Below are 72089 nucleotides of genomic sequence, written 5' to 3'. Positions count from 1 at the left end.
TAATATTTGCATCTATTCAGCACTGTTGCTTCTGGGAAATGCTATTTGCTCTTCACAGAACCAGCAAAGGTAACTGTATCCAGGAGAGGAAGAGGATTCATCCCTAGGCAGGGACAGGTGGAAGACATGAGTGAATTTGGGTTAAATTATCTGGGATTGAAACGAATGGCTCATGATTGTGGTAGGTAGGATAATGAGAAATACAAAAAATCCTATTTTGAATAAGGCCCCTTTAAATGCAAATAACTCATTTGTAGCAATGGGTTGCACAATATGAAATTTTCATTGACTGAGGACCAAATTAGGGACAAAGCTACACATGAAACCTGCTCACTTGACCAATGTTATGATTTGTTTTCATCAGCGCTGTCCTCAGAATATTAGGTATTCTGGCAGTTATTAAATAAGGCAAATGCACACAAGGAGCTCTTTAAGGTAAAAGTAAAATAATCTCTATTTTCTCTTCAGGAGGTTTTGGCAAATGTGAAAAGATGGGAAGGAGGGAATCTAAAGTGCATGCGAAACAAAAGGTTTAACAGTCTGTCTAACCAAATAGGTATAATTAAGTTTTACTTTAGCCCTTGAAAGACCCCAGGGAAGTTTGTGGCTTCCCAGTCCATGCGCATATTAAACAGGGGATTATACAACTTTTGTGCAGTGTTGGAAAAGTTCATTTTTTGAGAGTTATGTTCTGCTCTCATTTACAGAGGTGGAAATCTGGGGTAACATCAGTGACTTCAACAGAGTGACTTTGGATTTGTATTTGTGTATGGTGACTGAAGGCAGAATTGGGTCCACCGAGTTTTCTGAAAACACAAGCTGAGGCAATTTAAATCGGTGGAGAGATGTCTGTTTTGCTAAATAAGGGAGAGTCATGGCCAGAGACCCTTATACAGGGACTAGGGGAGCAGGGCTGATATAGTGATGGGGAGTGCATATTAAATGCTATAAAAAAGATGTATAAAGGTCACTCTGGCTGTCTTCCCTCATCTCTTTCAGAGACAGCAACCCCAATTCTCCACTACTGCCAAATGCCAGTTCTCCACTATTTCCAGACTCTGCTTGGTTATCATGGACAACAGCAGCCTCGAGGAGCTAGCTGTGTCTCCCACATCACCAGCAAATCAGCCCTGGATGACATTAGAGCAGCAGGAGACCTACACTAGTTTCCATTGCCGTGTAAGCTCCAGGACTTGCTCTGATGGGGGATCAGGTATGGTGGAGCTTGGGACCACTGTGTCCACACCCCATTCCCAGTCCACCCCCCTCTGTCTTAATGGACAGAGACTGGGGCTTCGTGCGTCTGAGGGAGGTACAGTGCCTCTAAGAGCTCCTAGTGGGGTGGCAAGTGGGGCACACTCCATAGACTTGCCCTCAGCATATATTGCCTGTGAGGATATAACAGCTGTACTATAATAAATATCAGAGGGGTCGCCATGTTAGTCTGTATCCACAAAAACAATGAGGAGTCCGGTGGCACCTTAAAAACTAACAGATTTATTTGGGCATAAGCTTTTGTGGGTAAAAAACCCACTTCTTCAGATGCATAGAGTGGGTTTTTTACCCACGAAAGCTTATGCCCAAATAAATCTGTTAGTCTTTAAGGTGCCACTGGACTCCTCTTTGTTTTTACAGTAATAAATGAATATCATGAATAATAATTCCCTGCGATAGTTATCAATGGCCTCTCATAGCAAACTAATTGTTGAAGAGATTATTCCTAGTTCTAAGGCAGCATCGTCCAATAACGGGTTGTGTTAACAAATAGGTATTATTGCCTTCTTCTAAATACACTTATCTGCCCAATATAGCCGATGTTGCTTGCCCTAAACACAACTCAGTTACTTATTTAGTACAGAGGACCTAGTGTCACATCTTCATCCTGTCTTTCCTCAAGACTTAAAACTATCAGCTTACACTAAAATCATGCATTCACTTCAGCACTAAATACATGGGAGAAAATCCTCATCTGGCACAAATCATTGTAGCCTCACCGAAGTCAATCAAGAAAACAGAGCTAACCTAGAACTGGTTGAAATCTTTCATTCCAAACATTGTTTTTCAATAAAAGATGTTTTTTTGTGAAAACAAAAATTTCCATGGGGATTTATTTTAGCTAATTTTTTCATTTTAGCTCATTTTTCACCAAGAAATGAGAAACACTGAAAAATCAATTTTCTTTTCCATTTTCAGCAGTGGCAAACTAACAATTTTTTAAATGTTTTTGGTTTTTTGAAACCAAAACCTGAATTTTTCCCAGTAAAAACCTCCCCAAAAATTGTAGAAAATGTTGGATGATAACGGTTTTTTATTTTGGCCAAATTTTTTGCTGGAAAAAAATTCCTCACCATCAATCAGTGACACTGCTTTACATCAGCTAAGGAGCTTGCCTTGTGTACTGGTGTTAAAAACCAGAAACACCTCACACTCTTCCATTCTCTGGCTCCTGGAAAATATATGCACACATTGTGAGAAACCTGAATATGCCACTGCCGGAATTTTCCCCTTAGCAACAACCAGAGAGCATTTTCCAGTTCTGCCATGGCACTTCTCAGTTTAACTTTGCCATTTTCCCCAATGGTTCTTTCTTCCAGGTATGATTCAAGCCATATGATAGTGCCCTCTGTTGATTAATATTAGAACTAGTGTCAAAATACTCATGGACAGAGCTGAAGAGAATAGGGGAACATTTTTCTTCATGATATTCGCTTAAATTTAAAAGCTAATTGCAATATAAGTATGTTTCTTCCCCTTTGGTGTTAGCTTTCATTGAACATCTGAGTGCCTGGATTCACAGGGGAATACTCACAAGAATTGTTAAGCTGTGATGCTCCGATATTTGCTGAAAGTGAATTTTGAATTGCCTATTTTGGCTGATTATAAGATTCATGGTTAGTTGCATAAGCCATGTGGTGTTGTTCCTGCTCCTTGATTGCATGATTCATGCAGATAAAAAGCACAATGCAAGTTGTGAATAATTCTGACAGATACACAAATGGAAATTCAAGCAAGGTTGATGAGCTAAATTAATAAAAAAAAAAGTTTTGATTTTGTTTGACTGTATTTCTCTAGGTTTCTTTTAAGAGATCTGTTCCAATGGCTGTATGTGCCTTTACAATATCACAGACATACAAATAGTCACTCAACATAGTTGCATAATTTATGGCACAAATTGTATAATGCATGCTCATTGCAATTGGAACTGCAAATTCCAAATAGACCAAAAATTCTTTGTGGAAGAAATAATTTGATTTTATCAAGATTTTTTTTTCTTCCCATTTTAATGATTGCCGTTGAAAAGGGAGGAATGAGTAGATTGTGTATGAGGCTGGTAACCTTTCATGACAGTTTGCAAGGCAGTCTTTGGAGTGACGTCAACATTATTATGCACCATTTTACCAATTGGGAAAAAGGGGAAGTCACGTGAGCTGTGACAAAGTCACGTAAGTGTATGAACTTAGAAAAGGTGCCTATCCCTAAACCTCCAGTTCCTTTTTATAACCAGTAGACTACATTACCTCCCTGTATTCAGACCTAATAATACATAGCCCTAACCGACAGACATTACCTATAGAAGCTTTTTGTTGGAGAAATATAGACAGAAGGGGGAAAAATCATCTGAACAAGCAACAGTGTTATCTGATATGTCCTTCTCACATGATGTTCAATCCTTGTTCATTTACATTTTGGGCTTGTGCCCAGAGATATCTGAACTCTGTGAAGCAGACCTTCACACAGCACGATCATTGGAACACAGATGTAGCCTTTCCCAATCTTCCTCCCACCTCCAACAGCTGTGGTTCCTGAATGAGCTGCTCTTTACTGAGCATATAGGTCACCTACACACCAAAGATGAGATAGGGAACTACAAATAGATGTTTTGTGCAATGCAGTGTGTATGATACATTCCTTAAAAGAGTGTTGTAAATTACTCCCCATCCTAGTGCTGCCTATGATTTTATTATGAATCTCAAAATATTTGGTACATTTCTTAAAGTCCTAACTCCTGGAGTCATGTGAATCTCAACTTATATTAAAAGTAAGTGTCTAGTCCTCATGGTTGTGGATAAATGCCTGAAAATGCAATCCTGAGTGTAACCTAAAAGATTCAAAAACCAGAAGTGAAATTTATAGAAAAGTATTTTTTAAAAAAATCATGATTTTTAAGCCACTCGCAAGATTTTGGAGTCCTGACTCAGGATATTAGAATGCTTGAAGTTGGCAACATTGTCACCCCTGGGCTGTCAATGGCTATCCTAAGTGCAGACCACAAGAATTCTGACTTCCAGTGACCTGCTCTAACCATTCTCCCTACAACAGATTTTCATCCTTTACACCTTTTCTTCTGTGATCAAGTCGGCAGATGACTGTGTCTTGGAATGCTAGGCGTGGAAGAGAACAGCCCTAGTTTATTTATATCTGTAGATGTGTAAATAGAGGGGAAAGTATAACGTCCAATAGACAGTGGGTTACACTATGGACTATATCAATGGACAGTTTAATGCACAAATGGCTGTTTGTATATTTCAAAACTCTACATTTTGTGACATAAAACTGACCATAAACATACTCCATAGTGTAACCCACTGTTCATTGTGTGTTAACCGCTCCTATCTAGAGGTAGGTCCACAGAAGATATGAGTGTTATTCAGTTATTCCTTTATCTCAAGTGGTGACAACTTTTGCCTTTGGTGGTTGATGTCCTAGGTTTATCTTTAGCCCATCTGTAGTGAGAGTAAAAGTAATAAGTACATGATAATATAACTTTACATCCCTGGAAATTTGCTTTCCATATAATGTGCTGGAGTTCAACCCCCTGTGATGTCATTTGCTACAGCAGCACTTCCACCATTGCCCACTGAGAACGGTAACCGATGGTCTTTTATAAACACATCTTTCTCCCTTGGCCTTCAAGTTACTCAATCCTGCTCCTCTTGGGTCTCCAGTGGAAGCTATTTCTTCAAGGATATTTTCCTTCAACTTCACTGTTAAAAAGCCTCCAACCTTTGACATTGCTGATGCTTTGCCTAGTGCATTAAGTCTTTACTTTGATCCCTCTGGCATCAAGTCTTTATTTCCCCTCTAGCCTATTAGCCCCTTTGCTTCTCCCTCTGAGCAACAATCCACTTCGAGGACCGAAAGCATAAAAATCACCCCACGTATCACATAAGGGTTAAAAACGTGATAGGTGGGCGATTACTTTTTTACAAGCTTGGTTGAAATTGTGAATAGAGACTGACAGTTCGCCTGAGTGTTTGTGGTTCAGTTTGAAACCACAAGGTCCAGAAGCACATGGTTTAGATTCAGTGTCTTTCTCCAGCTAACACGAACCATTTGTTCAAGCAGCTTGGTTATCTGTTGGAGAATAGCTTTGCACTGGGATCAGCCTCGATTCACCCCAGAGGGCCAAATACATTCAGATGGAAGCAAAAAAAAAGGGGAGGGAGGATAAATTTCCCAAACAGATGCCTGCATTTACGTTTTCTTGTTTATTTTTGCAGCCTGTAAAGGAGCTACCAATATCCTGCTTGAAAAAAGTATGAAAATGCCAATCAAAAGTAGGTCCAAATGAAGGAATGCTTTTTTTTGCATATGCATAACTGTTTTTTGCAGCTAACTCCTGTTAAATAATAATGTCATGGAGGGCAGGGACAGTAGTGACATTTTAGTGTCCTTGAAATATCCTTAGACAAACATTTCAAATTTGGGTGCCTAAAGTGAGGCACCTAAGTTTATACCAGGCACTTTAGAAAGGTCCCCATTCACCAATTCATTTCTCTTCACCAAAACACTTCAGCACATCCCATTCAACGGGCAGTGGGACTGAAGCACATGAACACATGGTCAACTTCATGTAAGTGCTTTGCTGAAGAAGGTTGGACTGAAGCATGTGATTAAAAGCATCGCTGAACTAGAACTTGGTTATTTTCAGATTGTCTGAACATCCTCACATCAAGCTGAAAAATTAAGATACTCAACTATGGATGTATGCACCTCACTTCCAGAGGCCCATGTTTGAACTGCCAGCTTTACTGCATATCTGCAAAGTACTTTATGGGCATTAGCTAAGTGAGAGTGAGCCAGCTAGGGTGACTAAATGTCCTGATTTTATAGGAACAGTTCCAATTTTTGGGTCTTTTTCTTATACAGGCTCCTATTATCCCCCCCACCCCCGTCCTGATTTTTCACACTTGCTCTCTGGTTACCCTAGCGCAAGGTTTATGCACCAACTCAAATCCTGACTAAACTAGTCATCTACAGACACCCTCCAACTTAGGCGATCGTTCCATTCTGGAAAGCCTTGCTTAACTCAAATTTCGCGTAAGTCGGAAACATATACCTGTACGTTATGCAAAAATTTCTGCAACTCAAAAATCCTATTTCTGGCTTATGGAACTTTTTCCATAAGTGCGAATTTTAGTAAGTCGGGTCTTGCGTAACCCGGCGAGCGTCTGTACTAGTGCTGCCTCTCTGCATGGAGTGATTGTAGTACAACACCTGCATAGACCAGATATGATTATTACCATTGTACAGAGAGGCAAAGGGAGTTTTCAGGGGAAACTGAGGCCGTCAGTGGCAGAGTTAGGATTAGAAATCAGGAATTCCTGGTTTCCAGTCCTGTGGTCATTCCTCTTTGTCATGTTGCTAATATCACATCACCTACCGCGAGGTTTTTGCCTGTGGTACCACACATGCCCTGCACTGTGCTGTGTTAATGCAATCTCATAGGTAGGACTCTTTGCAGCATGGCAAAAACAAACAAACAGACCCAACCTGCCCAATATACATTGGGAAAGCAATGACACAAGTAACACAATATCTACTATAGCCCAGCATAGGGAAGGACAAACCAAAATACAACTAAATTATTTCAAATAGTTTGGTCCAAATCCTTATTTTGAATGCCTTTGAATTGGCATCTTGGAATCTGGTGCTGGCTAAGATCTCTACTTTTATAATAGTGATACCAAGGTTGGCCTGTTAGCCCAATTTTTTAAAAGCATGCGTTTGCATTGCCTGAGTTGCTTGCACAAGCACTGTATGGACATCCATCAGTTGTAGATTTGCACACACACATGCCTTTGCAAGCATGCAACTCTGACATATGGGAACAGGATTGGCATTTTGACATGATAAATTGGAGAAGGTTCAGGGAAGAGCCACAAAAATGATTACAGGATTAGAAAACAAGCCTTAGAGTGATAGATTCAAAGAGTTCAATCTATTTAGCTTAGCAAAGAGAAGGGTAAGTCTGTAAGCACCTATAGTGGGAACAAATATTTAATAATGGGCTCTTCAGTCTGGCAGTAAAAGATATAACATGATCCAGTAGTTGGATGTTGAAACTAGGCAAATTCAGACTGGAAATAAGGTGTAAAATTTTAATGGTGACGGTAATTAACCACTAGAACAATTTACCAAGTGTTGTGGTGGATTTTCCATCAGACACAATTTTTAAATCAGGCTGGATTTTTTTTCTAAAATATCTGCTCTAGGAATTATTTTGAGGAATCTTTATGGCCTGTTTTATACAAATGGTAAGACTAGATGATCACAGTGGTCCCTTCTGGCCTTAGAATCTATGAATATGAATGTTGTGCTTTTAATGTGGCTATTAAGTGTGTAATCAATAATGTGTGCATTTTTGCATATCTAGAGTTTGTCTTGATTAATATAAAAATGTTGTTGTTGTTGTATAGAATGTGCTAACTAGCACATTACAACTAATACGTCACCAGCTGCCATGTGCTAATGTATAACTTGCCTTGTCTACACTAGAGTTTTAGAATGTGCTGTGTAGAACATGCTCGCTAACAGGTTCTAATAAACCAGTTTTTATCCTTGTCGACACAAACCCCCAAAGAACCCAGGATCATAGTTTTATATCTTATCTGAAGCATTGGGGGAAGTGAAAAGTGAGGTAATGCAATGAATTACTGTGGCTTGGCAACAAACCATGCATTCAGTCACCCCAAATCACAGGTATTAGGGGTTGAAATGAACTCTCCTAAAACAATTTCCCATCATCTGAACCTTGGAATTGTTTGCTTTATCTTTTTCTTTTGTGGTATAAATGTGGTTCCTGGCTATCACATTACAATAAATTGAACCACCTACTGCACTTATAAGCTAAGTACTTTGGAGGGAAGAAAGAATACTTTTCTGCTATGTATCTCTGCCTCCTCTGACCGTAAAATCCATGTATGTGTGAAACCACAATATATTCCCCTGTTCTTTCATGAAAAGCCACTCACAACACAAATTGGTGTTTGGAGGAGGGAAAATGGCTATAATATTGTCTACCATGAATTTCCTTCCTAGCAAAGATGATTCCTGGGAATTATTTTTAATTTTATTTGTATTTCACTATTATAGGAACGTTGACCGGGCTTCTAATGATACCACCCCTTAAACTACTGTATAATCACAATATAATGTGTATATTAACCAAAAAAAAATCCAAACCTTCAGTGACCTGCAGCAGTAGCTGCAAAGTTAATGAAGTGAGTGTGAGGCATTGCGGGAGGTTGATACTCCATAGGTACAGGATCGGGAAAAGTGGTTTGGCAACCTCAGAGCTGAATGGAAGTGCAGATTTAACTTTCACTTCTGTTGTTTAAATCACTTGGCAAGGCATCAAGAGTGGAGCTTTGCTGAGCTGTTCACCAGAGATACAAACTTTGGTGAGTTACATTCCCTTCCAGGCCCCTTGCCCCCACCCCACACAAGGTTGCAGCCTTTAATCTCACAAGTTCACCCTCTGCAATAGAGTGGACCTAAAATAATGCCCCAGAGGTTTGTATTGTGAAACCAAACATGCAGAATAACCTGCTGAAAATGCTGTAGTTTAATAAGGGGAAAAGGCAAACTGTTCCAAGCATTCAGGCCCAACAGAGTTACTGAAACCATAATATAATGCTTGTAATAAGATTGCCACATCAAAAGCTCACTAGGACCATAGGGGTTTACGTGTGAATGCCAGTGTGACAACATTTGGGGATAACAGAAAGATATGTCTGAACTGAACCCTCAAAGTGCATTTCATAATTATTCTTAATTTAGTTGGCCTAAATCCAACCTCTTATATTTTAGGAGCCAATGACTGCACCCGTATCATTCACTCTCAAAATATGCATAATTCAAAACCCGCTGAAGAGAGAGAGAATGTGTCACTGAAAATGTGTTTTATGATCAAATTAATAAACTACTCTGCATACAGAGGAAGTAGGGTTCATTGAGGACTGAAGAATCCATCTTATTGAAAGTGGTACTCTCTGTCCAATGATGTGAATGCTGTTATATGTAGCATCACAGAGGTAAATGGAAACACTGCCCTTCTCTGGTTACAGTTGTGGTCAAAGATGCTATCACGACAAAGGATAGGCTTTCAGGCATGACACTACTTTTCTAAAACATTAGGAAGGAAAGAAAACCAAAATTGGCTAGCTCTTAAAACAATTGTTTCCATTAGTGTGTTTCACTTGCAAATGTGACTTCAGATGTCTGGGATTATCAGATGCCTTTGGTGGACAGTATTATGACAAGTTATTTTGATTGATGTTTTCTATTGGAACAAATTATGTTTATGGAAATACAGAGGGGAATATAATAATATAAGTATGGCCGTACTGGGTCACAGCAATGGTCCATCTAGCAAAGTACCCTGTCTTCCAGCTGTGGCCAGTGCCAGATGCTTCAGAGGCTATGAACAGAACAGAACCAATGATACCCTGTTTTCCAGTCCTAGAGATGAGCAGTCAGAGGTTTAGGGACACCCACAGCATAGAGTTGTGCCTCTGACTATCTTGGCTAATATCCATTGATGGACCTATCCTCCAGAAACCTATTGCATTCTTTTTTGAATCCAGTCATACATTTGGCCTTCAATACATCCCCTGACAATGAGTTCCATAAGTTGCCTATGTGTTGTGTGAAGAAGTACTTCCTTTTATTTGTTTTAAATCTGCTGCCAATTAATTTCATTGGGTGACCTCTGGTTTGTGTGTTACGTGAAGGGGTAAGTAACACTTCCTTATTCACTTTCTCCACATCATTAATGATTTTATTGTCCTTTATCATATCCTTTCTCAGTTGTCTCATTTCCCAGTCCCAATCTTTTTAATTTCTCCTCATATGAAAGCTGTTCTATGTTCCTAATATTTTTTTGCCCTTCTCTGTACTTTTTCCAAATTTAATATATCTTTTTTGAGATGGAGTGACCAGAACTGAATACAATATTCAACGTGTGGGCTTACCATGGATTTATATGGTGGCATGATGATATTTTCTGTCTTATTAACTATCCCTTTCCTAATGGTTCCTGTTGGCTTTTTTAACCACTGCTGCACAATGAGAAAACATTTTCAGAGAATCTGCAAACTTTGGCATCTCATTTTTTACACCTTTTTCCAGAGCATTTATGAATATGTTGAATGGTACTAGTCCCAGTATAGATCCTTGGGGAACCATCATATTTACCTCTTTCCACTGTGAAAACTGACATTTTATTCCTACCATTTGTTTCCTGTCTTTTAACCAGGTACTGTTCCATGAGAGGTCCTTCCCTCTTATCTCATGACTACTTACTTTACTTAAGAGCCTTCAGTTAGGGAACTTGTCAAAGACTTTCTGCAAGTCCAAGTACACCATAACCACTAGATTATCCTTGTCCACATGTTTGTTGACACCCTCAAAGAATTCTAAGAGATTGGTGAGGCATGATTTCCCTTTACAAAAGCCATCTTGATGTTTTCACAACATAACGTGTTTATCTATGTGTCTGATAATTTTGTTCTTCGGTACCTGGCAAAGTGGCTGGAACTATAGTAAAGTTAGGCTTGACCAGCCTGTAATTGTCAGGATCACCCCTGGAGTCTTTTTTTTTTTTAAATCATGACTTTTAAATGGAGATATATATATAGTTGGATTCTTTTTAATTTTCCATCTAGTGTTGGAAACTTGAAACCTTCTCTTGACAACCTAGAAGGGTAGAAATTTACTGTCCCCTCCCTACACCTCCCAAATGACAGCTGAGGTTCTCAGCTAATAACATGAATCCAGGAGTTGGGGCTTTAAGAAAAATGCCAAATATCACAAATTGTGCCAGAACATCTCAAGAGTAGGTAATGCTAATGTTGGAAAAGGAGGTCTACTACCCTAATTTCCAAGAAGACTATTCACAGCTCAGGAGGTATATGAGGGGCACATTAGTTGCATGTGCTCATCATTTATACAAGGTATAGGATTATGAGGTATAAATGACTAGCACTGTTTTCTCCACATAGAGGAAAGATAATTAGGAAGATAGGGAACTAGTCTGGGATTCAGGAGACCGAGTTCAATTTGTTGCTCTGGCACAGACTTCCTCTGTGGTCTGGACTTAGTCTCTCCCTGCTTCAGTTCCCTATTTGTAAAATGGGGTAAGAGCATTGCCCTACCTCACAGGGGCATTGGGAGGACAACTACATTGAAGATTGTGAGTGCTTAGATTCTACAAAAAGTGGGGGGATCATATAAGTATCTAAGGGAGATAGAAGGTGTTGGACAAAAGTCTTCTTTGCACTACTCCAATCCTGGGGTGCTCAGAGATTGTGTTGATTTCCTGTGCAGCCAAATGCCTTCTGTAATTTACCCAAAATGCCAACAGACTCAAGAATAGAGCTGGGCAGGAACCAGATTTTCCATTTTGTTGGAAATTTCCCAGATTTGATTTTTTTTCCCTTCTGAAATGGAATGAAAGCCAAAAATGTCAAAATTTTGTATGAAACAAAATTGGGGAAAAAAAAGAGTCTATCAAAACATTTTGTTCTGATTTTGACCCTTATAATGATTTTAAAATATATATAAAACACAATGAATTTCAGTTTGAAAAGTTGTTTCAAAATGAAAAATTGAAATGTTCCATTCCAAAAAATGTTTAAATTGGAACATTTCCAAATTATTGTAATGCTTCATTTTGGTTTTTAGCCTCAACAAAATTTGCTCAAACTTGACATGTTTTTCAATATGCTTTAATTTTTTTAAATGATTTTTTCATTGAAAAATTATTTTAATTAAAGTATTGTAAGCAGCTCTACCCATGCAGTTATTATTATATCAGGGACCATTCAGGGATGCCCTGGTCAGTTACTCCTCTGCCCCCTCCACTAGGAACAGGGGTGGCAGTTAAATCAGTGGGTCTACTCCTGTGCTTAATACTTGAATCTATGAGTTTGCAAGATTTGGCCTTTGATTGTAAGCTCTTTGGGGCAGATACCTTTTCTTTTTGTACAGCACGTAGTGCAATAGAGTACTGATCCATACTGGAGCACTTGGGCACTAATATAATACAACTGATAAATAATGATAAAGGCGACACAACAGGGAAGAAATAGACTTCATCAAACAGAAACTATGAGGGAAATGTTAGCCAACACAATGTGGATACCCAAACTAGAATTTCTAGTAACAAACTATTTTTTTTCCAGATGATATGAGCTGACAACCTTTTTCTTGCAAAAAGTAGTGCCAGATTTTTAATGACTGCAAGTTATCAGAAACCAGAAACCCTGGTATAACATCTTACATGAAAGATGGTGCCCACTAGCAGCACAACACTTTCAAGAGAACCATTACACAATGGTAAGAAAAGTCCCAGTGATTGCTATGAGAGTTTTTTCATCCTTCCCCCTGTTTCCAAGGCAGGGTACATCAGTTGTATGTGCTCCTCAGTTATCTACTGCAGAAGATTAGGAAATATAAATGTCTAGCACTGATCTCTCAAGAGAAAACTGTCAATAGAAGAGTTGTTTAAAGACCATATGCACTTACCATGGCAGGTAAACGAGTACCTGACATTACTGAACCGTGAATAAGAAACAAGCAAATATTTGCCTCCTCTTTTCATTCAGTTTTCTACTTAATCAAATTACAGGCCTGTTTCCCATTTATGTGGTGCAAAGGGTCCTGAGTCTTAACTGGAACCTGGCCCTGTTTCCACTTGCACATCTTGGCTGTTAAGGTTTAATAGCACTGTTTCCAATCTGATTTTCTCTATGTGGATCCGATCCTGTGGAGAAGCTGAGCAACAAAGCGAGTACCTGGAGTAAAAGGTGCACAGGATCTTACGGGGTCAATCCTTGTGTGCCTCTGCAACCATTGTCTGTTCTCTGCGGTGAACGGGTTCCCTTAGCTATGGGACACAGCAGCATGTCTCAGGATCAAGTGCAAAGTTTGAGTGCCCTCAACTGGAAGATTGGGCCCTGATTGATCTGAATCACTATTTCATTTCTCGATTGCACAATGGGCTTATTTTGTAGCGGGGCTGAGGGTGCTTTCTGCAAGACAGAGAGAGGAAACCATTGTGTTTGCAAAGCCATACAGTGATGAACCAGAGGCTTTATGGTTGAATGTAACCTCCTGGACCAAGGGCTGTATCTTATTTAAGGAGCTGTGCAAACACCCATGTGAGCACAAAGGAGTCTGGGGGTAGGTGACCTTGAACACCCCAGACAAACATTCAACTCCAGGTTACAGCTGACTGGAATCCTGAGGTTTCACTGGCTTGAGGCCAGTTTGAAACCCACTCTAACCACCCTAGTATTTTATAACATTGTAAAGACCGTATTGTTTGAAACATTTCAAAATTTTAACACACAGTCTGGCAGCCTCCCAAAACCATCTCAAATGAGCCAAAACTATCACCAGCCACCCACCTTCCTGTCCATTACCCTCTGATTAATGACATTCCACCTACAGGGTCCGCCATTAAGAATATATCTGCTGAGAGACCTCTGCATAAATAAGATCATTGAGACTTGTAAATTGTCTGTATAGTTTGCAGCTGTGTTTTATATAGAGGTGTCTCTTTTTATAATGTGGTGACCATACAGGAGGGGGTTCTCAGTGGATAGAAGGAGAGAGATCAATGCTCCTAGCATCTTGTAAAACCTTAATTGGACACAATGAAGCATGAGAAATGTCTGGAGAAAGCATTTGCTTCATCATGCTGGCTGCACCATAATGTGTCTGTGCAATAATTTTTGTGTTGCTTACCAGTTAGCACCATACCTTCTAAGCTGAAATATCTATTGTAATATTTGTTGTGAATAAACTACCCAACAAATTTAGCCTTGTTCTTTAAATATATTTGTTGTCTTTTATAGATGCGCCAAATAAGTTATGGGACATATGTTATTCAACCAGATTCAGCAGTGGCCATGATGTTCCGTTTTGGATTCTGGAACAGCAGGGTATTTTCCAGGTAGGAAGTTCAGAGACACACTACCACTGGAAATATGTTAAAACATCAGTCAGAACTGGCATTAACCGGTGAATGTTTCCAATGAATCCAACCTTGTTTTTTATAAATAGCACTGGAGGGGCTCAATGTGTGGGATTGGCCTCAGAAATCAAGTGGGCTGAATGTACTTCAGAAATAATATTCATCTTATCCTCTGGCCTCCAGAGAGGGTCAGTCCCAAATCTTATCTCAAGGAAATACCTGGGGGCCTGATACTGTCAACCTTCCTCAGATGGGTAATTGCATCTTCAATAAAGGGAATATTTGTGTGAGGAAGAGTTTTAGACTCAGGTCCTGGGCAATGCTGGGCTCTCTGTTCTCTTCAGGAGGTGCAATGCTTGTATTGAATTCTGAGATAGTCGTTCATTTTTCACTCAGGCTCAGCTCACTGAGGTCAGAGGGAATGTGCCAGAGGATTGAGTAAAAACTTAGTATACTTAGGAGTTGGACTTTGTTAGTAGGATATCCCAGAATGCAATGCTCTAGGTGATTTTGAACTCGTCAAGCACTGTGGCTAGCCGCAGCATGGCCACAGCTGGCCTAGGTTTGCTGACTCAGGATTGTGGGGCTATAAAATTGTGGTGTAATCATTCAGGCTTGAGCTGGAGCTTGGGCTCTGAGACCCTCCCCTCCTCACGGGGTCTCAAAGCCTGGGGTCCAGCCTGAACCTGAACATCTAATAGCAATTGTATAGCCCCACAACCTGACTCAATTGACTAGGGCTCTGAGATGTTATGCCATAGGCTTTTTATGGCAGTGTAGACATACCCTATGTGACACTTACACCCATGTATGAACACAGTACATCAGCTGATACAAATATCACAACCTGGCATTTTGGCTTTGCATGTAGTACAAGGGACCACTCCTTGCCATCTAAAAGCTTGCAGCTGCAGTATTTTATTGGCTATATGACATTTCTTTTTCTTTTTTTTTTCTCTTTTTCCATTACTCTGCCACTAGCCGAATTGAAATACAAAGTAAAAACATGAACAGAGCACGCACTGCTGTTAAGTCAGAGGTTCAGACTTACTGAAATACAATATAGTTTTTAAGATACTTGGGGTATGGAACAAACTATTAATAACATGCTTGAAATCTTGATGTGGTACAGGTAATAGAGCAAGAAGCCAGGAGCCATGTTAAACATATGGACACTAGATAGTAATATTAAACCTCTATTACTAATCCATGGTATTGTTTCAGAATTTAGATTACAAACCAGTTAGGAGATTAGTCTCAGGTTTCAGTGGGCAGAGCAAATTGCAAGTTATTTTTTCACCCATACTGATTATTTTGTCAGCTTAAACCTCACTGCAGGGAACTTTCTCTGCTTATTGTAAGTAGGGCTGCAGTTCTTACTCAGACACACTGAAGCCAGCTGGGTTTTGCCTGAGAAATGGCTGTGGGATTAAGCCTCAGATGTTTGTAAAATCATGTGTCCGGACCCACTATGGGACAAATTCTGTTGATAGTTTAACTTGGTCAAGTTTGTTAGTTTAGTTTACAGCAAGGAAGATTCAGTTAGATATTAAGAAAAGCTTCCTACTGTAAGGATGGTTAAGCACAGGAACAGGTTACTATGGAATTTGTTGTGGAATGCCTCTCATTGGAGGTTTTTAAGAACTGGTTAGACAAACACCTGCCAGGAAATAGTCTAGGTCGGGGTCGGCAACCTTTGGCACACGGCTCGCTAGGATAATCACCCTGGCAGGCCGGGCCGGTTTGTTAACCTGCTGCGTCTGCATGTTCAGCCGTTCGCTGCTCCCACTGGCCACAGTTCGCCATCCCAGGACAATGGGGATGGCGGGAAGTGGTGCGGGCCAAGGAATGTGCTGGCTGCCACTTGTCACCACCCCCATTGGCCTGAGATGGTGAACCGCAGCTAGCGGGAGCCATGATGGGCCAAACCTGAGGACGCGGCAAGTAAACAAACCAGCCTGGCCCACCACGGTGCTTACCCTGGCAAGCCGTGTGCCAAAGGTTGCCAATTCCTGGTCTGGGTATACTTAATCTTGTCTCAATGCAGGCAGATGGACTAGATGACTTCTGGAAGTTCCCTTCTATGAGATCTAGGCCCTTTTATATTATTGTTGAAGTTTGTCTCAGTCAGTTTTGCCACAGTATTGTACTTAACTTTTACTCATCACTATGATTTCAAAACATTTGGGTGGCAAGTTGTACCTACTGCTTTTAAACAGCATGAGCTCTTGAAAATGAGGGACCAATAGCGTTGGCTGGTGTCAGATACAGTGTGAGCAGGCGATAAGCAAGCTTCCCCAGACAGATTCACCAATACACTTTAGATCTGACATGCAATATTCCCAGCAATTCCAATTCTGGTCCCTCCTTGATCAGAGACCAACAGTAGTGTTCAGCTGTAGCAAAGAGAATAGACATTTTTTGATGTGGACAGCATCCTTTGTGGCCTAGAATAGGTGATACAATACACTCATTTTAACACATAACCCAAGCCAAGATCTGAATGAAAATCTCAAGAGGAGAAAGACTAATGCACCAACTATCAACTTCAATTTGTTGTTGAATAAATCAGTACCCAGAACAATCACTAGGCTTATTCTGTAGGTAAATATAATGTAACTCTCGAAGGCAAACTTGACTATTTAATGTCATTTACAGATGTATCATTTATTAAAAAAAGACTTTGTTTTTACAGAAACAGGATAAAATATTAAAAATAAGAACATCTCACCTTCAAAACATTTTATTTTCATGATCGTTAGAAAAAAAAACTTTTTCCCATCTATGAATGCAAGAAAGATGGTTAAGTGTCATTAATATTACTTGACACATATCATCTTTAACTTATCTAGCATTATGAGGTATTTTGTATGTCTCTCTCTTCATGGGTGTCCTTTAAAATAAATGTTTATGTGTGTATGTATAGTGAGTGATAGTTTGTAAATAGGGGAGGGATAGCTCAGTGGTTTGAGCATTAGCCTGCTAAATCCAGGATTGTGAGTTCAATTCTTGAGAGGACCACTTAGGAATCTGGGGCAAAATCAGTACTTGGTCCTTCTAATGAAAGAAGGGGGCTGGACTCAATGACCTTTTCAAGGCCCCTTCCAGTTCTAGGAGATTGGTATATCTATTATTATTTTTTATTAAATGTTTAAAATGATATAACAATGATATGCAGTAGTCATACAGCTTGGAAAGCCAACATTTTGACTCACTGATTTCCATGTCCAATATGTAACAAAATATGTAAAAGTTTACTTAGATTTCATTACTTTTATAAACTGTTCAATTCCTCAACTGCAGTAAAATTATGAGGAATTTGCTTACATAGAAATAATGGCAAAAGTGTTTATTTTTCTCTAGAGTATTTCTTCCCAAGGCAAGAATTCTATTTGACAAGTAGGTTGGACCCCCCACTCACCTCTTTAGGCTGTTTGGAGCATATAGGATTTGTTAGCATGGATTTCATGTCTGTCAACCTGTCAGGATGCTTTTGCTTCAGGCCTCACCCAAATCAGAAGTCCATGTGGGGGACCAGACATCCTGATGTTAGGGGCTCTATATTCATAAAACACGTAAGCACATGCTTAACAAATTCTGTCCTACTTTTTATCTATTATTTTTAATTATTAGCATTTTCCAGCCACTAGTAAAACCGGTAGAAAAAGAATCAGGGTGAGGGAAAGGGATTTCTCAGGTATATTAACAGAAAAATTATTTCACTTTTTCACTTTAACGTTTAATTCTTCCAAGCAGCCCTACTGACAACTGATACTGCATAAAGATATGGTATCTTAAACTGGATAATAAAGGTAGACATCTTGGGCACCTGTGAAGATAGTGTGATCTTGTTTTAATACCATATTAAAAACAGGAGTAGGACAGGGAGCTTACTTGGTAGAATTATATTTTCTGGCTTGCAGCACTAGTAATTTGACTCAGTAATTCCCCAGGAAACAAGGTTTTGAGGAGATTTCACCCAGTCTTGCTTAGCTGCACAACACCTGCTGAACCGAATAATCAAGATAAAGGCAGTATCACAAGAATTCTCCAAAGTCCCCTTCCTGTCCTCACATGCGTTTAAACTCTTGACATGGTTAGATAAAGTTTATTTTAGTTCCTTCTTTCATCATGGCAAGAACTTTACATTTAAAAGCTAGTACCTAAGACTGAAGGTAGGAAAAAACCCTTTTGGGAAGGTCATTCAACTAGGATATAACAGATTTGGGTAATATAAAAAAAATATTCAGAGGAAGTTATGAGTTGCGGGGGGCGGGAAGTGGAGCACTGACTATTATTACATAACACTTTTTTTCCCAGTGATCTGATTTTCCTAAGGATATACACATGTATCAAAGGGAATTGTAGTAGTTGTTGAAACCACTGTAGTAGTGTCATTTCCAATTCACTGCAACACATTTGGAGCCTTCTTTACAGTGCTAATAAGTTATTCTTGTGCTAGTTAACAAGCCACATGCAGGCTAATATGTCACAAGTGTTATAACTGTTTCTTGAAACAAGCCCAAATACTTTGAAACCGGTGTTAATACTATATGTGGACCAGTTCTGGCATGGATTTGGAACCACTCTGTAATAATTTATGGAGAATGTATATTAATCTGAATATTGGGATCTTTATTGTATGGATACATTGGTTTTATTTAATACAGGCTGAGGGGGTTGGAGTGTGGGATGGGGCTCTGGGCTGAGCCTGGGGCAGGGGTTTGGGGTGCAGGAAGGGGCGCGGCTCTGAGGGAGGGAGTTTGAGTGTGGGAGGGGTCTCAGGGTTGGGGCCATGAGTTGAGGTGTGGCAGGGGGTGTGGGGTGCAGGCTCTGGGAGGGAGTTTGGGTGTGGGTTCAGGGCTGGGGCAGAGGGTTGGGGTGCGGAAGGGGTGAGGGCTGCAGGCTGCAGGTGGCGGTTATCTTGAGTGACTCCCAGAAGTGACTGGCATGTCTGGCTCCTAGGCTCAACTGTGGCCAGGTGGCTCCGCGCACTGCCCCTGCCTGCACGTTCTGCCCCCACAGCTCCCATTGGCCACAGTTCCTGGCCAATGGGAGCTGCAGAGTTGGTGCTCAGGATGGGGTGTGGGGGCAGTGCGTGGAGACTCCCTGGTTGCCCCTGTGCCTAGGCGGTCAACATGCCAGCCGCTTCTGGGAGCCATGTGGAGCCAGGGCAGGCAGGGAGCCTGCCTTAGCCCCAAGGTACCACTAACTGGACTTTTGGCTTATTAAAATCTCCCAGATTGCTTTTAATAGTCACCGGGAGATTGAGGCTGTTCCCAGTAGACTCCTGGCCAATCCAAGAGGGTTGGCAACCCTGCTTAGATAAGATAGACATGTGTGTAGGCTGTTTATTGTGCAGTAAGAACAAAACATTTAGAGAAAAAAAGGATTTTAAAACAAACAAACAATAGTTTGTTTTAAGAAAGCTTTTTTTCCTCAATATATATTGCTGGTCACAGATTCCTGGAGGAAGAAATGCAGATGTTTGAACTCAATCAGGCCTGATTGGTAAGCTTGGTTAATGCACAGGGCACTGTAGTTCAGGGCTTACTCTAAGAGTGGGAGAATTGAGCAAATCCACCCTGAGATAGTTTAAGGCATGAAGCATGACACCTGGGGTGGGGTGGGGGCTCCGGAAGACCTGAAAGGGAGCAGAAATGCAGCTAGATCCGTATCTATGAGAAACTCTATGTTTATCTCCCCTTCCTAACCCATTTCTGTGCTTCTGACCTCACAGAGGTGTTGTGAAGATAAATACATTTAAAATTACAACATGCTCATGTTCTACGCTGATGGGAGCTATATCAGTACCTTTCAGAGAAGGTAACTTCTTCATGACCCCATTCTCCAGTGTTACTCATGGTGTTCCCATGACTTTCTGAAAGAGGCACTATTTTGTCTAACTATGGAAATCTTCAACAGGTGACTTCTGTTGAAGATTTCCATAGTTAGACAAAATAGTCGTATGGCAGGTGCATATGCATATCAACATCCAGAATTTGGTCATATATATATAATTTGAATAATGCTTGACTTCTGTGAGAAGCTACAGGGTAGGTTTTCATTTAGCAGTGATTCATCTTTCTAGCTTTTTTTTTTTCTTCTTAGTGCTTCATCCAAGAAACTCTGACTAAGTCAGCTTTGCCACGTCCCAAGTGTAGCCGGGATTCCTCACAGCTTTTGATGCAAACAGAGACTAGTAATTCTCCTCAGAAATAGCAAGAAATTGCTATTTGTGGGCTCATGCTTTACGCAATGATGACCTTGGCTGAGGCAACCTAAACAGAATGGGCCCCAGTTCATGGAGTCGATGCCATTGTGGTAAATAAAGGCAGTGCCAACAGGGCATGATTACAACATGCATTGGCAAATGAAACCTGCTTGGGCAGGGGCACTATGCTCGTAAGCTATATTTTCATAATGACAGGCTGGGAACCTGATGACACTATGTCATAGTAAGACAGTCCAGGTGTGTGTCTCAGCTCCTTTTTTGTTTGTTTAAATATGGTTGCTTTTTACACTACATATATTACAGTTGTTTTATTATCATGTGTTTTAACATGATGAATGGTAGATATAGGCTTGAAGGGAAATGACAGATACTTGTCAGCAGCTCAACTCTTCAGATTTTGATTTTGACTTTGTAGCTGATCGCATAATGCTTCTGTTTGGGGACATAAACCAGCTGATACCTGATGGAGGCTAGGAAGAAACTTTCCTTTGGGGCAATTTATTCCACTCTGAGGGCTCTTATCCCTTTCTCTGAAGCATCTAGTGTTAGCCACTATCAGAGACAAGACACTGGACTAGATGGACCATGGGTCTCATCTGGTATAGTAGGTCCTTTGTCCCCATCCCCACCCCCAATCACCACTGCCACCCCTCCCCCAACCACTGTTTTTCTATATGAAATTTCAGATGCCTGTGAATGTACTAAATAGCCTTCTAAAGATGGAGTGATATTGGCACCAGAGTATGTTCATTTCTCAGGGGGTTGTGCAAACATTGTTTTACCCACAGTTTTGTTGCATGTGGCTTTTTTTTTAAGATTTGTTTTTTCTTTTGGTTTAGGACCATCCTTATACTGACATTCAGATAAAGCCACCAGCATTGCCAGATTGGGGTTCAAAAAACCAACTTGTCCCAGAGATGTAGGCACAGATGGAACTGGAGCCAAATGTCCCAAGGTTTGGAGACATTTAGATTTTGTGTTCTGTTTCAGCATGCTGTAGAGTTAGAACTAAGCCAGGACATTTGTAACCCAAGATTCAGACAAACTTTCCCACAGTTCGGAGCAGATGGGTTCAGACCAGGAAAACCATTTAAAACCACCAAGTTTGTCAGGGTTTCTGCCTGAAACCATAAGTTGAACGAAAACCCAGCCCAAGGCAATGTGAAACTCAGTCCAGATGCACCAAAAGCCTAACAAACTTCTGTGAACCCAGCCCAAATTTAAGATTTGTAAGGTTGTGCTGGCTTTGGGTGTCTGTAAAAATATCACTAAGTAATGCTAAGGGCAGCCAAGGCAGAGAGATTAATATGTTGACTTTAGGCTTTGGAGATGATCATAAGACACAACAAAATAAAATCAAACATACAGAACCCTTCCTCTTGTTGTGCTCTGGTGATAAGCTCCCAGATCTTCGGCTCTTTCTACATGATTTTGGGGAAGTAGCAAACCTCCTACTACTACCTGTGTCCTAGTGACTGGCTTTTGGAGCTTGGGCTTTCCACCAGTCGTTGCTCCACTAATCGTGCTCCACTCTATTCTATTCTAGTTCTTATACTACACCCATCAACACTGTATCCAAGTACCTACAAAAAGCTTTGATAGCCCTGACTGTTGGACATGGATGATGTGTGCAAAGATCTTGTTTCAAGTGAAGTTAGATTTTACCCAAACTATTCACAAGATAGGGTAGCTGTATGTAGAACTCATGGATCTTCCAAATTGTTCATTGTAACTTTACTAGGTATATTCTGGGGTCTGTTAGTGGGTAGTTTTTATCATTGTCCCTCTCCATATCTATTTACATTGTGGTTACTTCACTTGGAGCATATTGTGTGCTTTTTAGCTATTCCCTATTGTTTTATAGCAAGAAATATTAACTCAGAAACACACTCAAGGTACATTGTTTATGTTAAGGTCTCTCCCTGATTCTCAGCTTTCTCTCTTCAGGACAGTTTTGTTAAGATGATATTACATCTCCAGGGCCTACTTCGTAGCAGCATTAAAGTTGTGATGAATAAAACAACTGTGGTGAGTCTGCAATAAATTAATTGTTCCATTTTATATGAACAGGAGAACTAGCAGGAGACTTGAGGCTGAACACAAATATGACTATTATTTGGGATCCATGCTTGAAAGACTGGGAGGAAGGGAGAAAAAAGATGCCATAGTGGATTCAGGAAAAAAGGGAAAGAATTTGAGAAACAAACCTCTGCCCAGAGCATTGTGGTTAATAATAGGCAATTTGGAGTGTCAATTTCCATTTGCCTCAAGAAATGGGAAATCTGAAGTTGCTCTTCAATATTCAGAATTTAATTTTACAGGGATGTAATGAGCTATGAGAGAGTGCCATTCTCCTTTACTGGATAGAAACTGAACTGCTCAACTGTGTTTCCTAGGCCCTCTAACTGCTAATGGAGATTCTCCTTAAACTCAAGAGGCAAGTGCCTTTTGGTTTGCTTGTTTTTAAGGTAGACATTGAGTTCTATCCCTCTGGTGACTGTAAAATTCTGCTGACAAGTTTAGTCCAGAAGACATGCCACAGAGCTGTTATGCTGCTGTCCCAGAAGTGAGATCCATGAAACTAAGATACTCAAGAATCAGTTTTGTCTAAGAGGAGTAGGTAATGAATTGACTGATGTGCAGCACTCCCATCTAAGGGGCAGAATCATAACTCTTTGTCATGTACTCTATATTGCTCAAAGCCGTCGGAGAGTCCCCTTTATATCTAGCACTTGGGACTTTTGCTTTCAGAACTTCTGGTGAGAGTTTTGTCTCCAGTGCGACCACAATGTTCAGCGTGGCCATGATGTGCAACATAATGAAAACTGTGAAGATCCTAGGTGACCACCTATTTATTACAATAATCTCTCGCTATCATAAGGCCAGAGTTTGCCACCTTTACTCATGCTATAAAATACCTCACTCTGGAAATAGTCCCATTTTTCATCAATGGCACTTCTCTTGGAATGAGGTGCTACTCAAGGTGCATCAAGGTAGCACCCTAGCCCTTAGTATCCAAGTAACCTCAACAGCTGGCCTCTTGTCTCTTGGTACATGCCATTTTTCTGTCATTCCCCCACCCAGAAGAAAAGAATGGTATGTTCTGGGAGCGATTGCTAAGAGGAAGTAAGTTCTTCAGATACACAGTAATTGTTTGACCATGAACAGTTTGTTTGCAGAAGGAACAAGCCTGAGTTGTCAGAGGCCATTACTGTGCTGAAGAGAAAAAAACACAGAAAGAAAGAAACCTGGGCAGGGAATCTCTAGGCAGGACAGTGGTTTCTCTCTGAAATTCCCTGTGTCTGCAATGCCATTAACACTGGCTTCGCTTGGGTCGCACTTGCTTTCTTGTGTTCCAGTACAGTAAGTGGTGCATGCAAGCTGGTTAAAGGGCCCACTGCCCGCTAGTGAACTTCGGCCTCATTCTTTCTTTTTTGTAGCTAAGCATGTCCTTCTTCTGCTGTTGCCACTGTGTCTCAGCTGCTCCAGGAGAGGTAAGAGAGCAGCTACCCTGTTGTGTGCAAAAAATGCCTGCAGTACCGAACTTTTGGGAGAGCAGGGATAGGAAGGAGGAAGGGGGGAACAGGGTTATAGGGGGGAACAGGGTTATTAATGTGCCTAGTGGGGGGAAATCAAGCAGACTAATAATATTGGAAACTGATAACCCTTTTTTTTGCCCTAGAATGCTGGGCAGGGCTGGTCTTATGTGGGCAGAGCATGGTTGCTGAATAGATCGCATTGTACAGAGAAAGTGAGAGAGAGGGAAAGGCAGGTGTACTTACCCAGAAATCTCATATATGCCTATGAACAGTTTAATTGTGAACTGGTGTATGTGGCTGTGCAGGGATTTAAGATGACGTATGATGACCCATTATTCCCCTCCACAGGCTAATCTCATTGCAGATCACAGCATTTGGGAATTGCCACTCCCTCCTTCGACACAAGTGGTCAGGAACTGGGCAGGGGCAGAGCTTTGGCTGCACTTCCCGGTGGTGCTGGCTTACACAGCTGAGTCCATGCACTGGGTGAAAGGAAGCAGTGACAATTTGGTGTCTGCTTTTCTCCCAGGGCTGACCCTTCCTCAGGGCAGATTGCAAGGTGCCAGTCTGACCATAAATAAGAGCAGAGACAGACAGTAAATTACTACAGCTAAGCACATTTACCAAAATAATATGTGTTTGGTACGTTATTTTAGAAAATGCTTGTATTTATTTTCTGGACACTGCAGAGAGTGTATGAGCTTCTAAGCATTTTGGGGCTGGGTCCTCTTTCTGTAGCACTGTGAGGATCTTGGTCCATGAACAGGGCTCATGGGCCCTATTGCCAAACAAATTAATCCATGAATAATAGTAATAATTAATAATATGAAAGATCCCCCTCTTTAACTGTTGACTTTTCTTAACTTTTTCATATTTAAATAGCACCTTTTTGCATTCATGTGCCAAGGGATAACAGACTCCAAATTGTACCCTCCTTAATAGCTGCTTATTTTTCTGATTAGTTCATATAAAAATATACCCACAAAACCAAAACTGGTGGAGATTCCTAGCAGCTTTTTCAACCCAGCATAAGTGATCATTTTCATTGCTGATCATCAGCATGCTTACCCTCAAATACACTTTCATCAGATAGCTCTTTCATTTGAAGAAGAGCAGACTGAATTTTTTTGAATTTCAAACTTATGAAGAACAACTCTCTCTACATTTTGAATTGTGGTGAGGAAAAAAAAACAGAAAAGAATGGTCAACAAAACATTTGTAAAATTTTGTATTTGCGTTTTTTCATCTGTTCCAATCTCTACTTTTCAAAAAGCGTTGCAAACATTATTACTTAAGCCATATGATTCCTATTATGAGGTAGATATCAAATAGTGTCCTCATTTTAGTCATGAAAAAATTGAGGCACAGATAAAGGTGAAGTGACTTACCCTTATTTTTCTGGTTTAAATATTATTAAACACTCAGTGGGCTCATTGGTAAATTGTTTTTCTAGCATCTTGTCCCAAGTCTTCGTTGAGAGTTGGAGAGTATGTTTGGCACAGTTAATCATGAACTGTGTAGTAGATTGATAATAGTCAACTTCTAGTGGTAATTCTGAAAATGTAATGGCTGCTAAAACTGAGAAAATTCTTTTCCATCTAGCAACAGATAGATGTTAGAATTCAGAGCACTCATAAACAATGCCTAAGAGCAACTACGTAGGTTGGTTCTCAGAGTTTAGACATCTAATTTTCTATAAAATAGCTAAGATTGGGGAAAGTATTCTTGGTACTAGCTTGCAAATAAACACATGGGGGCAAAGTCTCAGTTGAGGTAAATTGTCCAAGCTACATCATAATTTACACGAGCTCAGGATCTTCCTAAGGAGAGAAAATGAGGTAACTGTACCTGACTTATTTAACGGAAAACCTTTTCCAATTTTTCTTCTGGTTCTTAGCAGTCTTCTTTGGGTGGGACTGTCCTTGCTTTGGGCCAGAACTTACTCAACAATGATATTCCTTATTCCATAACTAGTCCCCACTGACTTCAACAAAACTACTCCTGGTGTAATAAGGCACGGTTCAACACAAGTCAAGGGGATCAAAGCTTTGTTGGTCACCTTGAAACTTGTGTGATCCGATTGAAAAAACCCTCCCATCTTTTAGAGTTATACTTGTAAATAATATCCAGTACATTGGGAGACATCCTCTTGGCTAGTCTTTAATATTCCCCTCCAGCCTTAGGTGAAGATGTCAGTATTGATTTAGCATAAGCAAAGCTCATTCCCCTTCAATTTGAAGCCCTTGCATAAGACATAATAACTTTTCTTCTCTTTCACAGAGGGAAGCTCTTACTGCACACTATCCAAAACAACCCTGTAGAGACATTGGTGGTGGTAAGATTTTAACTATTTTCCTTGGACATTTTATTTTTAGATGGTGGTTGAAGTGATAATTAGTAAGTTCTGGTATTCACCCAAAAACGTTTCATTGCTGAGAGCATATATATGTGTGTGTACATAGATGCACACACCCACGTATTCTCTCAGGGTATCTCTACACTACGAAATTAGTTCAGTTTAATGTAAGTTGATTTTTTAGAAATGGATTTGATACAGTCGATTGTGTGTGTCTCCACTTAAGACTATTAAGACCATGAAGTCGGCGGAGTGTGTCCACAGTACCGAAGCTAGCATCGACTTTCAGAGCGTTGCATTTTAGGTAGCTATCCCACAGTTCCTGCAGTCTCTGCCGCCCATTGGAATTCTGGGTTGAGCTCCCAGTGCCTGATGGGGCAAAAACGTTATTGCGGGTGGTTCTGGGTACATGTCGTCAGGCTCCTCATCCCCTGTGAAAGCAATGGCAAAAAATCTTTTCTCTCCTTTTTTCCTGGGTTACCTGTGCAGACGACATACCACAGCAAGCATGGCGCCTGCTCAGCTCACTGTCACCTTACGTTTCCTGGGTGATGCTGGCAGATGCAGTACTGCAGTGCTACACAGCAGCAGTTCCTGGCCTTTGCAAGTTAGCAAAGATGGTTAGCAGCCGTATGGTACCATCTGCTGCTGTCTCCGGGTTCCTCCAGTCCGGCCTCGATGAGGTCGGTCAGGGGCTCCTGGGCAGACATGGGTGCTCCTCTCCGGTCTTCATGAGGTAGGTCGGGGGTGCCTGGGCAGGCATGAGTGCTCCTGGCTGGCTCGGTGAGGTCGATCGGGGGCGCCTGGACATAAACGGGAGTGACTCCAGGACATTCCCTTCTTTAAGTTTCATCTAATGGAGATTCAGTCCTCCCTGGAATATCAGTCAAGCCTACCAAAGAACCAGAGAGGCAAATGGCCGCTCCGTGTCAGAGCCCCAGATACCCCGCTTCTAAGATGAGCTGCATGCCATTCTACGGGGTGCCCCTACAACTACCCCACCCCTGTGCTTCCCTCCTCTTCCACCCCTCCTGGGCTACCTTGGCAGTTATTCTCCCATTTGTGTGATGGATTAATAAAGAATGCATGAATTTGAAACAATAACTTTATTGCCTCTGCAAGCAGAGATCAAAGGTGGGAGGGGAAGGCGCTTGGCTTACAGGGAAGTAGAGTGAACCAAGGAGGAGGGTTTTCATCAAGGAGAAACAAACAGAACTTTCACACCGTAGCCTGGCCAGTCATGAAACCGGTTTTCAAAGCTTTTCTGATGCGCTGCACAACCTGCTGCACTCTTCTAACTGCCCTGGTGTCTGGCTGCGCTTAATCATTTCGTCTTTTAGAATGGAGTTCTGATAGCACGGTTTCGTGTCCCCATACAGTGATTAGATCCAGTACCTCCCATTTGGTTCATCCTGGAGCTCTTTTGCAATTCTGGGACTCCATGGTCACTTGTGCCGATCTGCTTGCCACGGTGGCCAAACAGGAAATGAAATTCAAAAGTTCACATGGCTTTTCCTGTCTGCCTGGCCAGTGCATCTGAGTTCAGAGTGCTATCCATAGAGGTCACAATGGAGCACTCTGGGATAGCTCCCAGAGGCCAATACCATCGAATCGCATCCACATTACCCCAAATTCGACCCAGTAGGGTCGATTTCAGTGCTAATCCCCTCATTGGGGAGGAGTACAGAAATTGATTTTAAGAGCCCTTTAAGTCGACAAAAATGGCTTCGTCGTGTGGATTGGTGCAGGGTTAAATTGATCTAACACTGCTAAATTCAACCTAACTTGTAGTGTAGGCCAGGGCTCAGGCTCCCATTTTGGGCAATCAAGAGAAGCAAACAAAATAATAAAGCAGACTCCCCTCCACCCAGGGTTTGTAAGCTTGTGGTTATAAAAGAGCCTATCAAATGGTAATGTTCTCACATATATATAACAATTTTTATCCCCCCCAAAAACTAAACTACCAAACATGTATAGGAATTTAATGCGGTGACGCTGAAGTGGAGCCACATTTGGGGTGGAATGCAGCAATTTAGGACAGGAAGTGAAGAATACCAAATTTAGTTGAAACTGGAGGATCATTGAAGGAGGTAGAATAGAATGTAATTGACAAGGATGGATTTTCCCCAAAGCTAAAAACTGTTTAATTTGCAATATGTTCAACTGAATATTTAAAGGGGTTAGAAATGATGGTGATAGACATTATAGTAATTTATGAAGAGAAGGCAAGTGTCAAATTGGGACAATTCTTCCAGCGTCAATAGGTCTTCAGCTAAATATCAAAGTGTTTCAGGTTTTTGATCATTTGGTTTTTTGTCAAAAGCTCAATTTTTTTTGCAGAAAACAGAGACTTGCCATGATATTTGTTTGTCTTATTGAAATTTTTATTTTCTGTCAAAACCCAGCCCTAATATTTTACCTGGAAATGGGATAACTGACAGCTGTATAGTGAGCTATCAGCTTGGCATTTATCACAGGTTTCAAAGTCTCTCAAATCACTTTTCTACAGTATTCAAGAAAGCTGCCAAACAGGTATTTGTTTCAGACAGACTGAATAAGTAAATAAAAGATCTACCTGGAACTAGATAAATGGCCATATTCTGCTTTCAGTTGACTCTGGAGTAACTCCATTGAGTTCAGTGGAGTAATTCTAGGTTTTCCCTAACATCTCAGAAAGCAGACTCTGTTTAGTTACAAATGGATTACTTGCACTCTTAATTTTCCTTTTTGTTGAAGAAAAGTGTTTTCTTTCTCTTATTTTTTTTTTACTAGAACTAAGATACTTCTTGAAAACCACTCTCAGCATTAATCTGGCAGCAAGGAAGCATTCTGAAACCTACTTTTGGAGAATAAAATCTGACTAGAGTTTTCCTTCTTTTTAAAAAAAAGTTGCTGTGACATTTGTTAGAAATATTACTAGCAAATGGATCATGTGTTCCATTGCTCGGGAGATGCAATTAGATTTTCTGCAGGTTTGTAAAACAAACTATGGTCTAAGTGTGTCGTCATGGAACCATTGGTCTGATTTCCAGTTAGATACCTCAACTTTTAACTAGGATGCTAGTACTTATTTTGGTGCAACTGTTTGTTTTTTTTCAAAATCACCTAAGGGATTTGGTTCTCAAATGCCCATTAAAGTTATTGGAAACTGGACAGCCAAATGCTCTAAGTGGAGTTGAAATTCTTAGCCAACGTGTTCTGTTAAACATTATGTTGCAAAGTATAAGAAACATTTGCTTAGTGGAGAAGATTTGAGCACCTCACAATCATTAAAGGATTTTATCCCCCCAACACCCCTGTAAGGTGAGGAAGCATTATCTTCAGTTTATGTACGGGGAAGTGAGGCATAGAATAAATTAAATCATAGAATCACAGAATGTAGGACTGGAAGGGACCTTGAGAGATCATCTAGTCCAGTCCCATCCACTGAGCCAGGACCAAGTATTAACTAGATCATCTCTGACAGGTGTTTGTCTAACCTGTTCTTAAAAACCTCCAGTGACAGATTCCACAGCCTCCCTAAGTCATTTGTTCCAGTGATTAACTACCCTGACAGGAAGTTTTTCCTAATGTTCAACTTAAACCGTCCTTGCTGCATTTAAGCCCATTGCTTGTTGTCCTGTCCTCAGTGCATAAGGAGAACAATTTATCGCCCTCCTCTTTATAACAACATTTTACATATTTGAAGACTGTTATCGTGTCTGCCCCCTTCCCAGTCTTCTCTTCTACAGACTAAACAAACCCAATTTTTTCAATCTTTCCTCCTAGGTCATATTTTCTAGACCTTCCTCTAATTTGTCCACCTCTTTCCCAAAGTGTAGTGCCACAAACTGGACACTGTATTCCAGTGGAGGCCTTATCAGTACTGAACAAAGTGGAAGAATTATTCTCACGTCTTGTTTACCTCACTCCTCCCAGTGCTAATACATCTGAGAATGATGTTCACTTTTTTACAACAGTATTACACTGTTTACTCATATTTAGTTTGTGATCCATTACCACTCCTAGATCCTTTTTCTACAGCATTCCTTCCTAGCCAGTCATTTTCCATTTTGTATTTGTGCAATTGGTTATTCCTTCCTAAGTGCAGTACTTTGCATATGTCATTGCTGAATTCCATCTATTTATTTCCGACCATCTCTGTTTGTCTTTTGCACAAAGTCTCACAAGATGTCTGTGGCTAAGATGGAAATGGAGCCAAGGTCTCCAAAGTTTCAGACTAATGCCCTGTCCAGCCTTCCTACCCTAAAATGGTTTCTACTGATCAAAACTCTAGAAGACAGGAGAAGAAGGATGGTGCTGTAGTTAGCAGAGCACTCAGGAGATCTCAGTTCAGTTCTCTGCTCTGCTTCTTGTGTGACCTTGGGAAAGTCATTTAAGGTAAAGTTTTCAAAGACGCCTAAGTGACCAATCCCATTTTTAAAAAGTGAGGTAGGCACTTAAGTCACTCTGAAAATTAGACTTGTGTTCCTAGATCACTTAAGCACTTTTGAAAATCTTACCCGTAATCTCTCTGTGAATCAGTTCCCATCTGCAGAATGGGGTAATAGCACTTTGCGGCTGCACAGGGGTTTTGTGAAGATAAATGCATTAAAGATCATGAAGTGAGCAGATATTATGTGAACTGGGACTCGATAAGCACCAAAGTAGATAGACAGATATCTGGCTCCAGCTGGTAGTATCAAGAGGACTGCTAAATATTACTATGAGTTTGTAATTGAGCATGGCCGGTAGCCCAGAGTCTTCCACATATTTCATGCAAGTCTTTTTTTTGTTTCCCATTTGATTTATTATTTTGCTAACACTCCAATTCCTGTGGGTCTTTAATCGTTGCAGATGTCTTCAGTAAGGAGGGGACCCTCACCATGAAACTGGTAAATGTGCTCGAGATTGACATGCTGTTTTCAGATATCGCTGAAACTTTCAACAAGCAGCATGGGGATCACTGGGCCATGAAGGAAGCCATCCAAAGGCTGAAAGAAGTCTCTGGCTGTGCTCCCACTAATAGTCTCGCAGCCTGCATAGAGAATATAAAGCAGCAGCACGGTAAGCAGACAAAGACTAAGAGTGAACTGAAGCCAATGGTAAAACAGTGAGGACCAAATCCTCAGACTGAACTAACAGTGCCCCCCTGCAAGTTGATGTGGGCACAGCATTGGCTGGGCTCTGTAGGGAATCTGTCTAGTCCTTGTGGCTACTAGGAAGGTCAGCAATGAAGAGTCTGCATTTCACAGGAGAGCTGCAGAGATTAACAAGTGTATTATTAAGGATTAGCCTTCCAAAGCTGTGTGTCACACCATGGTTGCCTTCACTTTCCCCCAAACATCATGTTTCACACCATTCAGGAGGGCTATGTTTCTTGGGGGTTGGAGGGAACATAGGGAACTGATTTGCATAAAATAACACTGCACCTAGTCTGATTCCGTCCTTTTACAGGGTTTCAGATGATCGGGGTGTGTGTGTGTGTGTGTGTGTGTGTGTGTGTGTGTGTGTGTGTCACTGTTCCAGGATAGGGGTCATCCCACTTGTGGGTGGAGTTGCATTTACACTGCTTCTTGTTCCTGCTGTCCTCATGAAGTCCAGGATTGGGATTGAATCCAGGTCTTCCATGTGGCAGGGAAAACTTTAGACAGCTGAACCACTCCCTATTATTTAACAAAAGCATATGACTGATTTGCTAATTCTTGTAAGGCCAGTTCCTGGTTTTCTGTCACAATGTGCCATCAAGATACTAAGAATTTTGGACACCCTTTTCCACCTGCCATGCTTCTAGCTTGGTTCTACATTGTAGAGGAATACAATTTTTTTCCAGCCAGATTCAGTGACCTTGCAAATCTGTCTCAAGTTCCCCTTCTTTAGATTTGGCTTTCTAGTGCAGTAACTCTTCACTTGGCAGTAAATCCAAACCTTCCTATGTAATGTTAACCTTCTGAGCCACTGCAGCAAAAAAAGAAAAAAAAATCTAAACAAGGAGCTAAATAAATCCCATATGGAACTAGAAGCACCATGTGTTTGTGAAGCCAATAATAGGAAGAACAATGATGCATCTCATGGAAGATTAGACCAGATTTTCAATACACTTTTTATAAAGACTCACCCAACACCTGATGGTTTGCATTGAAAGAATGGCAGGTAAAAGACAGAGGATTAAGGGTCAAATTTACTCTGGTTTAACTCCAGTGACTTCCCTAGAGGGAATATCAATATGTTTGTACCAAGGATGAATTGGTCCACGTATATTTAAGCAAGTGGCATGGAGGAGCTTGACTTACTACTGGGAAATGGCTTTATTGTACAAAACACGCACACACAAAACACAACCACAGATAAGGAAGTTGGAAAGAACCTAATTTTACGGCTTTCCTTTCCCAGTCAGTCACTGTGAATAGCTCAGTGGCGCCAAGTTTAGGTTTCTAGTGACAAAAGCATTTAGACATCTTTCTTGGACCAAAACCAGAACCAGCTAAATCCCAAGATATACATTGTTTTGTCTTTTAGGTGCCTGCAATGTACAGGTGCACATGGAGGGCTATAGGTTTTCACTTGTTGCAGAGGAAAAAGAAGTGCCTGAAAAATTGGAGCAGGCCCAACGGCAGGTAGGGGAGCTGAATCATGCCACAAAGTGTGTCATTGCTATGGAAATGAAGCTCCAGGAAATGGTCTGCTCTGTGCTTCAGCGTCAGAGTCAGCTGGAGGAGACAGTGAAAGCTGGAAACCCAGAGTACCTGGACCAAGTACGGCTAGAAGTTAATCTGAGAGAGAACTTTCAGAACGTAAGCCTGGCCAAAGACCTCTCAAAGCAGTATGGAGAAGATGCCAGCAGAGTGCTGAAGGAAATGGCCCAGTTAGCTGGCCTGACCCTATAAAGGGGCTTCAGAAATTGGGATAGAATTGGAGTTCATGTCCTGCATTTATTACCCAAGGATTGTGTACATAATGATGAATTAGAGCCCACTCTGGTAGTGCAGTCATCATGTGGACAACAAATATGCACTCAGCAAATAGCTTATGGGTAGCCCTGGGTATTAAGTTTGTTCTGTTCGCTCAAGGAACCTTAGCCAGGGCACAAGAATTTGTCCCCAGAGGGCCTTTGACTTCCATCTTGAAAATCACCAGTGGACAGAAGGTACCTCCTCCCTTTACTATAGCAATGTCAACACTTGAGTTCTAATGCAGGATTTCAATCCCTACTCTGTCTTTCTGGCTGGAGGCCACCCATAGATTCCACTTTGTGCAAGTTGAATTCCTGAGCAGCAGGTTAAGTCAGCTTTCCAGCCGCTTTGCCACACCAGAGCAATGCAAAGCAACCAGAACTAGGCCAGAGAGTGTATGTGACTTGTTTAAGACAACCTGTCTGTCACAGTTTATATTGGAATTCAGTAGCATTCCCACCCTTATTTTCTAGGTCAAACTAGACTGCCTCTCAAATCTTAAACACAGCTAGTGTGCTAAAACCAGGTGTTCAGATTAAAGGCCAGAAGTACCCATGGAAGGTATAGAGATATACTCTACATTGCTTATTATTGCTATAGATAATCATCTGAACTTAAAGGCATGTATCTCCTGTGCTACTAGTTGCTGCTTTTCCTCCTCACTCATCTCTTGAAATTCCCAAAAGTACACATGCTTCCCATGTTCATTGAGACAGAACCTTGAGGCAGGCAACACGTTACTAAAATAGCACGGGTGTGTGCAAGTTGGTATTAGGATGCATCAGCATAGCAGTACAGGGCCCCAGGACTGGGATAACAGGAGTTGTTACAGATGTGAATTAAACTGCATTGGAAAGGTTGGCAAGACTGGGATTTCAGGAGTGCTTCTCTTTAGGTATGAGGTGTATTAACATAGATGTGTGGGGATTGCAGAGCATCAGGAAAACTGATGGGGGACTAGGACTGGGACAGCATGGACTGGTGTGCTGAAGATCAGGTGTGAGGGACATTGCCAGACTGAATCGATTAGCACTATGCTGGATTATTAACAGCACTATTCCACTACTTCTACAAGAGCACTACATGAACTCAAACAATGGAAATAGGACAACCTGCAAATATCGGGTGCCTGTCATGAGAGTAATGGAATCTTGGCTGAACAGTTTGCAGGGACACAGACTTTGAAGTCCAACTGGATCACAGCTGCAGTGCCTCACGCACACTCAGCTGAGCCTGAGGGGAAAGGAAGGTCAGAATAATTCCATAACACTTTAGCCCAGGAGGCCTGTCATTAAAATGGGCCTCTTTGGAGAAAGGACTGTGTGACTGGGGGAGAGTGGGATGGTTTTGCAAGTGCTGGACCTGGCTGGTGGTTGAAAAGCTCATTGAATTTGTCACATTTTTGAGAGATGATGGACAAAATAGAAACCACAAGTGAAATCCTATCCAGCCTGCTAGAGCTCCATAAATAACTACAAAGGAGCTCAATCTCTGGGTTTTTAGACTGTCACTCCTGTACCCCATATTGTTGTTTTAAATTTTGTTCTCATTTGCCATTGCTCACCCCCAAAATACATCAGAGACCCCAAGAGACTTATCTTGCCCTTACACATCCTCTCACCATCCCTCATCTCATCACACACCTCACTGGGGCAGTTTACTGCAGGTTTCTTTGCTCTCTCAGCGGTGAGCTGCTCTCTGTAAACATCCACCAGACTCTGTCCTGCCAGAAATCCAAACTATTCAGACATTTCCTTTTGGAGTTTCAGGATGCCCGCTTGCTAGACGCCGGCTTTGCACAAACTCACAAAAACCCAGCAGAGAAATGCTGATCGCTATTATTATTTTCTTGGACCTAAATGCAATCAAATGCTCCGGCATTCAGATCAGACTGGGCATATGTCACCCCTTCCTTGCCTAACTCCCAAACTTTCTCTCTCTCTCTCTCTAGTTCTTTTCATTTTGTTGTTGAAGGAATTTGGGAAATAAGTACGTTGCCACAGCTATTTCCTGCTGCTCTGCCGGTAACATCTTGAAAACTGCAAGATATGCCTCTTTTTTCAAACAAATGGGCATTTTCAGTTGTCAGTGGCTCACAAAGCTCACCTTCTGTATTTGCTTTCTTGGTGCATTGAGTTCTCTGTGGCCTATCACTGCCCCTCATGAAGGAAAATAACCCAGATGGCTTACCCCAACAAATCCTGCATTCCTTGATTATCACAGCGAGATAGCTGTGATCACACTATGTTGTCTGCTAGGGCTGTGTTGCATTGTGTGTGGCTCTTCCTGATTAGGGAGGGGGTGGGTGAGCGTGTTAGTCAACAGTATTTATGATCCTTTTAATAAAATATACATATTGTACACAAAATAAAGCATTAGTTCATTTACTTTTTGTAAAATTTCCTCTGCATTTGATGCTACATTTCAGATGCATTCTCCCATGCCAGACATTTTTATAAGAGCTGGGTGACTGTGTGCAGTGCATTTCATGAAACATATATGGGCTATATTAGTCTTATGTGTCCGGGAATTCTCATATAGGATTCTTTTGCTATTGTTAAACTCAGACACACCACAAACCTCATAATGTCTGTGATTAATTCAGTCCAATGCACTCACACATGTTTAAGGCTATTTGGAAATGTATGTTCTGGAACCCACCAGCATTCCTCCCATGCCATCTTCAGGAGAAGAGGACTCTCCATGTTGATTCTTTGAATCTAACACATACAACAGGCCAAATTTGGACTGGGGGTAAATGTCTCTACATTTTTTTTTCTAAAAAATATTGTTTCACCAAAGCCAGAATGGTGTGGGAAAATGTGTCAATTTGTATTAAAGTTTTGATGCGACAATATGATTGCTTTTCATGAGCAAGTGTTTCTCAATGTGCGTTAAGAGCTGTAAAATTTGTCCCATGACAGGAGTGGAGTCAAGTGTCCCTGCCCATTGGTCCTGAAGTATATCACATGAGAGAGCAAGAGGAAGACTTGCCTAGTGGTCAGTGTGGGCTGAGGAAACCTGTGTTCAATTCCCTGCTCTTCTATGCACTGCCTTTGTGACCTTAGGCAATTCAGTTAGCCTCTGTTTGCTTCAATTCTCTAACTGTAAAATGGAGATAACACATCACACAGATTAGGGGAAGATAAATATAAATGTAGATAAAGACAACTGTGAGGTGCTCAGATGCTGTGGTAATAGCAGCTATGCAAATGAGACAGAATGAGCGGCTTTTGGGGTTGGAGAACCTCAGAAGATTCAATTCAGTTTGGATAAGTGCCCAAAAATCAGTTGCTCACATACACTAAGGTAAACCTCTTGGGTCTGCAAAACAAGGATGGAAACCTTCTGAGCTACCCAGTACTCACAACTTCTGCTCAAGTTAGGAGCAGGGCATTCTTTCTCACAGTGATACAGTTCTTCTATTTCTACTCATTGCCCAAACCTGGGAGAACGAAGGCTGCTGCAAAAATAAAAAAAAATGATGGGGGTGGGAGTCTGATGAACCAGAGTTTTTCAGATCTTGAAAAATAATTTGGCCTGGGATAAAGCTCAGAGTCAGAAGAGAGATTTAATTATCTCAATCCCTGCTGAATCCCTCCCATTTTCCTCCTTCACATCTGCAGTTACACACTCACGTTCCAGGGATCGCAAGGCTGACCTGAGTCTGAAGCAAAAATGTGAGGCCTCCATTGCTGCTCAGGCTTTCTAGGAAAAAGGGCACTGCACACAAATATTTGGATCCCTAATTGGTGTTATTAAAGAAGCTGGCCATCTGGAGCCCGCTCAGTCTAATTAGTCATCAACAGGGTGGTGTTTCTGTCATAAAAAATCCTCCACTCTTACCCTGTCTTTGCACACAGGAGTTTCCAGGCTCTCTCCTCTGCTTTCATACTGTGGAGAGTGGATGGGCTCCCATTTAATAGCCATCCGCCCTGGACCTCACAGGCCAGTAACTTGTTACTTGGCAGGGCCGCCAGGCCTAAGTCTGTAAATTGCAGCAAGCTGGAAAGGTTGCAGCTAAATATGGTAAAGGAGCCAGAAGCATGTGACTTACCACACCCTCATTTGTAAGTCACTTTGATGTAAGGTTTCCAAACTTCATTACCCTGGAAAAAAGCCAGTGATGGGGAAAGCAGGTGAGGGGAATAAGCGGGGTGAGACGAAAAGGGGGAAAAAAACTAGACAACAAATGAGTAAGGGTCCCAGGCATTGTAGCTGTTTTGCATGAAAGTTCTGGGTTTTTAGTTATTCACTTTACTTTCCAGAACAGTTTCCCTCTGGTCACCATTTCCTCCTCACACTAGTACTGCTGTTTAGTAGAAGTGGAATTAAGAGAATTGAATGAAATCTTTTATTTTCATGCCTTTCTGGTATTAGGACAGTGAGTCTATGACTTCCTGCCTCCTATCCTCCTTACGTTCCTCTTGGCTCATACAGTTTCTACACAGGTGGAATAACCACCATAAGGGCTCACACTGGGTTTGCCTTTACTCAGCTAAGAGATACATAAATCTAAACAAGAACAAACAACAAAGAGGGCTTGATTAAAAATAAAAGCTAGGAAAACTTTGAAGGAATGTGTTTGGGGGGTGAGATGCTGCAGCAAATGAATCCTGTTTCATCCATCGATAAAGTGTAGGAATCAGTGGTGAATGGACTTGTAAAGGCTTAGAGATTTCTCTGAAACTTTCTAAGGATATGTTCTTATGTGTGGTCCGTCTACAATTTCTTGCTCTGACCTCCCCTGGAACACTCCATCTTCCCACCTCATCCTCCCATAGAAGCCCTCCTTTCTTCTTGACGATCTGGCGGCATAGACTACATCCAGATTCCTTAATGCACTCCTGCCCACAATACATGACTTCCCAATCTGTAAACAGAAAGATCTCTAGCACACAGTGTAGGTACAATCAGTCAACGGAGAAGGCTCTAGCGTACACTACAATAAATATTTAGAGATGGGCCCAAGACCCAATCTGAATGCAAACTTGTTCTGTAAAACAGGTGCTTATCAAACTCAGGGGTTTGGTTTGGTTAAAGACCGGGGACCTGCCACAAAGCTCACATCTAAATCCAAATTCAGTTGGAGTGTTGGTTCAGACACATCTCAAGTTTTATGATTAATCTTCCTTTATTTTGAGGGGAAATAAACAACCAGTTTCTCCCTACCAAAGAGGAACTTCAAAGTTCTAGACATAATATTAAAAATATTGTTCTGGCTTAGGGGAACGGAGTTTGTATCAGTTTATTAGTCATTATTAATTATCATTATTATTTCACGCCACCTTTAAGATATAGGAAAAGGCCCATAAAGGCAAGACACCAAAGGAACTTTTCGATTTCATACGCATCTGCACTAAAAATCTCCATCATTTTCTAATAATAATAAAACAAAGAGCATTGAGGAGCAGCAACAGCAGAAGGCTAATGCAGAGTGATATATTTCAGACCCAGGGAGTATGGTGTAACTTACTCTTGCCTCTGCAGCTTGTTTATTGTGTTTGTCTGGTTGCCCTGGGAACCAGCTCACGCCGTTTCACTCATTTTATAATGTTCCTGTAAATGTTAGGTAGGGTCGGGATTTATTATACACTGTCAACACCTAAAATGGAACGCGCCGCTTAGCATCGTTTATTTGGCGAGACGCCTCTCCTCACTCCTAAAAAAAAAAGTCTTTCTTATACAGATATATACATGCATGTGTATCTCTGTAAAAATAAATAAACCCTGTCAGTATTCCAGAGAAGCCTTCGTCCAGGGAGAATTGATGTCGGGTGGTATAAAGCTTGTGTCAAAGGAACGTCTGAGTTAGATGGCAGCCAGTGACCTGCTATTGGGTGGGATCTCTGACTCACGTTATTTGCAAGAGGTGAATGTTTAGGGGACAGAGGGAAACATGTTTACCAGCAGTGTTTACCCTCCCTCAAAAAAGCAGCACGACCCCATCACGGCTGTCGCAATAGGCCTCTGTTGATTCAGGAGAGGAGTCATCAGAATTATTAGGGCTGGAACAGGCTGGTTTCCTTCCTTTCATCTGTCCCCCAGCATGACTGAGCAGATTTGATTGCAGACTAGTGGCTGGTGAGGTGAAAATGGGCTTCTGGGTTTGTTATTTTTGGGTGGTACCAGACAAGCTGACATATTCCATTTAACTAAGGAGGCCGTTAACCCTTTGAGTGCTAAGGATGAGTGCATTAGACGTCTATACTCCTTACCAAGGTACTGGCAGTGAGCGTACATGTCTGTAGTCCACACTTCTTCTCCTTCTCCCCCAAACTGGAGCCTCACCTTCTGCCCAGCTCCTGCTTCTTCCCTCCCAATGCCCACAGAACAAGTCCTCACATCTCTCGATCTCCTGCAATGAGTACCAGACCATACTCTCAGAGACCAGTAGAAAGCTTCATGGCTCACCACCAGCCTTCCCATACAATGCCAAATACTAGCTTTCTATCAGCTCCTTTTTGCCATTGGCTCCTGATGCAACTTCTTGCCTTTCCACTACAGATGGGTTGGGACCTGGTAGTGTGTGAAGGTTGGTCATGCTGGTAGCACAGGCCAAGGAAGGAGGAAGATCTGTGGTAGGGTGAGAGGCAAGAAGGGTGGACTCGCTTCTCTCTACAATCCCAAGATGGCTCTGCCTTTCAGTGATCAGAAGTCTGCTTCTCCTTCTTGACATAGTGCTCCCACCAATGGCCAGTTCCAAACCTTAAGAAATTAGCCCAGGCCCAAAGCACTAAACGCCCGGGGATCAGCCATTGCCTTAAGAATTAAGGCACAACAGATACAGAATCCCAAACAAGTTTAGAAATAGAAAAGGAAAAGACGATACACTAGGCAAAACTAATGGTGACAGAATACAGCCCTCAGAGAGGAAAATCACACAGGGCATGTGAGCATCTCACTTTAATGATAAGCTGCACACAGTATAAGCTTTCCTTTCATTAGTGTTCGGGAAGCTGGGTTGCCCAATAAACATTGGACTGGGGAGTGAACTCAGTCGCTTTTTGTGTGATGCTAAGCCAGATAACTAGTTTGTGCCTCACTTTGCCCATCTGTAAAGCAAAACCTGTGTGAGGCTTCATTATTTGCAAAGAGACTTAAGATCTTTGATTAAAGACCCTACACCAGTATATTGTAAGTGCAAAGTATGTATGTTTTGTGTGACTATCTGTATTTGTACAGATAGGTAGCTCAATTAAATTGTTTATTTGTTTCAAGTGAAACACCCAGGGATTTATCAGAGCCCCCCTCCTTCTCTCTTTTTTTTTTCTGATGAACATTTTGTAAGTAAAGTGTACCATATGTTGCATTCACAAATATGGATAGCATATTTTCTTAATTTTGTGTTGAAATTAATGTAATTGATTTGTGTATATGTATGTATGTATGTGTTCATCACAGTAATAACTCTTCTAGTTATAGCTGCAGCACACACCCCATATATCACATTTAAGAAACATTTGTCTTCAAATGTTGGATCAACACAAGAAAATGTGTATTTTCTCTTTTATTAACATAAAAGTTTATTGTTACAGGGAAAATACATGGCAAAGCTCCCCATTTAATCAGTCTAACATGCAACACATGTGACAGCAACAGTGGCAGGACTGTGTCAGTGAAATCACAGCTGCTCCTTTTAATTACCTTCTAATTTGCTCTCTGGTGCTGGCTAATTGGAACAATTTGCTTGCAGAAACCTGTGAGGTCTCAGATGCTAATTGATTTTGTCTTGTTTAATCAGCCCCCGCAAGAAACAGACCCTGTTTCACCCACTATTTCTTACACTGAGTGCTGGCATTGTGTGATACAGTGGAAGGAAAATACACACACACACGCACGCATGCATGCACAGCCATCCACTGTCCAAAATCAGATTACATCTCGAAGCCAACTCCCTGTATTGAAATGTGAGATTCCACAATTTACTAGGACAGCCCTAGAAAAAGACCTCAAATGACTCTGCAAACTGTTTGTGTATATATACCAAATATAAAAAGGCAATACCTTAACTTAAGCTCATTGCAGGTCAACAGTGCTCAGAGATGTGGGTTTCTGAGCATTTTTCTTCCTTGTGCTTGGTGGCCTGATACGTTTCAATGGAAAAATAAGTCATACTCACAAGCATAGCAAAAAGAGAATAAATCATAAAACAGGCTATTTAATTTTCTTTTTAAAACTATTCAGGTTTTCAATTCTATTATTTAAGGAAGCTCTGTTATTCTATTTCCAGAGAATTTATTATATTAATCATTATTATTATTATTATTTGGTATAGAGAAAGAATGGAAGAGGCAGCTCACAAAATGCTGATGTATCTAATAATGTCACTATTTGGGGATGGAGACTATCTTTAGTATCTCAGATCAAGCTATGAAATATTTTAACATTATTTTAAAACCATCTGACTGTTGGTAAAAATCATTGGCCAGTGTCACCAGCCTATTAAGTCTGCTTTGCACTGATCCCTTGGTACCGAGCAGACTTAAAATCTGTCTCAATCATCTACTTCAGGATATTTCAGAGAACACCAGTCCGCACCTTCTGTGGTGCAGGGCTGGTGGAGCTGCATCAAAATAGCATGTGACTTAGCCCTGCTGCATCAAACCAGTGTTCCATGTAGCTTAATATTCTTTCTATGGCAGAGGATAGCACTGGGAGCTTCAGAAGAAGGTGCAAGAAACTTTGTATAGAACAATTACGCAATGCTCTATCCATAAGGGAAGTTTCTTCCTGACACTCTAGTCTCTAAGAGAGAAATTTTCAAGGATGCAAAGAAACTGCTGAGAAAGCTCTTTGGTGCATGGGCCATCATTTTATGTTTGTACAGTGCTAACCCTACCCAAATTGTACTACAACTAGTAAAGGTCAGTTAAGTGCACAGCTCTCTTTGAATGTTAATAAGTGTTGGGTGTCTAACTCTCCTCTGTGCCTTTAAATATCTCCCACTATGTATATATATTTTTAAAGTTTACCTATTTAATGAATCCTTGGTTACTTCTCTTTGTGTTTCTTTTTTTCCCACTCACATAGACTTAGAGTGCTCCTGTGAAATTACTGATGTTTCTAAGCTTCTTATCATTGCTATAGGTGAGTTATTGTAACAAGGACAGGTGTTGCCAATCATTGGTTAAAGCTTAGTTGGTCTATGGACCTAACAGCAAAAAAGAGCATTAGAAAGATGTGGTGTGCTGTGGCCCTTTCAAGGTGACTTTCCCTGCTATTGCCAGTGGGACATTAGGAAATTAAAGCACCTTTGAAACTGGGGCAGCTGAGAAAGAGATAAATGTAACTCCCTTACAACATCCTGAGCACAAACCTTACAAAATGGGAGCTCATCTAAATCTGAACTGGTATTTGTTCACCATAAACTCATCCCATGTGCTATTTCCAACTATTGCTTTTTTTTGCACTGTCGGTCAATGGGACTGATTCACCATGTGTATTTTCAGCATCAAGTCCAAAGACTAATGACACGGATTCAATTGTATATTTCCATTTCCCATTATCAACATAAAAAAAGGAAGCAGATTCTAAGTCTATAAAGATTTATAGTTCCATTGTAAGATATCTATCATTTTAAATACAGCCTTGTTACTGACAGCTACTGAACTGCCAGGGATAGTACTGGTAAAGTACTTAAAAAAGAAAGAGACATTACATAAAACAATATCTCCAAATACGTTTAAAGAACCTTTAAAGAACTTTGAAATATATTTCTCAAACTCCTATGTATATTTCAAGTGGGTTGGTTTTTGTTGTTGTTGTTTCTTTTCCTTACCTATAATTCCTAATTACCAAGGATTTTGTATAAAAAGATGTCTTCCCCTTTTTAAGTAACTAGCTTTCTCATCCCATGCTGACATCACAATATATGGTTTGTGACATCACCCGGTGTCACTACTATGTAACAGTGGCAGGATATTTGTGGCATCACTATTGAAGGTGTTTTTTAAAAACCATTACAAAACACAAGCCAGTAGATGTAAATTGCTATGTAAGAGTTTACTGGGGTTCTCACAACAGTCTTGAGGACATTGAAAATTGTGCTTCAATACAAAGCAAAATTCAAAAACACTACCTTAAAGCTATGTGAAATTATTCTGGCAACAAGAATATTTACCTAACATCAAACATTAAACATTAACACTCGTTAAAATTTGCATTATGTTTGCCCTGGGGTAGGTGTGTAAGAGGGAAGAGAAAGAGCAATTATCTTCTTCCAAGTTATGCACCTGGTCAGGAGACCAGTCATCAATTTTTGGATGTTTATCTAAACACTTACGGTCTGATTTTCAGAGGTGCTGAGCACTCACAATTCATATGAAAGAGAATTGGATTGTGGGGTACTGATTGCCTCTCTGAACCCAGTCCTCTACAATGCAGGTCTCTCAAGTTGAGTATGCAAAAAGTAAGGCATCCTAGCTTTGTGGCCATTTTTGAAAATGGAGACCTAAGTAACTTGGCCAAGGTCACATAGCAACGAGGTCTTACCACTGGGAATGGAAAGCAGAACTCTTGACAACTACTCCTTTGAAAATAGGAGTGGGAAACATGCCCCTTCTTTTATTCTGGAGAATTAAGCCCCACCAGCCTGCTTCTCAGCTCACACAATGTTGAAACTCACCATGCACACACAGTCCCCATCTAACAAGACATGGAAGCCCCATGTAGTCACTTCTTATTAACCTTGCCCAGTGAAACAGAAAATGCTTTTATATTAAACTTACTAACAAGCTGCAGACAGTGTTTCAGCCAACGGTGTCGACTAGTTTTGTAGCAACCAGGCATGTTCTTACAATTGTCCTTTTATTCTCCACCTTCCTTATGATTTTTTTTTCTTTAACCATGTGTTTTTCCCCTCACAAAGACAAGCTTGGTGGAGGTACTAGAGTGGTCCTACATACCTGCAACATGTATTCTCATTCCTGATACCCAGGAGTACTCAAAAGAGCAGAAAATCCATCAAAGCCAAGTCTCTGTGCAATGCACGAACCACAGCTCCCAAAAGCAGGGGAATGGAGAAGGAAGGGATTGCAAGTCTTTTGGTGTTAAGAACCAATGAGGCAGAAGAACTGGGGACATGTGAATTGTGAAGACAAATACTTACTTCCCACTTTCCACTTTTCCTTCCTTCTCTCTTCTTTAGTTGTTGGGGTAATTTAAAGCCCTACTGGTTTTATAATGGCGCTCTCAACAAAGTTATCAATAACAATATGTGAAGTGGCTGTTAGGAAGCTCTCCTGAAGGTCCTGTTAGAACTAAGGAAGATTAGCACAAAACCAAAAATGAATCAGAGTCATAATAAATTGGAAAATGCAAGAGAATTACCAAAACCCTAGCCTGAAAAAGCCTCTGACCAGGAGACAGAATTGGGAAGTTTCTGCACAGCTGTCACGTCTTGCTGTTTAATCATTTCTGTGAATTTAAATGTCCTTTGTACTATACAAAAACATTTCCCACAACCACACCCATGCTGTGTATGCAACATACCATAAGTTGGCCTTGATTTATAAACTATTTAGCAACTTACTTAATCAAACACCCTTGCACTGTTATTTAAAAACAAGCAAACAAACAAACAAAAAACCAGGCAATATTCAGGTTTTTCATGCACTTTGGGATTTGGCCATTCATTTGCAAACTCTTAACCCCAATCAAGGCAGAAGTTTGACTCTCCTTAAAGTCAAACTCTTAATTTCACTTAATGAGGCTTTTGCCTGAATAAGGATGGCAAAAACATTGACAAACGCTTCAGGATTTGGTTTGAAAATAGCATATTTTAGGACAAGGTGAGCTAGGAGCCAGGGTACTAGCTCTTCACTTCAGAAAGTAATTCAAGTTTTAAATCACAAGCTGAGGCACCTAGCCCTGTAGCTCATATCACAAAATGTAAATATAAGTTGACACTTTTCATTGTGGGAGCTGGTCTCTGTTAAAAAAAATCTAGTATAAAATTATAATAGCTGGGGATTCTTTAGGGATTTAGTTTCATAGTCAGAAGCTGGGGGAACTCATGTTTATTCAATCAGCCAGAGACATACCCACCCCTTTGATATAACTCCTCCTCAAATACCCAGATATTAATCTATGAGATGCAATTCAGAATCAAAATCCCATATTCAAACATCCCCAAAGCCTGAGGTCATTTGAAATCCAAAATCATTCCATACAGTAAATGGTGTGGACTGAACCAAACCCATTGGATCCAGCATCTCCAAATTTTCAGGTGTTTGAAATCCAGATCCAAATATTATGACTCGTTTATTGATTGCACTAGGTGCATGATGAGGTTTCCATATCTGAAACGCCTCTTTCTGCAATTCCTTGGCCAAAAAAAAAAAAAAAAAAAAGCAGAGAAAGGCATGGTCAAGTCAGCATTCCAATTCCTCTTCCAATTTACCTTGGACAATGCCTTATTTTAAAACCTTTTGCAAGGGAGGAGGAATGATGGTTAGAGGAAAAAGAACAAATCCAACAGAGCATAGTTATCTTAATCACAACCTCTTTCCTTACTGGAGAGTTGTCTCCTAAACATTTCTATGGTGATGAAGTAACTGGCAGAGATTAGGAGATTCTTGAAAGTGACAGAGAAGATTCTGAAGAGGCCTGTAATGAATACTGGACTGATCAAAATGTTTTACTCCTGACTGGGTCTTTCTTGGCTTGGAATTCCAATTGCAAGGTATTTACAAAACCTCACTCTAATAACCTTGCCCATTTTACCACCAAACATTCATTTGGGCTTCTCAGTAATAGTGTTTAATAGTTAATAATGGAAAGTAATCATAGCCACTGCTATTTTCCTCTTGTCCTGCTCCTCACTGTGTGGACTGCTGTCGTGAAATTAGCATAATGTCATTAATGAAACAAGTCAGCAATCAAGGGTCTTGCAGGTCTATACTGGAGATTGATTTTTCTTCGTTTTGTCTCAGGAGGCCTGTTTTTGTATTCATAAACATCATAGCCAGAGTTCTAACTTGAGCTCTGAAGCAGGAATAGGATCACTATGTGGCCATTTAAATATATTTAGAAAGACATCAGGAGCAGCAAGATACTAGAATACTAGTTGGGTTCTTATAGTTTTGGAGTATACTGCTGTTCCTTTTACTTTCTTTCCTTCCCCAGCTTTCTGCCATCATACAGAAACTTAAATTAAGGCAGAATCTGAACTACTGTTGAATTCATGCTGTACCTTCCTTGTGAAACCAAAATTCCCATTGACTTCAACAGGAGTTTTGGGTTGGTAAGAAATAAAGGATCGAGACTGCTTCTATCCCATTCTCACTTATGGCATTGCAAGGAGAGAAGGCTGCTGTCCATCATATAAGCTGTTTACAGCCTCTTGCAGGGTGATGGCCTCTGTGTGTTGTCCTTATCCAACTGCCCCAATGGATATTCTCACCACACTTCAAAGCAATGACTTAGTCAGCACCACTGTCATCATCCATGTCAGACATTCTCATCTCACCGTGGAGTGAAGACCTCTTCTGTTTCACTGATGTCCATCAATATCAGTCACTCCCAGGAATACTGGCCTCTGTCTCAGCTGACATATGGGGTAGACCTTTCTATCTGCAGTGCACAGAGGTAAACAAAGCACCTCTTTAGGAACAGCAACTCAAGTTCACCCTTTGAAAGGCTGTAGTGTCTGCTCCCTCCTGTCCTGGCCCTGATCATTGCATAAAGGATGTAGGGCTATGATAAATAGAATTCATATTCAACAAGCAAGAGCAAGAAGGCTTTGCCCATCGACTGGGATGCTGTCCAAGGCACAGAGCAGACTTGGCAGTGAGGACCAGGCTAGACAAGTGGCTGATATCACAGGATGATGTCGCTTCACATCAGAAAGAATGTGGTGTTGCGGACATGTCTGGATTGGAGTAGTCAGGTGAAAGAGAGCCTGTGAGTAAGAGAGCATAATAAGACACAAGAGTGAGAGGGGTTGTTGTGTGATTAATGTGAACCTCAGTAAGTGGGACAGGTAATACTTGGAATTGTGGAGTGGGCCATACTCCTGATACTCTGACTGGGTTTTGCTCATTTTATTATGTGTAAATATCATAATAATACTTAGCTCTTACCAAGTGTTTTTCATCAGCAGATTTCAAAGCACTTTACAAAGAAAGACACTATCAGTCTCTCTGTTTTACAGATGAAGAACTGGAAACACCAAGAGGTGAAGTGACTTGCACAAGGTCACCCATCAGGTCAGTGACCAACCTGGAAATAGATCCCAGGTTTCCTGAGTACCAATCCATACTCTGTCCACTAGACAACACTGTCTCCCATATATATGTGCTTATCATGTATCGTTTGTTTGTTCCATTTGTTTTTTCTTTTCCCTTGGACTCCTCAGTGGATGTATGTGTGCGCGTGGGCAGCAGAGAGAAATAGATGCACAACTCTGTATGGGAACTGTGTTATTATTTATTTTAGGAAAGGACCCCCTAAAAAACACTGAACCCAGCCCTTTTTGTTGCTATTGGCACCTAACAGAAGGTTTGCAATACATAAAGAACATTTTTGTTCTTCCAAAACCAATGGTTTGTGCTTCCCCTAAAGTATCTGTAACAGAAATTAACTAGTGTTTGTAGAATTCCCTGGGATGATACAAAAACTGCTTTTGTAAGGCAATCAAGCAAAAGTCACTGAAAATTCCATCCATGGAAGGTTACCAATATCTTATTGTGTCTAGCCTATTTACAGACCAAGACCCCACACTGGGCAAAATCCTGAACAATTTACTCATGGGGCGTGAAATTAACTCATGTACAAGGCCTGTGATCAGCAAAAGGCCTATAGACTCAAAGTCTGTTTCAAGGTCTTCTGAACACTTAATAATGGTCCCATCAAAGACCACGGAGTAATTTTGATCACCTATAAGAAAGGACTGGGGTTATTCCGGTGATGTCTGTTTTAACAAAATAGTACTGATCCACTGCTTTTAGTGAACATTCTGGATGCAAAGGTTGACAGTGTGACAATTTGAGGATGTATCAAAGTGTGCCTAGTTTTTACAGAATTTGAAATCTTGGTCTGAGATTACGTTTCCTGGCTGGAATCCAGTTGTGTTCGTTCCTTTTAAAAAAGAAAAATAAACATTGTGGCTAATTAGATACAAATAAATGTTGTTAAAACTGTGTTAAATTAATATCAAGGATCTTATTTCACTTGTAAAAATATCTGTTATAATAACTACTGCAGTATACTCGAATAATAGAGCCTGTTGTAAGCTGGTAGTGTTGGGGACCATAAATTCGTAACACTATAGCCATCCGTTTTTTCATAAGAGTCAGATATACAAAACTAGGTCATTTAGAAATAGGTTTCTTATGCTGCCATTAAGCTATCAGGCCAGATCCTCAACTGGTGTCAACAAACAACACTACGTAAGTTTCAGGCAAGCTACACTGATTGAGACCAGCTAAAGATCTGGCTCAATGTGTCTACAGATAGACTTTCATAGACTTTCATAGACTCATAGGACTGGAGGTGATGGAGAAAGACCAAACAAAGTGTATGACCATTCTTATAATGGATGTTACCTTTGCTCTTTAGTAGTTGTAACACAGTGGCATGAGTTAAATCTGAGCCTTAGCCCTAAATTTCATAGTCTCTGAGGGGGGTTAAAACCAGACCCTAATGTTGCTTTTTTTTTTTTTCATTTTATTTAATGTAACAAAAATGGTAGCAATTCTGTGTTAACAATAGGCAGAGGGGACTGTGTCTTGTTAGCACGCATTTTGAGGATACCAAATCTGCATGGGACATTGTTGTTATTATGGCTTAAAGTTAGCTAAGGTCATCCCGGTTCATCTGTTTTATACATTGGTAGCCTTCTACTTGTTACTTGCCAAACAAACCTTTTTATTTTTGCACACTTTTATGTTGATTTTGTGGTTTCTGAAATTGGATTCTGGCTCCTACAGGCCTGTGTTTCCACGGTAACTACAGGCCTTATCTGCTACTGCTCTTTGGCAGACAGACAACAAGGCCTTTCAGTTTACTTCTCTCTCTTTCTCTTTTATTTTTTACTTTTTTAATTTAATTTTATTTTTTGTTTTTATTTCCCCAACTCCTGTCATTTAAAAATCACATAATTAATTGAGTACATCCTGTGCCACATGGGGTTGCCATGGCTTTGATGTCCCAATAGATCGTTTTATAGAGTCTGGGTGCCTTTTTTTGTAAAAAACACTGCACCAGGCGCCGGTGTAAAGGCTTGTGGAATTTAGCATATCCTACTCCAGGTATGATAAAGAAACCTTGGCACCTTCTGTTTCTTTTTAATAATTTCCTTTTCCAAACTGCCTTTTCAATATATTGGAAATACCTCAGGACTTAAAATTTGTTATTTTCTCTCCAAAGTTAATTCTGTCCCCTCATCCCTTTCCCCCCCCCAAAAAACAAAAAACGAACAGAAAAAGCTTGGACTGCTTCTTCATTTAGTGGTAAGTTTTTTTTTTCTTTTTTCTTTTTTTTCCCCAAAGTGTGGTCTGATTTAGCATCATGTAGCTTGGAGCTGTTACTGATCCCTGCTACAATGGAAAAACCAACCAAGAGAGGGGGAAAAAAAATCTTGACAGGCTCCTTTAAACCTTAAGAACAATAAATGATCTCATCACCTTCTTAAATACAGAAAAAAAAATAATACAATCATTCACTTCAGGGAAGGAACGAGTCTGATGGGACAGGTAATCAAGTCTACCCTGAAAGGCACTGCTGCTTGCACAGATGAAGAAGAATCGTTCTTTCTTTGTGCTGAGTTTATACTAATATGTCTCTAGCAGAAAAAAAAAAGAATATCTGTCTATCTAGATAGATCAATATAGATATATATAAACATATTGATGAACTGTGTGAGAAAAAGCAGTAGAGGAAGAGATAGGTAGAGAAAGGTGAATTCCCTTGTGGAAAAATAATACATTCTTCTAGCATATTCAACTATTGGGGTAGCACCTCTGTAGTGTTTGGAGTTTTGCTGTAAAATACGCTAGCGACTTTTAAAAAGAGAATTATGGATTCCTGGAGATAATATGGATATAATATTAATAATAATATAAATAATGTCATATTGCTATAAGTTTAAAAGCAAAACATCACTGTTTTGTAACAAGAGGCTGTTACAATATTAAATCCCAATAGAAAGCATCTCTGGTATCTAGAAAGATGGATATTAGGTCCTACAGAATTTAATAGAAAAGTGGGATCCTTTCTATAGAATTTTAAAAGTTGATCTATGGCATTTCATAGAGGATTATGTCCCTGCCATAGAAGTTTTTTTTTTTAAATGATTTCTATATGATGGATTCATGTTTCACTGCTAGTGAGGGCCTATTCCAAATCCCACCGAAGCAAATGGGCAATTGGCAATAATGTTTTTCATAATGGTATTAATGGAATACAATTATCTGTTAAATATAGGGAACATCATTTTCTGTTCTCTATTCATTCTCTATTCAATTATATAGCAAAATATGACATATATAACATTATATTGTATTGGTTCATGCCTGCAGTTAACTCTACCTATATATACAAAATGATTTTCTATAACACTATAATATGACAGTATTGTAATTAATATTTTATATATCTCCAGAAATCTATGATGCCCTTATTTTCAAAGGTGCAGTATTCTACAATAATGACCCCATGCACTGTAGATTACAATAGGACCACTGCAATCTTTTGACTGATTACAGTAAAAAAAAAAAAAACTAGCATTTTTTTCCCATAATGGTATTTGGGATCTTTCCACTGGGACAAAAGGCATCATGTAAATGTGAAATGTTACTGTTATCAAGTCATTTCAGTAGGCTGGGTTGTAATATGACATGTTGAGGGCTACGCAGGACCAGCGCTAGTGTTTTTAGTGCCCTAGGCGCACAGCTATTTTGCCACCCCGTGCGCTGGTCCCGCGACTCCGGTGGACCTGCCACAGTCGTGCCTGCGGAGGATCCGCTGGTCTGCGGTCCACTGGTCCACTGGTCTGTGGCTCCAGTGCCACCTGCCGCCCCCCGCCGGCAAAATGCCACCACCCAATAATCCTGGTGCCCTAGGCGATTGCCTAAGCTGCCTAAATGGAAGCGCCGGCCCTGGGGCTACGAACTGCCTTCAGACCTTCTGAAGGTGGTTTGTTCTTAAACGCTCTCTATGTCTTTAAGAGTATTTTTTTATGCTATGCAGAGATTTGAACAGTCACTTTGAACCTGGGTCATGCAATGCAGCCAAAAGTATATTAAATAGTAGATGAAGAGCATGCTAACTAGTAGCAAAGGTATTGTAATGAATTCCATGATGGCCCCATACCCATAACACATTAGTTCAATGGTGCAACCTGTATTTGGAATCTTTTCTTAGCAGCTTCTGAGTTCTTAAAGCAGGATTTATACTGACATCACTACAAGTTGGCAAAAGTCATCAGAAGCGTCTGAACGTAGCTCAGTGGGCTGTCTCATGGTCCACTGAGGTCAGTCGAAGTTTTGCTGTTCACTTCAATAGAAATGAAGATAATAACCCCAAATGAGCAATTCAGTGATCAGTGATTTGGATCATGATTGGCTCTGATCTTCAGGGCATCATCTAACATAACTGATTTTCCTCTCGGCTTCCTCTTGCCTGTCTTGCTACAATAAAGAAATTCCCTTTCCTCTCATCTTGCCACTGTGCTCTGCTCCTTCATTTGGACTTGTTCCAGCACAACGTTACTGCTTTCCCATCAGGTCCTCCTGTTCCACTCCCCAGACCAGACCCAGCACTGATCCCCATCTCCCCATTTTGTTCTGAAGCATTAGAAGGACTCCCCTTTCTTTTGATTCATTCTGATCAGAGACTATGAATGGGCACATGGGTGGATGAGGCACCCCCGTTACAAGTATAAGTAATGAAGGTTGTAAGCTAGTGATACTCAGACCTCAGTGGTTCAGGGGTCAAATTAGCAATCAACAATACCCAAAAGAGCCATAGTAGTGTGAATTCATTGTTTAATTTACTATAGTACTATGTATTCATATTTAAACGGTTATGACTGGGGAATATATATATATTATTCTCACAGCAAAATGACTGACCAAATATTATTATTTTATCAGCTGCACTTGGTTAATGCCGTAGTAAAAGCATCCTGATTGGTTAATAACTTAGATTGATTAATAATTAAATCACACAGTGTTTTAATATCACATGCTGCAAAGAGCCACAGGAGGCAGCTTACATCTCACGAGCCTCAGTCTGAGTATTGCTGCTGTAGACAATCTGAATGGCCTGGGAATCTTGTAAAAGTCTGGCAAAACTCTGTTCCTTTCTGTTTCCTATGAAAGGCCCAATCATGTCAAAGGAAGGGTTTTATAAGGTATTAAGTTTGGACGCTACCAAACACCCAATTTGCACTTTTTCAGATACTAATCAGCAATCCCTTGGAGTTCGAGGATGACTGTCTTCCATAAAATGATAGCTAGTTATCACTGGTGGATCCTCAGGTGACTAATGAGATCAATCTGGGATCCACAGAGCTTGTCACAAATGGGGCAGATTTTCCCAGTGGAAGGGATGGCTGGCCTACATGTAAGCTATTTTTATACCCACACATCCCTACTGTTATCACCTCCTGGTTCAACTCAATGGAGTAGGTAGAGTCCCCAGATTGCTTTCACTATGTGGGTTCTATCATTCTTTCTGTCTACTGATCTCTTATAGCAAGGAAGCTAGTGCTGTCATTTCTGTGCTTGCAAGATACATTAAGGAATTTATGTCCACAGATCTTTTTTTTTCTGATTAATCACAATGTTTTCTGAGTATTAATCAACTGAGAAATAACTATTTACTATGGATGGGCATACTAATTCAGGTAAAATGGCAACCAGCTCAAAACTAAGTCCATATATCAATTTGAATTTCCACTATTTAAAGACTGGAAAAAGTTTGGCAAACTCTTTTAAAAAATATATATATTCTTTTGCATCTCCTAATTTCTTCCAAGACAGGAGTTAGAAAAACTGCAATGCCAAGCTAAAGCATATTGTCTAGGCATTTCTATCCTTAATGAGACCACAAAGTACTGGAACTCCTGCAAATAAGCATTTCCACACAGATTTCTAGTCTGATTTCCAAACTTTTGGAGCTTTGCCCACCACTGTGTAATCATTTTGGCTTTGTTTTAGTGGTATATAAAATATTCTGTGTTACTCAGACCAGGCCCAAGGAAAATCTCAGTGTCCGTGCTCACTATGGTTTTGTCTAAATCCATTCAAATCAACTAGAGTGTACAGATCAGAAGGGTGGGTGGACTTTAGATTAGGCTCTAGCCTCTTGAAACACCATCTTAATTGTACTGAAAATCAAGCCAAACGTTTGCTTGACCAAAAGAGAAGAGTAGTTAAGGCAGTGGAGCAAAACTCATCAAGTTCTCTTTTTTTATACTTTCAGTCATCACAACATCCCATGGCAATGAGTTCCACGGATTAAATGTCGTATGAAAAAGTATTTCCTCTTGTTTGTATTAAACCTGCTGCCTATTAATTTTCATCGTGACCCCTGGTTCTTGTATTGTGGGACAGGGTAAATAACACTTCTTTATTCATTTTTTCTACCCTTTCATGATTTTATAGATCTCTATCATATTCCCCCTTACTTGTCTCTTTTCTAAGGTGAAAAGTCCTAATCTTTTTAGTTTCTCCTTGTATGGAAGTCATACATTACTCTTGATTATCTTTGTTGCCCTTCTCTGAAACTTTTCCAGTTCCACTATATCCTTTTTTTTTTTTTGAGAGGGGACAACAGTACTGGGCACAATATTCAAGCTGTGGGCACACCATGGATTTAGACAGTGGCATTATTATTTTTTGTCTTATTTTCTATCCCTTTCCTAATAGTTACTAGCATTCTGTTTGCCTTTTTGGCTGCTGCTGTGCTCTGAGCTGAAGTTTTCAGAAAACTATTCATGATGATCCCAAGATCTCTTTCTTGATTGATAACAGCTAAGTTAGATCCCACATTATGTGTAGTGGGCATTATTTTTTGCAATGTGCATTACTTTCTTCCCTCTTATCCCTTGACTACTTAATTTTTTTAAGAGCCTTTGGTGAGTGACCTCATCAAAGGCTTTCTGAAAATCCAACCACACTATATTGACTGGATCACTCTTATCCACATGCTTGTTGACACCCTCAAGTAATTCTAATAGATTGGTTTCAGAGTGGTAGCTGTGTTAGTCTGTATCAGCAAAAAGAATGAGGAGTACTTCTGGCACCTTAGAGACTAACAAATTTATTTGGGCATAAGCTTTCATGAGTGGGTTTTAACTCACGAAAGTTTATGCTCAGATAAATGTGTTAGTCTCTAATAGATTGGTGAATCATGACATTAGCCATGTGGACTCTTTCTCCAACAAATTGTATTAATTTATGTCTGGTTTAGTCTTACTCTGGTCTTCTCAATTTCCTCCCCACTGTCATTGCCCTCTGGATGTTTTGCGGAAAATAAAAAAAGCATTGCTTTTATATATTTTCACTTTGCATGTTGGGTGAGTCATTTGGTGATACTAATTTTAAAAAATCATTTCAGAACAAGGGTCTTTCCTACATTGGGGAGTGGGGGGAGTTGCCTGTCTTACTGCACTCATAAGTCTGTAGAATGGCAGAATTAATCACACAAAAAAAAAGGAACATACATGGTACATGTTTAAAAATGAGACAACCAAAACAGACAGCTTCAGGCACCCAGCTTTGCAAATCTGGGCTGTGTGACATAATAACAAAGGTCACAGAATCAGAGTCAGAGCAGGGATTAGTCTTTTGCTTTAGTCTCATTCTACCTCTACTGAGCTGCCTTTCCTTATGGCCGGAGGTCATGCTCTCTCCTGAGATCAGGAATTCACTTAACCGCAGGCAGACAGCTGGTAGGAAATTGGTGGCAACTACCGTTATCAGATTCTGTGGTAGCTTTAGGCAAAACTGCCCCAGACAGCTGTTAAATAATCTGGAATCTTCCCCCAAATCAAAAGCCCCTAGGTTATGCTTTTTCTAAATCTCAGGAAGCTCTGAGGAAACTCTGGAAGGCATTTGGAGATAATACAATAGTCCTGAAGTTGTGCTAATAGCTCCCAGCAACTCTGTTATTCGTCAGCTCACTGAGAGAGGTTCTCCCTCCTGCCCATCACTAGTGGGCCTATCTCTGTACTTAGCCACTTGGTCAAGGTGGTGAAGAAGATTTGCTCCTGTTCAAGCAGACTAGAAAAGCAAGAAAGATAGACCTTGAGATTAAAGAAGTAAGCTATATCTCAGGAGTTCTGGTTTGGTTCTGTCTAGTTTGAGGCAAGTCACTTCATACCTCTGTCCTTTACTTCCCCACCTGTAACGTGAGGGATATCCAGGTTCTGCCTCATCTCTTTTGATTTCAAGCTCTTCAGGGTAGGGATTCTCTCTTGGTATGTGGTTGTATGGTACCTAGCACAGTGGGGTCATGATGTCTTTGGGTCTCTTAAGTGCTACTGAAATACAAATTATATTAACGGTCACAGTGTTGACTACAGCCATGTGAGCAGTATCACCAAAACAAGCTGTGCCTTCATAAACCAAAGATTTGAGTTCTAATGCTTTCTCTGAACATCGTCTATTGACTTAGGACCAATTATACCCCATGCTAACAACACCCCCTCTGTATAACACGGAAAATTCTCATTTTCCCCAGCGTAGCATTGCCCTGAGGGTAGAAGGTTCCATATTTTCTTCCGTCAGCAGCAACTATGTAGAACAGCACCATGAATTAAAGCCAGTAAATGCCCCTATTTCCCAGCTCTTGCCTTGAGCCGGAACATACATATTCATGAATAATTTCCCAATAATTAAATTCTTTGGGTTTTATTCTCGCTCGCAGGAGCAGAGTAATTTTGGTTCCCTTATGAATTAGATTATCCTGAAAGGTTATGATTCAAGCCTTCTCTTTTTCTCAGATGTGACTCTTTCAGACCTTGGGACTGATAGGGCACTGCACAGCACGAGGTCTATATTTTCTCTGTAAATACAGGCCTACAAAATCTCAACAAGTCAGCCCTTGTGTGCCATGCCGAGAGATTGATGACAAACCACATTATTTTTCCCCTCCATATAACAGCCCACAATTACAACTGTACTCTCTTCAAACACTGGCTTGTTTCTATCCAAGGTGCAGTACGAGCTCACTCTGATATCTTTGTAAAGAACTGCCCTTAACACTGGGTAACCTTATTTGCAGAAAATGCTTTTTTTCCCCCTTTCTCGTGCACAGTAAAATACAGGACCTGATTCTGCAACGCCTCTGCAGACCAACCTTTACTCACGAGTGTAGGGAATGCAGGTAGTAAGTATTCTTCTGTGTGAATAAAGATTGCAGGATCAAGTCTATAGTGGGGCAAATCTGTCATCCTTCTTTGCATGGAATAGCTGTTTATTTGGTTGTACATGGAAAGGCAAACCTTTTCTGCTCAGACCTGCTCGGATTGTGACTCTGTCCTCAGGAGGAGGAGATAGAATAGGAGCTACTTACCTGAATTTCCTCATTGAGAGCTAGTGGATCAGATGGGCCCAGGAGAAGAAGCCTTAGTTGCACCCTACTCCCACTAATTTCTAGGCATAACAACTGGCCAGGTGCAAGCTCTATGGAAAGGGGTGAAGTAGTTTACTTGTCTCCCTAGAAGAAAAGTGGACAGAGATGGAACCATGCCTGTGTGAGTCACAATTGATTCTCTGCTCTGCTTCTGTGATGGTGCATCTATGCCCCATCCTTTCCCAAGGGCAGATTGTGACATTACAATCTTGCCCTCTTTCAATAGTGCCATTGATTTTCTTAGGCCTTTTCACAGAGCGGGATTAGCATGGGGTTCTGTTTCTTTCTGGGTACGGATTGGTGGCATATCTAAAACACATGTAGCATGTAATATGGCACACATTTGCACATTAGGGACATGGCATGACAACACATTGAATGCTACTAAATAAAAATCTTTTTTTTCATTCAAGTACAAAACAGCAAGGCCAAACAGTGTTGGGTAAAAGGTATCTATTTCTCCAGAGGAAAAGGAAGCAATGCTATTTTTTTACCCTTGACTCTTTTGATCATCACATCAGCTTGCCTTATTTCTCCAATGCCATTCCCATTGCCCTTACACAGTGTTTGGGTAGAGGTAATCATATTGCAGTGCAGGAAAACACTGATTGTTGGATGCTCTGATGACATTTGCAGAAGTACCACCAGCTTCCAGATAACCAAATTCCCAGACTCAGTTGCAAACATCTGAGGAGAGCCAGCATCTGAAAGCAACTTTTCTTATTTTAAAATAAAATAATGAACATTGCATCAAACATTCATCAGAATCTACCCATTTGTCATGAAACTGCTATATGGTGATATAATAAATAATCATGACATCCCATACTTTAAACAGCATTGAAGATGAATGCCATTTATTTATAAAAGTTTTCCTTACTCATGATTACTGTTACCAACTTCCATAATTTAATCGAGAGAATTCTTTAAAAAGTCAATTTACTATTTGTTTATTGCATGGTTTGGATATTGTCAGTTTCATACATCCCCCCCCACCCCATGCACTAGCACATTTCTTCAGAATCTGGGCTCATGAGAACACTCCAAGGGAATGTTTCTGAATGTTTAAGGTCCTATTTGTATTGATTCTTTTCTTTAAACTGCATGAAAATTTTCTGTTCATGGTAGATTTTTGAAAAAGCCTATTTGAGATTTCCAGCTAAATTGTGGAATTTGAACAGACTTGAATAATTTAGATTAGGTGTGGATAAGAACTTAAGCTAGTGGATATTTTATCCAGCTCATATCACCACACGCGATAGATGTCTGGCCATCACTAAAAGGTTCCAGTGAGACATATCTTTCTATATCAATGTTTAGAGACCACAGGAACAACTCCTAAGCCTTTACTGGATATTTGGCACACTTGTACAAAGTTTTTATGCATGCTGGCCTCATAGGCATGCACTATATTTATTCACATTCTCTTGAGATATTGCGTGGCACAATAGGCACCTCTAGAGAGTATGTAGCTCCAGGAGAGGAGCCCAAGTGCATAAGGGAGCAGTCCAAATTTGCTGTAGAAATTTTAATCTGTGTAGATCTTGGAAACTGAGGCTAAATGATGCAGAAATCTTGCATGCTCAGTCGCATCTGAACCAGTACCGGAATATGGACCTGTAGCGAGGCGGTGGGATATCCCACAGCCCCGCTGAGGGACGAACCTCGCCTACCACCGCCATGGGCGGAGAAGCTGGGTCCTGTGCCCGCCCCTCAGAGGTTACGGCTCAGACCTGGAAGTATAAAAGTTGACCTGCAGAGCTCAGTGGAGACCCAGCCACCACAGGGGCCAGACGTCTGCGGCCGCTGCCAGTTGGAGCTCACACCCGGCCAGCCAAGCCTGCCCCGTGCTCACTACTGTGAGGAGGACTGGCCGAGACTGCCCCGCCCTCGTTACCCCGAGGAGGACTGGCCGAGCCTGCCCCGCGCCCGCTACCCCGAGGAGGACTGGCCGAGCCTGCCCCGCGCCCGCTACCCCGAGGAGCCGCTGAGCCCACCCTTGCACACTTACCCAGAGGAGCCGATGGTGGTTGAGACCGCTGGTGATGCTACAACGACTCACATACCTGACGAGGGTAAGAGTGGACGTAGCCCGGGGGCTGCCGACCCCAGTCTGGCTGCAGCACTGCCAGAGCCAATGTCAGTGTGTTGCGGCCAGGATCCCCACTGACAGCAGCGAGTCTCTGCCGCTGCTAGGGTCCTGGGCTGGGACGCAGTGGAGTGGGAGGGCCTGCGTCCCCCCTGACACCCCTCCAGGGGTAGCAGACTCCCCCTTTCCCTGGCCTGAGGAGGCCAAAACCTACTATTGAGGCTCAGCCCTGCCTGAGGGCCCCAGCATACTGACTCTGTGTTTGTTGCCCTGCCCTGACCTAGGGCCGGGCTTAAGACTCCTGTTACAGCTCAGCCCTGCCTGAGGGCCGGTAGCGAGGCGGTGGGATACCCCACAGCCCCACTGAGGGACGAACCGTGGCCGAGCCACACTACACGACCCTTTATTATTTTGAGTCAACCAGAACCTAAACTGAAGGTGTGTTTTAAGAGCTGGGGATCAAAATATGGATTTACCACCTCCAATAATTCAAATTGGTTCTAATTTTTATGGAAAGGTAGGGCAACTGTTATGCTAGATACCAGAGCCACAATGCACATTTTGAGCAGCTGCAACATATAAGAACTGTATGTTATGCAAGTTATTGTATACATTTTGTGATGGGGGGGTGGGATTTCAAAGGTGTTCAGCAAAGGAGCCATTGAAATTAGTGAGGGCAAAATTAGGCCAATGCACTGGGGTCAGATTTTTAAAGTATTTAGGTATTTCTGCACTCAGTATTGCATCTTCTGATTGATTTAGGTGTCTCAGTCTCATTTTCAAAATGATAGCAGCACTTAGGATCCTAAATTCCACTGACTGTCAATGAGACCCAGGCTTCTAACGTACCTGCAGGGATTCTCAAAAGCATTTTGCGTGCTTTTGAAAATCCCATTCAGCACCCCTCTCTATTCCTTTAGGTGCCTGTATACCTTTGGAAATCCCACACTCTTTTGATCCCTCATTTGTTAGAACTCCATTTTTGTACACCTCTTTGAAAAGGCAGTTCCCAGCATTAACCTACACATGTCAAATACAACTTGAGTGTAGGACCTTAACTGCAGAGGTGAAGTGCACAGAAGCAGGACCCTCTGCAGCAAACTCTGCTGAAACACTTTTAAAGAGGAGTAGCACTTACAGATTTTTTTTTAAATGTGTAATGGCCTAATCTACAAGACCATCTGCAGGCAGCTTGGGGAATCTCCGGCAAAGATGACAGGGCTCATGCTGTGACTTAGTGGAGACCACTGAGCTGGGATAGTGAGGTGAAAAGAGAGGGAAGAACCTTCATTGTATTTCTTTTTCCTTTTAACAAGAAAGCAATAAAGCAAAAAGCATTTCCTACAGGTAGCCATTAAATCATTCAACACGCAGGTCTCCTGAGATTGGCGAGGTTCCTCTTTCCTTTCCAGAATGGACTTTTACTAACCATTTCTCATCTAATGTTCAGTGTCTTCACCTAGCTCTCTTAGGACTTTTACCCAGACTTGCTCCAGCATGACAGCACCACAGCTCTTTCTGAGATGGACTTTGGCCCATGCATAACTTTCAAAGAATTTTTCAATGGGTCCCCAATGACGCCAGCCAAGGGCTCTGTTTTGTTCGTGATAATGTGCTAATGCTCCGAGACCCAGCATAAATTTTCTCTATGAATCGTCATTTGTCAAAGTCACGACATGGGGTTGGGGTGGGGGGGAAAGAAATCTTGGCTTTAGTTTTGTTTTCTCTCCCATGTGATTTCCCCCTCCCCCACTCTCTGTCTCTTAATCTCTAAAACATCTGATTATACAGAAAGGGTACATAAGAAAAACAAAGGCTTTAGTTTTTCCCTTCTGTATCTTTCTGTGTGTGTATGTCTGTTAGTTCTTAAAATTTTATAATGGAAAATAAGAGTTCATTAAGGGAGCTTTCACCACATTTTGGGTAGGAAAATGCTTCATGAGATTTGGTGAACTGGAACTCATTTCAAGTTAAGACATCATTTGGACTGATAACATTAGATGGAAAAACATGGTCATATTTGAAGTGGGGCCAACCGTTGGTGTGATTTGTTTTTAATCAGCTCTGCAAGAACAATCTAACAGAGCACATCAAAATGTTGACTAAGGCTGGTTAAAAACAAGGGTAGGGAAGAAATCATATAACCGTTTTCAACATATTTTTCCCTTTGCTTTTTCTTATTTAATTTCTTCCAAATTTCAAATTTTGAAATTTGAAAAATTTCAACTAGCTCTGGAAATGATTGAAAATACAGAGGAAAAAAACACCTATAAATGCTGTCAATTTGCCCTGTCCCTCTGCCCCATATGACCTCCTCTCTCTCTCACACACACCGTCATCAAATTTTAAACATCTAATGTTCAGTGATATCCAGTGATATCTGGCAGCCAGCTCCTAATCCCTTCTGCAGCCATTTGTGAAAAACAACGGCAGTCAGTGCCATGGGTGATTGTGATCTTGCTGATGCAAAATTGTTTTTAATTGATGCATTGAAGTCAGTGGAGCTGTTTCAGTGTTGTCCAAATATAAAATCCAACTATTACTCAAGTATTATATGCATTTGTTGAAAACCTAGGGTCCAATTCTGCAACCTCTTTCTGTGCAAGCAGTCTCTCACGGGGACTAGTTTTTACCCTGCCTACTCATGTTGAGTAGCACTCATTCACATGAGCAGCGCAGTTGCCAACTTTCACACGGTAAATATGCATCTCAACTTTCACAATAAGCCAAAAATCAAGCTAATCCCATTTTAAAACAAGGCCAAAACAAGCCAATCCCTAAGAACCCCAACACTCTATGTGACTAGATCCTCCCAGGGTGCAGTCTGGGACTATGGTAGGCCCGCTGTGCACCCTAACTCTATCCCCCCGCCTTGCCTTTGCTTGCTGGGAGCCGACCAAAAAAAAGAAGCAACAAGCTGCAACAAGCTACAAGCCAAACAAACAGCAAGCTACAAGTCAAAAACTAGCCAACAAGCAACTCACAAGCCAATTAAGCCAAAAACAAGCCCAATTTCTGCAGTTTTTTGTGGGTTTGGCATGTCAGACGAGCAGTGTCATTAAAATCGATGGGATTATTCACATAAAATGATATTCTACCACCTCTTCTTTGAGTAGTACCTTACATTAACTACAGTGAGACTAGTTGCAGATCAAGGTACTCTACATGAGTATGGCTAGCAGAATCCAGCCTGTAAAATCTTGCAGAATGGGGTCCCTAGTTTGTAACACATAATTTCATTTAAACCATTAATGGATGGGCTTTGCAACATCTGCTGAGAACAACTGGATTCCCATAATGACCGAGAGAAAGCACAGAACCTCAAACTCAGCGAAACCAGGCATTAAACCTCTCCTTTGTTGCATTCTGTCATTTGATATGTAGCTGTTTTACTTTTAAATATTACATTTAATGCTGATTGGTCTCTCTGCATTGAAGTGGCACAGTTCCTACTTTCAGCTGTTTAACAGGCACCAAAGCTTTATCTTCAAAATATCCTAACAGGCTGTATCCTAAATCATGGCATGAAATCTAGCACATTTCTGTGATTGTTCTCTGTGCGTGAGCCACATCAGTTTTGCTGGCAACCCTCTCAACCTCTGGTATCCTTCCTCAGCAGCCTAAAGTCTAATTAGATTTCACCTCAGGTAACTCTTCAAAGGAAAATTCTAATAAACTTAATGTGATGGGCGACATGTCAGGAAAAAAAACAACAAAAAACCCCCAACCCCATTAAGTCCGGTTTTAACCTGCAGTGGAAAACAAGCCATGGGGTATTTCCACAAGAAATCTTGGAAACCATACAATGGATGAAGGGTGAATGGATGGGGAGGGGGGAGTTCTTTGCCGAGGTCTGCTTCTAAGTCAGTGTTCATGGGTTACGTTTAGTGTTACGTACCTCTGCAGACAATTTGCTACAATTGGTACCATGAAGATGAAGAGGGAAATGTTAAAAGAGGTCTCTTACCTGAGCAGAAGGGCTACATGAGGCTGGAGGGTTTTTTTGAAAGTTTCTTTTTCCATCAAGCCTCATTCTAAGCTCATTTATGCCACTGTAAACCCCACTGACTTCAGTGGAGTTACTCCTGACTTATTGTGGCAGGAAGTGAGATCAGAATTCTAAAAAGGTACTTTCTCCATGACAAAGATCCTGGAAGGAGAAAATAAAGACAATTCAAGCAAGCTCTCCAGTCCAGCAGAGTTGTGTGCAATACAGGGCCAAAGGGACTGGAAAGGAGCAAAGACTGCTTTAACCCACCTGATTCTGGGGCTGGGAGTTTACTGGGCTGGTCTCTGACATCAGTTAGAGCCACCTCTGGGTGGTTCTAATGTAAGTCCAAATGTCCACAGCCCTATTCCAGCATCCAGGGATCACCAGGGCACAGAGAAACCTCATAAAAACACTGCACCAAATACAGCATGTGGGAGAGAAAGGTTTCTTTGCCACCCAAAAATTCCTCTACACGAGAGGAGTCCTCAGGGGACCAGATGTCTGCCAGTTCGATGGATGCTTTGCACTGTTGGAATGGTGCAAAGCAGTTGGAGCAGAGCCAAAAATTGAGCCCAAAAGTACTCGATGCTCCAATTGGTCACACCAGTGTAGATCACAAGTCATTGAAGCTAATAGGAGTTACTCCAGTGTGAAATGAAAATAAACTGGATCTGAAACAGGCCCAGTGTAATGACCATTTAACTAGCTCTTAAATTCATATAAACAGAGATGAAAAGAAATAATTAAACTGGAATTACCTTAGGAAATTCACGCCTCTGATTCCTGATAAAAGCACGTATTATATATATATTAAGAGATTAATTTACTCAAACCAATTACATTAATGTCCATAATTACATGTTTATACAACACATTACATTCAATTATTCTTACAACGTATTAGATTTCATGTCAGTTACCACTTCTGAAAAATGTAGTTTAAAAAAATCCTAGTTTTAATAGTTAACCATTAAAGCTAATTGTATTAATTTACATCATTATATTATTTAAAGTACATATTTAGCACAGATTCTGTCTGATGTAATACAAAATAAATTGTTTTACAGTACTTCAGCAGGAAAGGCTGCAAACTCATGAACCTTTCTAAAGAGAGATCCTTTTGAATATGGTTGGGGATTGGTCCTGCTTTGAGCAGGGGGTTGGACTAAATGACCTCCTGAGGTCCTTTCCAACCTTGATATTCTATGATTCTATGAAAGATACTGTCTGATATCTCTGGGTAAATATAGCAGAAGAAGCTGTTACCCACACTGTGGTTCATTACTTCAGTTCACAGTTGGCCCCTCTGTGTAATTTTTCTTCACAAACGTATATGGAGGTGAGTTAATGATATTTAATATACCAAAGAGATCCACACTTTAGGTTTAAGAGTTCTAAGGTTAAGAAGAAATTGTCTAAAATACAATGGCTCAGAATTTTGAAAGTGAATCTTAGAAGCAATTGCTAACTCTGTTTTCTCTTTACTTGAGCTGGTCCTTTTTTGTTCTAATTAGGGAATTTTGATAAAACTTTGAAATTTGAAAAAAAATCAGAAAAAATGTGATAAATGTTCACAATTTTTAAACCTATTCAGAGCAACTATAGAGGTTGTCAAAATTTCATCCAAAAAATGTTAAAGTTAAAAAAAAGAGGGAGGGGGAATGAACTTTCCCTTTTTCTCCACAATCAAATCTTGCATTTAGTGCTGCTTTGTAACATTTAGAATCAGATCTCCAGTTGCTAATACTTGTGATTACAAGTTCAGAATATTCTGCAACATTCACTAAAGCACCGTTGACTTCAGCTTTGCCTACTCACTTGCTTAAAGTTAATCATGTGCTTGAGTGCTTTGCTAAATCAGAGCCTATATGAACATTCCCACTATTATAACTTATTCAGTACAATATCCACAGAAAGAAGATGCATAAGGGACATGATAGAAGCAATATAAAAATGAATGAATAATCGTGAATAATTGTTTGAAATACTCTCCCAGATCTCATGTCATTTGCTAGGAATCCAGACACATGAGCCATCATATTCAAAAGGTTTTAATGATCATGGGTACTTCAATTTTTAGATGCACAACTGGAGACATCTTAAAAGGCCCTGAGTGTCAGAAAATGCTGAGGAATCATCCTATGAAAATCAGGCCCCTTTCAGGAGTCTCAAGTGAGATACTCCAAAATTGGGACCCTCAAAATCATTATTCACTTTTGACAATCTTGGCCAATGTCAATAAAAAACATAGGTACTAATTTATTCATTTCCCATTGATCAGGGAGAAAGTTAATTTGATATATTCCTTGACTGTGCATTTCAACATCTTGGAGAACATTTTTTTTTAAACAAAGAAATTGGTTATATTATAATTAGATTTGGAAGAATTTGTTTTTATTAATACAATTTTGACAGATAGTATCAATGCTAATTTTTAAGTTTTTTTTATTTTTATCAATTTAAAATTTCACAGATATTATGGGGGATAGATAATGAGGGGGGTCAGAGAATAATTATTTAATGATAGGAGATGCTGAGATTCAATTAATGAAAGGTTTACAGCTGTTAAAATACAAATTGTCAACATCATATGTCAGAATATGCAAAGTAAATATACGTAAATCAAAATTAATAAATTCTCAAGCAGTATTTTTCGTACTTTTCCTATCTGTAAATGTCTGTTATTGATGGAAATACATTTTTTGTTAATAGTTTGTGTGTGTATCATGAAATCAACGTATACTGATATCTACCAATAAAAAACTAATCCTTCCAAGCTTAATTATACAGTAATTTCTCAAGGCATCAGTGATTCCAGACACCCATTTTTGACAAGAAAACAAAATTACCACACAGTTTCTAACATCAATAGTCACCTTTCCTCATGCATAAAGTATATGAGCACATTTTTGGCCAAAGGTATTTGAACAAACGAAAATGGGAAGGAAGAAACATAGACATGTTTTAACTTTCTTGATGAACGGATTCCTAGCACCAGCCAAAGAGTGAGGACAGAAAAATGGTTCCCCGTGGTGTAGACTGAGATCTCTTTTAATAACTGAATGAGTGAGCAAATCAAGGGAACCACAACTTTCCTACTGTGTGCAGAGACCACAAATAGTGGAAGATAAACAGATACAAGAAGGAACTGTTTGTTTTCCATACACATTTAGTTTGTCAGGCATCAATATATTTACAGTTTGGCCTCTTATATCTTCACTAGTATAAGCTCATTTTCTTCCTTCAGACGTTTGAACTTGGATTTTGGATCTCGGTCCAGTCTGTAGTGGGTTTTGGCTTTGTTTGAGTGGGGGTTAAAATGAATGTTTGTAAATCAAGCTGTATTCATATAAATTATCTCTATATAGGGGTTTGCCCCAATGTAGCAACACCAGAGACTAAAATCCCAGGGCAGGAAAGCACTTTTCACAACACAAACATAACTGGGTCTTAGCCCATGAAAGCTTATGCCCAAATAAATTTGTTAATCTCTAAGGTGCCACAAGTACTCCTCATTCTTTTTGATGATACAGACTAACACAGCTACCACTCTGATAACTGGGAACATTATTCAGAAGTTTGCTGTTATTTTAATTTATTTAGTTTTAAAATATTGAAAAGGCACCTATCCAAAACTCTAAGCACCCTACCATCATTAGAAACAATACATTCACAGCATTAAAGTAGTCATTTCTCAGGAACTCAGCCAAACAGCCAGATACCTACAGAACCTCCTTTTGCAGCCCCTATGGTGTAGTACATTTTAAGGAAATAGGACCTCATGATGACAAACAGGAGCATATATAAGGTGCCATTTTGGCTGAGACCAACTGCCCATTTATTTCAATAACATGTCTGTGGCAATAATTTAGGCTGGAAGCTTTAATACCATGTGGTATTGAGTACACATGTAACCCAATGATCAATGTGTGCTATGTGTCCCCCTCGGTGCCCAATCCATAGAAGATGAAATTCTGTTACAGGCCCAAGCTGCAGAGCCTGGTTCTTAAGCAGAAACTACACAAACTCATGCTGTTAGCTCTGGAGGTCCCCACTTCAATCCCCTGTGTCAGCCATAATGGCTGCCAACACATATGTGACAGGAAACCTACACTGACTGATGACCCTAAGTGCCTCTGCAGTGTGTCATTGGTGGACACATTCCTTCTTTTAGGTGCTCTCATAAAATGTATATTAGAAATGGAAAAAGTACAGAGAAGGGCAACAAAAATGATTAGAGGTATGGAGCAGGTTCCATATGAGGAGAGAATAAAAAGACTAGGACCGTTCATTGCAGAAAAGAGACGTCTAAGAGGCATGTTGATAGAGGTCTATACAATGGTGAATGATGTGGAGAAAGTGAGTAAGGAAGTGTTATTTAGTTTCTTCACATAACACAAGAACCGGGTGTCACCCAATGAAATTAATAGACAGCAGGTTTAAAACAAACAAAAGGAAATACTTCTTCATACAATGCACAGTCAACCTGTGGAACTCCTTGCCAGGGGATGTTGTGAAGGCCAAAACAATAACAGCTTTCAAAAAAGAACTAGATACATTCATAGAGAACAGATTCATCAACGGTTATTAACTCAGACAGTCAGGAATGCAACCCTCATGCTTGAGTGCCACTAGCCTCTGATTGCCGAAGCTGGGAGTGGATGAAAGGAGATGGATCACGCAGTGATTGCCTGTTCTGTTCATTCTCTGAAATATCTGGCATTAGCCACTGTCCGAAGAAAGGATACTGGGCTAGATGGACCATTGGTCTGACCCACTGTGGCCATTTTTATGTTCTTATGTGCTGACCGAACTCTGAGTTTAACATGATTTCCTGGCACATCAACACTCGTGCAGTTCCCTAGCTATGTGAAATTATAGGTTCCCCTCTTTTCTGTTTACCAGGATACACACACAGATGACCCTAAATGCCTCTGCAGTGTCACTTGTGGGCACATTCCTTCTTCTCTCCCTACCCCCACACAGCTGTTCTGGCAGAGCCATTTGGTTTAAGAGATGGCAAGTACATTGAATCATGGGCCCTGTAGGGGGCAGCAAGTGGGAAAATTTCAACCAATTAGCTTTCCAGGGCTCATTAGACTTCCTTGAACTGACTGGGTCCACATGAAACCTGTGATGCTTTCTTGGCAATTTTTTCAGTTCTTGGCTGGGGTTATGGAGAAGAAATTATATATATAGTGTATCTGTGCTGTAACAGTGGATACCTGCCTTGAGAAAGGTAAGAATGTGTATGTTCTATTGTATTAGCAATCAGATGACAAAGCATGTGATCTAGAAAGACATCAATCTTTGGTACTAATATGTCACCCATCTTCATAATATCTGAGCACCTCATAATCTTTAATGTGTTTAGCCTCACCGCCCCCCCCCCCATGAGGTAGGGAAGTGCCATCATCTTCATTTTGAATATATCCTCATCTCAGGCACAGAGACATAAAGTGACTTGTAGCAGAGAAGGGAATTGAACCTGCATCTCCCAGTTCCCAGCCCAACCACCAACCCTCCCTTTCTTGCATGCATCCAAATATGATATTTACAGGAAAGTCAACCTTAGGTACTGGAGATATATACGCAGGGGCGGCTCTAGGCATTCTGCCACCCCAAGCACAGCAAGCAGGCTGCCTTCAGCGGTTTGCCTGCGGAGGGTCCCGTGCCTGCGGGAGGTCCTCCGAAGCCATGGGACCAGCGGACCCTCCTCAGGCACGCCTGCGGGAGGTCCTCCGAAGCCGCGGGACCAGCAGACCCTCCTCAAGCAAGCTGCCGAGGGCAGCCTGCCTGCCGCCCTGGCGGCGCCAGCAGAGCGCCCCCCGCTGCTTGCTGCCCCAAGCACGCGCTTGGCGTGCTGGGGCCTGGAGTTGCTCCTGTATATACGTATCATCCTGAGTAAAGCTGCTTAAATATTAGTTCATAAAAGTCTCCAAAAAGTTAGTAAATCCTGGGCTAGTCTTCAACTCATGTTCCCAAGATAAGAAGCAAAAGAAAGAAAGAAAAGAAAGAAAGAAAGCAGCAATCCTTTTATGCCTCCAGCCACACATGGTAAGTCTATTTCTTTCAGCAGATGTGAATAAAAATAGATATATTTACAATTATAGTTGGATACAGAATTGAGGATAAACGAACAGAGCAGCCGTTTTCGTCAATGCTAATACCATAATAGTCTGGATTATGCAGTGTGCTCTTGCTGTAATAACATTCGTTTGCTGTCAGCGCTCCTGTGTAAAAACAAATTAGCTGGATGATTAATGAATATCAAAAACAGCATGTGGATTCTCTTCTGTGATGCCTCAACCTAGTGCGAAATGTGCTGCCACGAGAGTTGTCTGTACTGTCTGAACATCACTATGTCTCTTCTGCAGATGCTGGGATGGATGAAGGGGCTTTCTAGCCACATTGTATTTTACTGCTATTTTTATATGGCATCAGGCCTTTTTTTTTTTTTTTGCTAAACAAAGTGTGTCAAAACACACAGCTCTACATAGGCTCTGATCTTGGCATTGGAATCTTATGCCCCCACACAGCCCTACTGCCCTCAATGGACTCCAGACAAGCATAAAAGTCCACTCCTGTGGATCCAGTTACAATCTCTTGAGGGTAGCATTGTGGCAACAGGCACTATAGAAAACAGGTAGGCGGACAGACAGACATCTAGGCAGGATTTCTCAAACTTCATTGCACCACGACCCCCTTCTGACAACCCTGGGAAGGGGGACCAAAGCCTGAGCCCTGCCACCCTGGGTGGGGGGGCCAAAGCTAAGCTCTGCCACCCTGGGGAAGAGGAGCACCAAAGCTTAAGAGCTTCAGCCCTGGGCGGTGGGGCTCAGACTTTGGCTTCAGCCTCAAGCCCCAGCAAGTCTGATGTCAGTGAACAGAAATAGTAATTTATCGAGTGATCCATTCCAAGTTGTCCAGTCCCAGCCTCTAGTAGTCAGAGGTTTAGGGACATCTAAAGCACGGGGTTGCTTCCCTGACCATCTTGAGTAATAGCCATTAAATAACCTATCCTCCAGGAACTTATCTCATAGACTCATAGACTCATAGGTCAGAAGGGACCAATATGATCATCTAGTCTGACCTCCTGCACAAGGCAGGCCACAGAACCCTACCCATCCACTTTTATAACAACCCCTAACCCAGGACTGAGTTATTGAAATCCTCAAAATTGGTTTGAAGACCTCAAGCTGCAGAGAATCCACCAGCAAGCGACCCATGCCCCACGCTGCAGGGGAAGGTGAAAAACCTCCAGGGCCCCTGCCAATCCGCCCTGGAGGAAAATTCCTTCCCGACCCCAAATATGGCGATCAGCTAAACCCTGAGCATGTGGGCAAGACTCACCAGCCAGCACCCAAGAAGGAATTCTCTGCAGTAACTCAGTTCCCATCCCATCCAACATCTCCCCGCAGACCATTGAGCAGACTTATCTGGTGATAATCCAAGATCAATTGCCCAAATTAAACTATCCTATCATAACATCCCTCCATATACTTATCAAGCTTAGTCTTAAAGCCAGAAAAGTCTTTTGCCCCCACTACTTCCCTCGGAAGGCTGTTCCAGAACTTCACTCCCCTAATGGTTAGAAACCTTCATCTAATTTCAAGTCTAAACTTCCTTATATCCAGTTTGTACCCATTCGTCCTCGTGCCTACATTAGTACTAAACTTAAATAATTCCTCTCCCTCCCTAACGTTAACCCCCCTGATATATTTATATAGAGCAAGCATATCTTTCTTGAACCTTCTGGCTTTCACAACATCCCCAACAACGAGTTCTACAGGTTGACTTTGTGTTGTATGAAGAAATACTTCCTTGTTTGTTTTAAACTTGCTGCTCATTAATTTCATTGGGTGACTCCTGGATCATGTGTTATGTGAAGAGGTAAATAACATTTCCTTGCTCACTTTCTCCACACCAGTCATGATTTTTATAGATCTCTATCACAACCCCTTTTAGTCATCTCTTTTCTATGATGAAAAATCACAGTCTTTTCAATCTCTCCTCATAGGGAAGGTATTCCCTACCCCTAATCAGTGTTGTTGCCCTTTTCTGTACTTTTTCCAATTGAAATATATATTTTTGGAGATGGGGCAACCAGAACAACACACAGTATTCAAGGTATGGATGCACCATGGATTTATATAGAGACAATATGATATTTTCTGTCTTATTATCTATGGTTCCTAACATTGTGTGTTGTTTTTTTTTACTGCCATTACGTATTGAGTGGATGTTTTCAAAGTACTATCACAATGATTCCAAGACCTCTTTCTTGAGTGGTAACAGCTAATTTAGACCCCATCATTTTGTGTGTGGTTGAGATGATGTTTTCCAGTGTGCTGTGCATTTATCAACACTGATTTTTTTGCCACCTTGTAAATCACTGTAGTCTGCTTTGGACTTAGCTAGCCTCTTCAATAATATTGTATCATCTGCAAACTTTGCTATCTCACTGTTTATCCCTTTTTCAAGATTACTTGTGAATATGCTGAACAGCACTGGTCCCAGTACAGATCCATGTATGATCCCACTGTTTTCCTCTCTCCACTGTGAAAAATGATGTTTTATTCCCAGCTTTTGTTTCCTATCTTTTAACCTGTTACTGATCCATGAGGGGACCTTCCTTCTATTCCCATGACTGCTTACTTTGCTCAAGAGCCTTTGGTGAGGGACCTTGTCAAAGGCTTTCTGAAAGCTCAAGTACACTATATCCACTAGATCACCTTTGTCCACATATGTTTGGTACCCTCAAAGAATTCTAATTGATTGATGAGGCACGATTTCCCTTTACAAAAGCCATCTTGACTCTTGTCCAACATATCTTGTTCCTCTGTGTGTCTGATAACTCTGTTCTTTTGCTATAGTTTCAGTCAATTTGCCATGTATTTAAATTATGCTTACCAGCCTGTAATTGCCAAGATCACCTCTGAAGCCTTTCTTAAAAATCAGTGTCACATTCCCTATCTGTTAGTTACCTGGTGCAGAGGCTGATTTAAGCAATAGGTTACATACCACAGTTAATAGTTCTGCAATGCCATATTTGAGTTCTTTTGGACCTCTTGGGTGAATATCATCTGGTCCTGGTG

General features: G+C 40.9%; 1 protein-coding gene across 1 annotated transcript; it reads left to right on the top strand.

Moving 5' to 3' along the window:
- Window positions 1-23685: 23685 nt before the first annotated feature.
- On the top strand, window positions 23686-35667 carry LOC127033043 (uncharacterized). Its single transcript, XM_050920831.1, has 4 exons — window positions 23686-23992; window positions 26318-26372; window positions 31230-31439; window positions 32892-35667. Exons 1-4 carry the CDS (start codon window positions 23945-23947, stop codon window positions 33257-33259), a joined length of 681 nt encoding a protein of 226 aa, XP_050776788.1. The 5' UTR covers window positions 23686-23944; the 3' UTR covers window positions 33260-35667.
- Window positions 35668-72089: the final 36422 nt, after the last annotated feature.

This window comes from Gopherus flavomarginatus, chromosome 12 (genome assembly GCF_025201925.1).
Source record: "Gopherus flavomarginatus isolate rGopFla2 chromosome 12, rGopFla2.mat.asm, whole genome shotgun sequence".
Classification (NCBI taxonomy): Eukaryota; Metazoa; Chordata; order Testudines; family Testudinidae; genus Gopherus; species Gopherus flavomarginatus.
Note: the sequence above shows the minus strand (reverse complement) of the source record. Positions and strands in the feature narration are given on the sequence as shown.

Bases quoted from the DNA above. Each gene is read 5' to 3' on its own strand.
- LOC127033043 (XM_050920831.1), top strand. From the start codon at position 23,945: ATGTCCTTCTTCTGCTGTTGCCACTGTGTCTCAGCTGCTCCAGGAGAG. The intron at 26,373-31,229 runs GTAAGATTTTAA...TAATCGTTGCAG, and splicing joins CTGTAGAGACATTGGTGGTG to ATGTCTTCAGTAAGGAGGGG. The intron at 31,440-32,891 runs GTAAGCAGACAA...TTTGTCTTTTAG, and splicing joins GAATATAAAGCAGCAGCACG to GTGCCTGCAATGTACAGGTG.